Source organism: Corvus hawaiiensis, chromosome 1 (genome assembly GCF_020740725.1).
Source record: "Corvus hawaiiensis isolate bCorHaw1 chromosome 1, bCorHaw1.pri.cur, whole genome shotgun sequence".
In the NCBI taxonomy this organism is placed as follows: Eukaryota; Metazoa; Chordata; class Aves; order Passeriformes; family Corvidae; genus Corvus; species Corvus hawaiiensis.
In genome coordinates this window covers 89,513,728-89,585,816 of record NC_063213.1, presented here as the reverse complement: position 1 = coordinate 89,585,816, position 72,089 = coordinate 89,513,728, and the positions used below count along the sequence as shown (strand labels likewise).

At 41.5% G+C, this 72,089-nt stretch overlaps 1 protein-coding gene across 1 annotated transcript; it reads right to left on the bottom strand.

Annotated features, from left to right (window-relative positions):
* Positions 1-41,347: 41,347 nt before the first annotated feature.
* On the bottom strand, positions 41,348-71,872 carry INO80C (INO80 complex subunit C). Its single transcript, XM_048313052.1, is given in 7 exon segments — positions 41,348-42,122; positions 46,407-46,474; positions 48,162-48,273; positions 51,202-51,312; positions 71,341-71,550; positions 71,553-71,752; positions 71,755-71,872. Coding segments are annotated over 7 exon segments (936 nt in total). The 5' UTR covers positions 71,858-71,872; the 3' UTR covers positions 41,348-41,990.
* Between the last annotated feature and the right edge of the window lie 217 nt (positions 71,873-72,089).

The window sequence follows — 72,089 nt, the reverse complement described above, 5'->3', positions numbered from 1 at the left end:
CTCAGTGGCACACCTTTTCTCTAACTCACACGTGTTCATCCCAGCACTCGCCACCTCTGGCCTGGATTAAGCCACTAAATACAGGCTCGGGCAGGCAGCAGTGTGTTGACTGGTTGGGCTCCAGGGGCCATTCCTCATGGAAAGCAATGCTTCATCAGGCTCCCCTGGGCCTTTTGGGAACACACACATTGTGATGCACGCTGAGTCAACATGTGGCTCATGCTGGGTCTAGTCCTGTCTCCACTCCCAATCCCCTGTGTGACTCTGTGGTGAGGGAGGTGACAGGCCTTACCTTCTGCCTTTGCTCAGGTATCAACCCAATGCTCTGAAAATGGGAGCAAATACTTCTATTAATGTCCCTGTGGCACTGCATCTTCCCTCAGGCAGAAATGTCTTGCCTCATGTATGGGCTAGGGGAGCCTGTAGAAATTCAAGGTTGCCTAGATATTAACCACTTCAGGGGAATCAGGCTCTGTTAACTATGTTGTCACTTTACAATGGCCAGAAAGAGAATTTGGATCTGTCTGAACAGTGTCTGTAAGAAAATCAGTCTGGGTGAAGCAACATTATTGCCCTTGCCCAGACACAAATCAGGAGGGGTCAGAGAGGCTGGCTTGTTGCTTTTCTGCCTGTTTTTACACAAAATAAGAAGAATCTCTTCCTCTTTCACTAGAAGTTTCCTACAAGAGTACTGTGTACAATGCTCCTGTTCTGTAGTAATGAAGTGGAATAGGCCATATCTGCATGGTCTTAATAACATATACACATGCTAAAAGCAAACCCAAACCAAATGTTAATGAGAGCACTGTGTTGAATGGAGATCTGAGCTGCTCTAGGCCCCCCGATCAAATGCAAGCTGAACTTAATGTGATGAAATCTGCCTCAAAATCTCTGCAGAAACCCTTCTAGGGTCTTTGTTTTAGCAAATGGGGGAGAAATGGCTGAGATTACTAATGCCACTGTGGCCAGTGAATTTTTCTGGCCAGACTGCACTGAAGAAACTTATTTCATTCCTTGCTGCTCAAGTAACTGATTTGACATTCAGCAACTCTTTGGAAGGAGGCAAGCTTAGAAATGGTGATTCCTGACAAGAGCTAAGCAGGATGATGAACAGCTCTAGCAGATGTATGAAAAACACCAGGAAAATTGTTTTTGTGACTATTAAGACCTTTGAGAAGTACTCCCATACCCATGCTCCATTCTGTGTGTTTACTTTGCTAGATGTTATACTGGAGGCACACCTGCTTGCATCAGCTCCGTGGCATGGGTCCAGCTGTGACATGGAAGCAGTGCTGCTCCTCTGTGAGTAAGGACAGCTGCTCCTGCAATCAGCCACACCTGGTCATTAGTGAGTAATTTTGTAGCCATAACCATAAGGCACTGAAATTTACTTAGTGACAGCAATGTCTAATTTTACGTAGGATTGCTTCAGAGCCGGAAGTTCTGTGGTGCTTACTAGAACAGGGGTGATACGTGTTTCCAGAGAGCAGCACCTAGTGTGACACCAGAGTGTTAAAAGGCATAGAAGAAAGGGGAAGTAGCACAGGAAAAAATGGGAATGAAGAAAAGCACTTTGAGTTTATTCCCTGTATTACAGGCAAAGTTCATAAAATATTCAGCACTTGAACTCTGAGTATGTGGTCAGAATTTCCTCTCACTTCTGAATGACCTGCTGCACAAACATTGGCTTGTTGACGTATAATAGCTGCCTTCAAACAGGATATTATTCAGCACTCTAAATAATCTAAACCTCATTTGAAATAGCCAGGTTAATCCCCATCACCTGCAAGTGAGGAATAAAAAATAAATTATTCACAACCCATTACTTCCCTAGTAAAGCACCACAGATTTCTGTCACTGTTAATGTGGCTGGAATTAATTAAACTGCTGTGCATTCTTTTAGAGTCTTAAAGTATTTTTAAGTTTGGGTTTAAACGTGGACAGTGACATACTTTCCCCAATGTGAATTCACAGTATGTGTTTTAAGGTGTTTTGGACCAATTAAGACTTGTTTAGAAAATAAACCTGTTAAAGGCAGGAAGGAGAAATATTTCCATTTAAAGAAGAGAGTTTGGTTACAAGGGGTTTGCTTTTAGCTTAAATCATACCAAGTGAGCTGGTAGGAATGATGAGATGTGGATAGATACACAAAGCTTACTTCAAAGAAAAAATTGCATCTGGTAGTTAGCAACATGGGTCATAGCTATAGAGTACCAAAATCTTTCTGTTGTGAAGAAATATTGATTGGACTTATTTAATTTAAATCCTAATTATTTATCTCTAAAGAAATGGCAAATAGAAATGTGGTACAGAGCAAACCAGCTATCCTCCTGTGTTCTCCCTGCACTGTCATCAGGGCTGGATCACCCACAGCCAGGTTTTCCACCTGCCAACAATTAAGCGCCTCTTCCTGTAACCTACATAAACCCTTTGAAAGACATATCCTTCAAACCTGTTTTTTTGTGATTTTACAGTTTGTTGGAGGAAGACAGAGCACAGATGTGTACTAGAAGAACATCTTCCTGAATAGGGAAGGCTGAAAGGTCAATTATTTCCCCCCCCACAAAAACAGGTGGAGAGATGGGGGTAAACAATTTGCTATAGAGTTAGAGGCAATAGAAGTTCACATTTTTATTTACTTTGACATTTCCCCCTGTTTATGGAGATGACTGCACAAACTAATTGACTTCTCTGGAAGCCTTCTAGAGATCAGATATCCTTGACAGTTTCAAGCTTTTTTTGGGAATGTTCCCTAGTAAGGTGGATTTCACAGTTACTGAGAGGGTCTCAGTGAAATCAGCCTTTTGTCATGAGAATAAAATACTTCCCAGGCAGCCCTCTGAGGCTGCTAGGTCTACTACTGGCTTTTCTCCACCATTCCCGACCTCACTGCTTCCATCTGGTCTCCAAAATGTGCTTTTGAGAGGTGAAAGGGGATACTTTTTTCTGTGTGATTTGCTGACAGTGATCACAGTAACAGCTAATCCCACAGCATTTAAAACATGATGATTCCAGTTGTACATTCAAAACCCTTCAAAGACAATATTCAAATGTTTCTTTTGCCAATCAAAAGAATATAATTTCTTGTCAGACAGCTCTGGAATCAGGTGTGTAATGTGCTGGATCTGAAAATAAAGCATTTCATTTTCAGCCCAATCAGCCAACAAAGCCGTGCTGAGCTTTTCTAGTCCTTCATACCCCAAAGGTGTATTACACTAAGCTAGCAACCAGCCTTGGAGAAGGAAGGACTGAAATCCAAGAGCAGAGACTGACACTTTGCCTGACCCTGGCTCAGTGGAGCAGCTAGCATTGGCTAGCCAATACCTGCAACTGGGTTCCTCTGGAGCCACCTTCTTGTTTCAGGTATCTCATAAGATTATAACCACACCTTAACTAAACTTCAGCAATTTAGGATTTTTGGAAACACTTTTGATCCACTCTTTTACCTTATGAAACCTTATTGCTGTTAATGCTGGAGAGATGTCAGCAGTTGTCTGAGTGAGAGCTCTTGCTTATTTTCTTATTTATTCCTAATCATCTTGGCTTCCTTTGGTTTGTTTTGAGTCACAGGCACCAGAGCACCTCAGTCTGTGGAAGGCCGAATCATTTCCACGACTTGGAGAAGCACAAATGAGAAGGATTGCTATGGGGAGAGGGGTTCTGGCCAGGTAGCCCGTGTGCTACCAGAACAGACTGCAGACAGCAAGAGGACCAGACAGAGCAGTAGTCAGTGCCTTGAATGTTGGCCTTTTAAGAGGGAGAGTAGTGAATGGACTGAAAGGGAAAAGCAGTGTGCTTTGTGATGATGGGAGAGGGAGGATGCAGGTGAGCACAGAGGTGGTGGCAAGGTGGGACCTTGGGGTAAGCAAGGGCAAGGAATGCAAGGCGGGATTGTCTGATCAAGAATAGGTGGCTTTCATTGAAATTCTTTGGTTTTTAGCTCTGTTAGAGCCAAGTCTTCCTAGTGGACTTTCTCCTCCATATTATCCGCTAGAATGCATTATAATTCCCTAAGGAAGCTATGTCACAGAGACACCAAGGCTTCCTGAGTAGTGACACTCACCTGCCAGAACTCCTACCTTCTGCAGACTTTCTCTCAGTGTGCTGGTCGTCTTCTGCCATGGACCTTACTTTAGAAAGATTTGATCCTTTTAATCGTGTCGAACGAACAATCCCAGATCTGATAATCGGTTATTGATTCCCCTGGATCCATACTGTTTTTCTGTGGTGTTGCCCGTAATACAAAACTGAAAAGTGGGTCTTGGTGTCTCAGTGTCTTGGCTCAGTCACTTTACCACAAACAGTCCCTCTTGCATCAGTCTGTGCTGATGGCTTCCACAAAGGGGAAGTCTCTTCAACAGGTACAGCAAGTTTGGAAGCTGAGTTTTAGCTCCTGTCTCCCACTAACAGACCATGGTTAGAAGAAAGGCACAATGTGTTTGGTCTATGCACAGCTGGAGTTATAAGCAGCATAAATGATAAGTGATACAGATGGATTAAAGTGAAGTTTGCCCTCATTTTACAGCACAGTGCTCAAGCACAGCTTAACTAGATCTTGGGGTGCTTGTCTGCATTCTCACAGTTTCTGCTTCAGGGTCCTCCAGAACCTCAGCGCTGTTTGTGCCACTTCTGTGTGGGTATTATAAATAACACTGTTCTAGGACCTCTTTGGTTTCGGCACCTTCTTGAAATTTGATTTTAATTTTATATTCCTAACAGATTAGTGTTGCCATGGCTTTTACCCATGCTTCCTGAAGGTAAAAATTATGCTTTTATTAGGGCAGCTATCAGGATGACAACATCTTGACAACTTGAAAACTCTTCTGTTTGTTAAGGGTTCTTCTATCATAAACTCATTTTAACGAGTCCGGAGCATGGAGAGAATAGCAGCCTTGAATTTTCTGTCAGCTTCAGAATCTCATTGCAAGGATGCAGTAACAGGTAAGGGCAACAAGGGTGGGAAGTCCTGGGTGGAGCTTTAATTCTTTCCAGACACCATACTACTGACAATTCCAGATCACAGCAAATATTTTAAGTGACATCTATGATGCCACCATGGCAAATGAAAGCAGATGCATCTGATCATAAAGCCATGTGTCTGCTCCAGGAGGGCGACCACAAACAGTAGGACTTCTTTCTAAGCATGTTACACTAAAACCAGACATTTAATAAGGGTTTGCTGGTTTGGATTTTTTTACTTAATTCAAACCCAGGCATTATCAGTTAACAGCTGTTTTACAAGACTTGATTTAAGGGGTTTTTTATTTCAACATGTTGTTCCTGTGCCTATGTAACTGAGGAGGAGAACGCAGTGGAATTGACTTTTTAGCGTATTTTAGGCTGAGAAACATAGTGGATAGAAGAAGCACGTGTGTACATGCTTGTACCTGGAAAGTAGATAAGCCATTTCTCAGCTGGATCTGATCAATAATTAAATCCAATAGCATGATAGGGACTGGAGTATATTGTGAACAACCTCGTCCTGACTACAGGTCACTTTCTCTTCTGGTAGGTATGGCACCAAATCTGTTGTAAGGACACTGGAATTCATTCAAATGATCAAGTAATGAAACTTGTTTAAATTAATAAAATAAGCATGCTTTTAAAACTACACACGAGGTGCTTCTGAATGCTGCCACTAAGCCTACAGGCTGGGAATCAGGGAACATCTGATAGTTTATTAAAACTTCAAGAAAGGAAGAAGAATGATGATAAGACAGGAAAAAGCAGGTCCACAGTTGTTTTGGTTAGCTCTTGGGTTGCAAACTATTCAGTGTGTTGTTCTGAAAAAGTCTTTAAGGAAAGAATTGACCTCATTTGTGAACTCTGTGACCCTCAATGATAATCACAGGGTTGTTGTAAGAGACAAAATTGTTGGGTATTTTTTTTACAAAATAACACAAATGGTGGTGTGTTGCTCACAGTATGAACTGTTGATAGAAGCACCTACCTGCATCACTGGTTTGTGGACTGGTGAGGGACTTAACATTCTAATGTTTGAAAAAGGAACTCATTGTTATGTGAATCTAAAATTATACATTTTACTTTCCATAGTTCTTTGGTCTTAAAAGTAAGCATGGCCTGCAATTTATAATTTATGGCCATCTTCCAATAAACAGTTTTCATTTTTTATTCTAAACCCCAGGTATTAAAACAAGAATATTAAAAGGGAGGAGGGAGGCCGATAATTGTTTTTATTTCAGTGTTAGCTTTAATTAAAGTAATACAGGTAGAGTTACAGTGTTAGTAACAATAAAATAGGTAAGCAAATAAAAAAATGTCATGCCAGATTTGTCTGTCCTGGGGTTATATATGTGTGTGTGTGTATGTATGTATGTATGTCTGCAGTGGGTTGACCTTAATTCTATTTTCAACTTAAAAATATGCTCATCCTGATATCTCCCAAGGCCAGGATTTCCAAAAAGTTAAAGCTACAAGTTTCTGAGTGACTGCAGCTGACCTTGCCTGCAATGAGGAACAAAAGTAATCAATAGCCAGACACCTGCAAGGTTCATGTACCTGCTATGCAAAAAGCTCCATGAGCTGGGAGAAGGCCCTGCAGTGTCAAACCCAGTCTTTAATGCTCTCACTATCTGGAGGGTGCTCTCAGTTTCATATTCAGAATGAGAGTCATACACAACACATCTTCTCCTTAGGCTGACCTCTTTAAAACTAAGTTTTTATAAAGGAAAATTAAAGTGATCACATTGTTCTGAGTGTAGTGTGCCCCTCTTTTGCTTCTACTCCACTGCAATTATGTGGGTGAGATTTACATACTGTAAGCTGCAGCTACCATGCTTCCCATAGTCTGAGGAAAATTTAATCATTTACTGGTGTAATGGATCTCAAACAGAGGATTCAGGCTTTTCCTGAAGCTTGGTAACACTGAGCACTTTCATTTTCTGCCTTCAAATATATGATTACTGCTCAAGCACTTTTTTTGTGGGAAATTCTTCATCCATTTTTATGTGATGGTAGTACAAAGATCCTGGCCTATCATCAAGTTAATATGTGAGAGATGTGATTTCAGCTATGTAATTTGTGTGCCTGCAGGAAATCATTTTCCTAGGAGTACCAGAGGCAGTTCTAGGCAGCCATACCTTAAAGCCTACCTGCACTTTCTAATTTAAAGATAAAGAAAGAAGGCAGTTGATGGCAATTCATGCCTTAAAGCTGGTACTTCAAAGGACAGGGTGAAACCTTTAGTGTTAAAAGTCTCTCAGGTCTCATCTCTTTGTGTGATATCATGTGTTTATTCTTGAAATATGTTTTACTTTATATGTATAAATGTGTAAGTTTATACACATATATTTGCAACAAAGATGTTGAAAAGGATGAAAGTCTATGGACTTCAGATAATGAAACTATAAAGAGAACATATCACCCAGCAGTCATTTTATAATCACCTCAAAGTCAACAATATCTAAAAGAAAACAAAGCAAAATATTGCTAATTTCTCTTGGTCTTGACTCAAAACCTAGCTCTGGAGTTTTTCAAAGGCTTCTTCTATTAATAAAAAGCAGTTGTAGCTTTTTATTCATCTAGTAAGTTCTAATTTCTTCATCGTTTTATCTTAAGAGGTAACTGTTAGAGAACCTCCACCATGCTCATCCTCCGGGAACAGAGATCACTGCAACCTGAGCTTCCAGACTCATTGTGTTCCCAAATGCTGGGTGTTCTGAAATGAGACGAGTACATTTACAGTGCTTTTGAAGGGTATGCAAATGAAATGAAGAAATAAATGAAGCAGCTGAATGAGTTTAGAGAAACAGCCCTGCTAAAATGAACCCTTGCCCCAGTCTCAAGGTGGGTCAGGTGCAGGGGGAGGCTGGGCCAGGCTGGACCCCATCACTGCATAAGGCTGTTGCTGCTCTTCTGTGACAAGAGCGCCCAAGTATCCATGCACAGAATGCAGAGCACACAGCTTAGGCTTAACCCACCCAGCCTAGGATCTGCAGTGATCTCGCCATTCAAACTTTGGCTGCAGAGGCTCCACAAGGAATTAGCGAGGTTGGGTGTGATGCTTGAACTGGCCTGCTTGCCTGTGACCCATATAAACTGCAGTCTCAGCATTCCTGCAGCACACAAAGCTGGAAAGCACTGTATCTGCTTCTAATGAATGTAGGCTCTGTCCACACTTGGCAGGTTTCTTCAGCCGGTTAGACTAATAGAAGATATTATCTCTATGAGTTTTACCTCACTTATATCCTGAGATTATCACAGCTCTGCCACTTGGAGATCAGACAGAGTAACTTTCTGAGATTAGGCAAAGCTACAGTGATATCAGAGGAAATAACCTGAAAATTACATTCTTAAACCAACACAAAGCTTAAGGCCAGGGAGTGGGTGGTTGACAGGGCTTTGTAGTCCCTCAGGGTGCTCTGGTTTCGTTTAGTGTCACAATGCATTGCCAGAGGCTTTCTACCAGTGAACTCCTTTGGCATCATGCTATGCAGTGTTTCTTCCTGGGGTGCGTGCTGTGTCTGGTCTTGGGCAGGAGCTGTTGTTTCTTTTATAAAAACCTGCCTATTTTTGCTGGACTTTGAAGCAAGCTGGTCTTAGAACAATACTGGCGTGATCTCTTGAAAGAATTTCTGTGGACGGAGGGGAATTTTGAAAGCTATTGTGTGCATTTGTTGCATGGATTTTACCTCTCTCTGCTTCCTCCTTGCTAAATCATAACAAATAGAGGATTGTGTTTCATACTCTTCACTGACTCGGTCATATTTTCAAAAGCTGTTTATTTTTAATGTAAACAAATGAAACAACCTGCCTTGCCTTTTCATATCTACAATCCCCCCTCCTCTCCGTGTTTGCAAAACACTGCAGCAGCCTAACAAAATACAGTGTGTGGTGTTTCCTGCTGTGACTCAAAATACCTCCTCGTGCTCTAGCCCAGCCATGCAGGTTTGCTGCTTTTGGCTACGAGCGGTGAATGCTTTATGGCAGTTAACTATTATATTCCACAGACGCACATTATCCCATCCACATTCCCTGCCAAGGCAGTTTCCTCTTGCAAAACTTCCTTTGTCATTTTCCCACATCTTTCCCATACTTTTTTTTTGGTTTCCTCTTATCCAGCACAATTATCCGGTGTTTTGAAACGCAAAACCAGCCCATTACTTGTAAACATTTCTTTTTTTTCTCTTCTGGTGCACCTCTGTTGGATTTGATATTTGTAAGTCCTCTTTTCCTACATTTTATTTGTCATACTTAATTTCTGACACACCTGTAGTTCATGTGTCTTGCAGAGCCATGAGCTATTTGTGCTATTATCTTGTTCAATACCTTTTTCATTTCTATCTTTGCCCACTTTTTTAGTAAGAGACAGTGGTTTGCAAGCATTACAGTAACAACTCAGCTTAAATGCACAGTATTATCTGACTTGGAAATGGTTGGATTTCCAGGCATGTTCTTTCATCAGGCTTATGTCTCAATATTCTGGTAAAAGTCTTTATAGTACGATGTGTCATATAAATGGCATCCTGCTTTTCCATCCCATGCCAATATTTGTTGTCCATTATAAAAAAAATAGAAAAACCAAAATAACAACACAAAAAAAACCCCAAAGAAAATCAAAACCAGCTGTCAGTGAGCTTGTTGCAAGTTAGCAGTAGTCAAACCTCATACAAAGCAACAGTTTGCAATGTCTGTTATAGGTAGGACACGAAGTTTTTTCCAGGTGTGCTCTCCTTTGAATTGAGTTAGGCAATGGAATGGGAATTATTGGCTAAAATAATTTGTCCTATTATGGTGAGTTGCAGAGGTCTAAGCCATGTTCAGTCCTCTGCATGGGGAGGGGTGTGGGAGGACTGACCATAGACAAGAGAGCTGGAAGTTGCCTGTGCGGAGTGGCACACTTTCTTGAGGTAATCAGACATCAGGTTTCACTGGTGTTTCCCAATCCTCTCAATTTTAACTTTTTTTTATATAGTTCTTTAAGTTACCAAAACAAAACCCACGTCTCAAACTTCTTATGTGTTACAAAGCTGCTGGAGTAGAGAGAGTACATCAAGCATGTGTACTAAGTAAGGGGAGAGGGGGAAGAAGAGTGAGAGAGGCATAATCACAAATACATTCCCAATTTTTATTTGGAATAATATTTTTATTAATACATAAAATACATAAAATATTCTGATAAATTAATAATAAGTGTGCAGATTGAAAAGTCAAACCAATGTATTAGAAAAACTGAAATATTTTGTGAAACATGAGATGGAATTTGTAAGTGGTGGGAGAGTTAATTTCATACCAATTTTCAATTGATTGCAGAGCAATGGTGTTACAAAGTCTGTAGATGCAAGTCAAAAAAAATTATATGGGCGTTGCACAGGTCAGAACTGTTTTAGTCATGAATTCTGAGCAGAAAAGAAATCAGACTGTAACACAAAAGCCCTCCACAACTTCAGTTAGGCAGTAAAACCAGAGATCAACAAAAGGAATGTCTGAGTCCTGGCTATCTTACATCCTGTGTCATTTGCACTGGTGCTAAATCAGAATGAAAATTTGTCAGTTTGGATTATTCTGTCCATTTCTCAGAGCTTCAGCAAGTAACACATTGTGTTATACACTAGCAGTTTCTACACCAGAATTTCAGATTCATTGTACCTTGCCTGTGAATTGTGCTTAATCTTAGAAATGGGATCCCAGATTCTGGATCTCTGTTTCCAGAGAGGTGAGGTGCCCTAGGAAATAAAATTGGAACTCCCTGTTCATCATTTTTGTCCCATTCAGCTACAGGGGCCAAGAGAAGGCAAAGTGAAGTGGGTTTCTTTTGCTGTGTGCCACAAAGCCCAACCAGACATGCAAAGAAATCTAAGCCCCGCAGTAGCAAAATCCTTTCTGGTTTTACTGGCTAGAGGGGCAGAGGAGAGGCATGCCATGCCAGCACCATTGTGCTGTGGGGCCTCAGCAAGATCTGGGGTCACTGAGAAATTTGCAGAACTGAAAGTCAGCACATCCTCCCCCCTGTACTGTGGTGTTTATGTGTGGTGGGGACGACAGTGTCTGTACATACAGGCTGATATACTGACTTTGCTTGCCAGATATCTAAAGATTTTGTACTTCAAGGCTTCAAGGGTTTCATTCCAAATTACCTTCCATGTATCTCAGGTCACAATTTGCATTTATTGACAGACTCTTCTTGGGAGAGCTGAGTAGAAACTGGAAGTGACTTATGAGGACAAGAGTAGTTTCTCCTCACCAGACCCCCGGTCACGCGCAAGGCACAGGAGCAGATGAAGGCAGGCGCAGCCTGATCAGCCCTGCCTGCTCCTGAGGGACCAGACAACCAGCCTCCACCTCCCTCCACTTCTTCCTTTCATCACCCTGCACTTCCATGGAAAAATAATTTCATACAAATTTTAGAGGAACATCCAGTTAATCAAAACACAGCATGCTGCCAGCGCAGCCTGAGCAGAACGGTGCTATCACACACCATGGCACTTTCAATTCTGCTGCTTCATTCTCTTGACAGAGATATTAACAAAAAGAGGAAACAGGCTATTACTGTGACAAAGGCTTTGACAGCCCAGGGAAAATGGCATGTTAACTCAGCATCAGGCAGGCTCAAGCTGGCTGGTAATAACCATGCTCCACTCATGGCAAACCCTTCCTTACTGCTGTGTGGGTGGGTTTGTCTGCTGTGGAGCAGGGCACGTTTTTCCATGCACTTTTACCCTTGTTTTACCCACCTGAGTACTCAGACATCGTAGCCAAGATCCCCGCTTATAATAGAATGGGATATTAAAAGATCATCTTTAGCCTCCTTTGTTTCAGATCTCAAAACCGCTAAGTTACATCCGCTGATGTCTGGAGGAAGCAAATCAAAAGTTACATTCTGTTTAATGGATGGGGGGGCTCCTATTTTAAGGGAGAGGCAGCTTCCGCTGTACGTGTAGAACCACTGTCATTTGATTTTATTGCAAGCAGATGTTGGAGTGTGCTTGACTTGGAAAAGCCCATGAGGCTCAGAATAGCTACACTAATTGAGGTCATTTGGTAAACTGTGTGGATTTTAATCGCTTCAAGATCCAATTCAAGACTGCAACAAACAAGGATCAGTTTTCTCTCAGTCTCTAAGAAAGCTCTGGCCATTGCTCCATTCATTTCTCCCTGTTTGAAATCCACTAAAGAGCAATGTTTGGGAGGCTGCTTTGTTTGGGTTAGGATTAGGGTTAGGGTGCTTGCTCTCTGCCAGTGCCAAGCTCCAAGGGTCACTGCAGCAGTAGCACACCTCAGGTAGCCCTGACACAGTGATTGGTCTGTCAAACCCCTGTCATTAATTTGGTCAAAATACGAGCAGTTACACCTTTGGATGGGACTCTGGCCATTTTTGAGCTATGACTTCAATTGCTATTGCTGTTCTCTGGAATTTGATATCCAAATAATTTTCCTGACCTCTTCCCTCACAGTCTATTTAGGTCCTAATTCCTTAAGCCAGGAGCTGCCCCTCTGCCCACAGGAACAACTGGGCTCACTGTGTTCTTCATCAGTGTGAATACTAACACAGAGACCACCCTTGCTTAAAGGTGTAGCCTCTTCTGTTACATCTGGTGATATAAATGGGAAAGATAGATAAGCCTTGGGATGTTTATCAAGTCTGCCAAAGCAGCAGTAAAAAAACCCCCCAAAGATTTACAAGGTCATGATCATTGGAGGGTATCCAACTACCCAATCCTTTTAAGTGATTTTCCTGGAAAATAGAATAAATGTAAGGAACTGGTAAGTCTCTTTTTTTTATTTTCCGTTAGTAATTGAAATTGGTTTAATTAAGCCCAAGGTGCTTGGCCAGACCCCTCTTCCCCTGCCCCTTATTTCTGCTTCTTCCACTGGGTAGGCACTGATGCATCTTGAGATCTGGTTCAAGGAGCTGATCTGTCTCAAAACATATCCCTGGCCCCCAGCTGCTTGTTCCTGACCCCAGAGTAGCCCCATGCTCATGCTAGCAGAAGTATTTCTGTGTCCATCCAGTGGACCATGCTGGGAAACTGATCCAGCTGAAGAATAAACAGGGAAACATAGCGCTTTTTCCTCCCAGCTGAAACAGTTTCCTAATCTGATGTGCTGACCTGCTGAGAAAGTGCAGCTAGAGGCAGAACACAGGACAGGGGCAAGAATGAGATCATTAGAGAAAAGGACAAAGTGATCCTGAAGACATGTGGGTTGAGCTGTGTCCTTGGAGCTGTAGGCAGATCTAGGCTGCAGGGAAAGTAGGGCATTGCGACAGCTCTGGCTCATCCCAGGACGAGAGGGGACTCTCCTGCAGCAGCTCTGTAAGCAGACACAGATCTCTTTGAGAGACCCAGTAATAAATACCTACATGCTCGGACACCAGGTCTTCAGAACAACTCTGGATACAAACAGGGAGGTGGTGATGTCAATTAAGAGCTCTAAATAACATCTTGTCTCCCTGTCATGGCCTGAGAATTGCAGCTGTGGGATTGGGGAACTGGATGTATTAGGACTCCTGCAAGGGGGGGATGCATCCTGTGGCTCCCAGCTGTGTTCAGACAGTGGCTTTTCTGCTGTCCCCAGGATGTGATGGGGAGGTGCTGTTTCTTGCTTGGCACACAGCTGTTGGTTTCAGTGTGTTTTCTTATGCTGCAAAACAGATGGGAGAGAAGGAGAGGGAACATGATCAGATGAAGGTTTAGAAAACATAAGGAAGGTATAGGAACAATCTTTGCTACAGATGGGAGCAAATGCTTTGACTGAGAGAGGAGTTTATGTCTGCCATCAAGGTCTGATATGGTTCCACCACCTGGCCTCTGCCCCCAGGGCTCTGTGGGGCAGCACTGGGCAGCAGGTGTGGGTCTCCTCACAGTCTTGGTTCTCCAAGGGCATCCCAAGGTTTCCATCAGCAAGGAACTTGGGCTTGCAGCATTTTTGAAAAAGGAACCTAATGGCTGAAAATTAGCCTTCTTTTGATAGCTGTACTGGGTGCTGGTGTTGTCCTCTTAATATCAGCCCATTCCACTCCAGCACAACATCCAACCTAACAATCAGGAAGCTCTAGCTTCATGTCTTGTAAAAAACCAACCAACCCACCAACCAAAACCCAAACCAATCAACCAAACAAAACTTTTAAAGCTTTTTTTGAATGTCACTCCTAAGAAAAAAGAAGGTTAACTCAGAGGTAGTTAATGTTAACAACTGTAAAATGACAAGAGTAACAATGTAGGAGCCCATAAGATGCATTTTAATGTGAATGTTTATCTGGAAAGTAAGTCAGGGTATTTTCCCAGACTGGCAAAATTCAAGACAAAACTAATAGCATTTTCGTTTTATCTATTGCTTACCAAAGAAATAAAATATAGCACAGACAATACTGACTCTTCAGAAATACAGATGCAGCCATCAATATAAGAAGAAAGATTGGTAAGACACTTCTCCATTCTTAAAAGTGAGCTGTGAGTGGCTGCAAAATTTTTAATGATGTTGACATTCAGATGGTCACAGTGAAGCTTCAGCACAACTGTCTTCTGGAGATGAATGAAGCTGCTTATGATTCAGAAATACTATTTCAGTATATGATAGGTGCTGTTTTCAGACACCACATCAACTACACCTTTTTTCACAATAAAGATTTTCCTCACAAGCAAAGCATAAAGGTTACACTAACCATCAACCAAAAAAAGCCTTAATGCTCTGAAAAAGAACTAATGGTGTCAAATGAAAGAAAAAAGTTTACTGAGGAGTTTTATTTTACTCTGGATGAAAGTTTTGGTTAGCTATAATAATTTCTCTGCTAGCAAATATATTCTTTCTGCTTTACTGCTGACACTGCCTCTCCTATTTTACTTCTCTGACCTTCAACTTCAGACTTTGTCTGTATAGTTTTTCTTTCTTCTGCTCCACGTTATTGTAGAATTTGTGTGTCTGCTTATTTCTGGTTAGTAATCCTGTGCCATCTGGAGCATGTTTTGGTTTTTGTTTTATGTCTCTTCTCTGTTTCCTTATAAAAAAAGACAATTTGCAAGTTAATCATACAAAACATAAACTCTGAGCGAATCCAGAGGAGGGCCAAGATGATGATCATTGGGCAGGAGCACCTCTCCTATGCAGACACACCAGGAGAGTTGGGGTTGTTCTGTCTGGAGAAAAGAAGGTTCTGTTGAGACCCTATAGCATCTTCCAGCACCTAAAGGGGGGTATAAAGAGAGATGGAGAGGAATTTTTAGCATGGTCATGCAGTGCTAGGACAAGGGGGAATGGCTTCAAACTGAAGGGGAGTTGGTTTAGATCGGATATTGGGAAGAAATTCTTTACTGTGAGCATGGTTAGACACTGGAACAGGTTTCCTAGAGAAGCTGTCAATGCACCATTCCTGAAAGTGTTCAAGGCCAAGTTGGATGGGATTTTGAGCAACCTGGTCTAGTGGGTGGCATCCCTACCCACTGCCATGGGGTTGGAACTAGTTGATCTTTAAGGCACCTTCCTACCCAAACAATTCTATGATTCTCATTCTGTGATTCTATGATCTTAAAGTTGTTGGAAGAAATTGCCCTGACAGCACTAAGTATCCATTGTCCTGCTCTGCTGACTCAGGGTTACTAGTGCAGGAGGGTGTGAGGCACTTAGAAGAAAAGGGAACTGCCACCTCCACCCCAGCAGCCACTGCCAGAGGGTTTTGAGATGCTCGTTTTAGGTGTGTGGAGCAAAGTTAGTCTCCTAACCTCCAAGAAACACTGCACATGTGGTGTGAATATGGCCATGTTAATAGTGGGAAAATGTCTCTCCTTAGGAGAGTTTGCCAAGATGCAAAGAGGTGTACAAAATTTCCAGAGCTGGCATCCATGAGAAATCTTGCTTTGAGGTATGCCATGAAAACCTCAACTGAGCAGCCAGCCTATATGCACACCAGAGAATAAGCAATTAGGGTACACTTTGTTTTGATTTATCTTTTTCTGGATATTCTGTTTGGGGTTTTTTTACACAATCATAGCATCTAAAAAAGGGATTGTATGCTGATGGTCAGGGAAGTCATAATTTGCATGATTACTGAAATTACTTATTCAACAGTTACTTATCTCACCAATTCATCATTGTTTAAATTTTAATTCAGTGACAATGTAACCTCTGGAAAACACTGCTTGCATCTATAATTAATAGATTGTTACGGTCTGTAGTTTAAAATTTGATATACTTCCCTCAAACTTCATGAAGAAGTGTTTCATGTGATCTCTTTCTAAATTCACAACAGATGAAAATGGCCTGCTAGGTTTCATACAAGGAGGTTCATTTGTAGGGAGATGCAGATCCAGTTTGCTGTTTGCTGTCTATCACAATTTAGTCAGAGCAGCACAGCCCTCCGTTTTTCTCCTGACAGCAATTCTCCCTCCAAAATAAGGCTCTGGCAGTCTGCTTTTGTACAAAGTAGACTCAAATGTAATTATGCTGCTATGACAACTTAGTCTTAGAGCACTCACAGTCCTTTTTCTTCTCATCTTTGTAGTGCTGCTATGAGTAGAAAGTGATTCTGTTTTTTTCTTCTTCCAGTATAAATAGAAGTACACATCAGCGAAGTCCAGGTTGTACTGGTATAAGGTCAGGGTCAGTCCCAGTGTGTTAAACACTGTCTCTTAAAAATCATGTAATTTGTAGAGGGAGGAAATGTAAAGTGCTCAGTCACCCAGCCCTGTCTTAATGAAAGCCATGTTAACCACCCCTCTCCACACATCTGCATGGGGAAGGAAACTTTCTCTTTGAATAACTACACAGAAAGAGAGCAGCCGTGGCCACATCTCTCCCCACCTCACCTTTCCTCAGGAATAAGCCACATAAATTCTTCAGAGCCCTTGGTTTCAGTAGTCCTTGCAAGAGTCTTGTCTGTGTTCCCATGCAGGCTGCTACTGGGGCTGGGATGGCTTACAGCCCAAGCCACTTCCATGCAGGGAGGCCAGCAAGGAAAGGAAACAAAACCCAAAGAATCTTCTCTGGACGCTGCAGGGTGCCTCTGAAGGAAGGCAGACTGAGGAGCTGGGCTCTGCACGGGAAGAGCCAGTGAGGAGAAGCTGGCTGGAAGGACCACACTGGTCACCCATCTTACTGGAGAGACTGGCTGTTCTGGTGGGAGAACGTCACAGGAGATGCTTGGTACCTGAGGAGTGGTTTATAGAGAGTGGGCACACGCTTTCTGTTCCCTCCTGCCTGTGTCCATGTAAGGCTCTGAACCTGACATCCCCTGCGCTGAAAGCAGAACCTCTGCTGTAACAGATTTCAGCTTCCCCTTAGACCTGCTCGTCCAGCCTTTGAGGTAGGAAGTAGAAAGTGTCTTTTGAGGGTCACCTCAAATTTTGGAGCATGGTGCAGGCACACTAGGGCAGAATGCCTCGGGCCAGGCCTGAGGGAACATGTGGTTTTGCCATCAAGATGTCTCCGTTAATTACTACCAAAGCCAGAGGTTTTCCATGTGTTTACCTTCGATGAATTATGTCCTGCAAAAAATTGTAAGTGTAGCCAACATAACTTAATTCACAGTGACACCCAGGGAGCTGTAGAGAGGTGCCAGAGGTGTGATGGAGAGCATTTTAGTTTCATGTGGCTTCCTGAAGCTCCCTAGAGCACACTGAATACAGTCCAGCCATTTTTTTCTTTTTATTTAAGGTAGAAAAATATTCCCTTTCCAGCTGTGAAAGCAACTGCATAGGCCAGAACAGAAGGTGTTTGCGGTAGAAAGACACACAGGCTTGGCCAGACTGTTTTGATCTTCTTTTTTCCTCCCTGAATTCTCCAGGGAGGAGAGGTGCCAGCATCAGAGGATAGGAGAGACACCTAGGGATTCTAATTTTTTTTTTTTTTTCCTTTTGAGCTGAGCTCTGGAAGAAATAGGAACTTCTATCACTTGATGTCCTCCACTTAGGCTGAGACCTGAGGTCAGAAAAAGACTGTTTCCAGTTGGTGTGGCTGAGACAGTGACCAGACCCAGTGAAGGGCAGGAGAGAGGTCATGTCACTGCTTCTGAAACTGCTTCTAGGCTCTTGTCTAGGAGCAGTGACCCAAATCATACAAGTATCAGAGTCCCTGATGTCCCATGACCCTCACTCCCATGCCTTTCTTCCTCTCCAGGCAGTCACCTTGCAGTGGAGATGTAATTCCCCAGCTTCTCCCACCCCAAAGCACCCAACCAAAAGGTGCCGCATCAGAACTGGGAGTAAACAGGGTGAGCACCAGGGTCTTAGAGGAAGCCTTAGGGTGCCTCAATAAAGCCTCAAAAACAAGCTAAGGAGCAGAAAGTGTTAAATTTTGGGCCTATGTAAACTGTGTGGATTGGCCCCTTGCCTGTGCAGGGTTGTTTCTAAGTGTAACCCTCCGTAGCCCTGGAGCAGAGGAGAGTTTTAAGAATACTTAAATATTAAATACCTAATTCCCTAGACAAGGGAAGTCTGACAGTCACAGTGGGTCTGGACTTCTGTCATGCTCTCCCACCCTCAGTGTTTGATTCTGGGTGATCCTGAGTGCTGCAGAACCAATGTCTGTCAGCATGGGCATCACCTAAATCCACGGGTGGCCTGGTAACTCAGACACAGAAAAGCTGCTTTCAAAATGGCATCTGTCAGCCCTTTCTCTTCCTCTCTCCCCTCACTCAGAAAGAGAGAACAGACACCACTGCAGGTGTTTTCCCTGTCTCATTTTGACATCTTTGTGAAGTGACACTGTTAGAGATATATCTTTCCTGTGAAGGAACACCTCTTTTTCCACTTGCTCCTTGACATTTCAGTGGATGAACTAAGAAGATTCTGGCCTCTATTTTATTCAAGTAATACAGATTTCATGTACAGGCTGGTTGCCCTAGAGCTCCGTACAGCACATGAGAGATGTCTTGTCTGAAATAGAGACCTAAATCCAGCACTTGCTGCACAAACACTGTTTCTGTCTCAAGCCCCAAGTTTGCTTCTGTTTGTTTTCTGACCTGTCATAATGTTGCCTGCTAAACACCTCTCTGCCCAGACCTCACGTTTGCTCTGGTGGGTGGCTCTTTCTCTGTCTTGCTGTCTAGACTTCCTGTGTTTTTCAGACTAAGAGTTTGTCTGAAAGCCGAGACAGATCCTTGACAAAGTAATGTTGCTTGTGGGAACTGTCCATGGCTGAGTGAGGTGAATCTAGGAGGGGAAGTTTCTGTGTCTCCATTGACCTACTGGTCAGATGGTTGACTGCTGCAGCCTATCTGCTGTAGAGATTCCTGGGGAACATTTCCTAGGGGAAGTCTTAATGCATCTCCATATGCATGGCAGCTGTTCTTCTCTAGGCAATCAGTGTTCCCAAGCTGATATTATATCATGTCTATTTTACTCCCAGCGTCCCTCCCCTCTTGCACATACTGCTCCCTACACCTCCCTATTGCCAAAGGGACACCACCACCCCCCTCTACCACTCATCCACTTTGTTCTCAGCTCTGAGAGTACTTTCCACATGATCCCTGTGCACCTCCATGCTCAGAAGCGGGTCCCTGTCTGCTGTGCTGCAGCTGCAGGCAGAGGTCACTGTCTCAGCCCCACACATTGGCTGCTTAATCCTGTTCACATGAATGATTCCTCAGAAGTAGAACTCCTGTTTCTGTCTGAGATCAGAATACCTGAGCATGTTCATTACTAAAAGTGCACCACATTCACAAGAGAAAGGGGCATATGAAAGCTTTATGTTCTCACAGTCTTGATTCTTCCACAGTCTTGTACCATCAATCATATCCCTGCCGAGTACAAAACAATGCCCAATGCTGTCTCTTGTATTTACTTTGTGAAGATGTTAATGACCGTGGGAGCAAAATGAATTGGTCCTTCCCTGAGGAGATAATACTATTTTATTCTGAGAGGCAGGTCATAACAGATGGGATGTACGTGCACTTACTTTCTTGTGTGCGCTTCTCATTTCTCCTTTCCTGTTTTTTTGCAGAAGCAAAGTTAGGAGTGACTCATACCAATTGATGGTTGACAGCAAGACAAATATTCTCTGTTTTGAGGGTTTTGTAGGAGAAGGAATGGGAATCACACTCTTCCCTCCTCTGCAGATCACATCACAGTCTCTCAAGAAATGGTAATTTTCTTCCAGATGATTTTCATACTTAATCTTAACAATAGCAATTTGTGATCAATTAAGTAAAAGTCAACTGATCCAGCATCATAAAAAGAGCTCGGAGTTCATTGGAATTCTAGTTTAGTTTCCTTTGTTGGCTTATATAGTAGTTGGACAAACAATGTTTCCTGGTTCTGATTCCATATTAGATTCTCCTGCTCTGTATTTCACAGCTACCATAAAAGCAGGTGCTGCAGTGATGGGAGCCATATAAGTACCTGGATAGATGATAAAAATATTGTTGCTGAGCGCTTCAGGGTGTGCTTTGTGTGAGGAGACACTTAATCTAAAGAATAAGGGATTGTTAAATTTTACTATATAGCATATGCAATACTAGAATTTATTAGTCTATTGTTCAATACAGTAACTGATGTGCTGTTTTAAGTATTCTTTTTTTAATTCGTGACATAAAAGAAGTTCCCAAACTTCCTGACTCAGTTTTCCTGTTTGCAATATGTGAATACGATTGATATTAAGTGAAAGTGCAGTAAATTGAACAGCAGAATAGATATATAGCACACAGGTGGAACATGATTCGTGTGTGTCCTTGAAAGGGTTTGGGCTTTCCCCAGACTAGTAAAGGACTGATTTCTAGTAAGGTAAAGGCAGACAGCAGACACTGCTTACTTCTAATGTGTTTGAGAGCATGCAGGAGAGCTGGTCAGGGTTATCTGTCCTGTGGCACTCTTCAAGCTGCCTGTAACCATTAGTTAATAACACACTCTTGTGTGGATGTCCAAAGCTGAGACAATTCAGTAACTCAGTCTCAGAGGGCTGAGCATTCATTCATTACTTGCCATATACAATAGTAATTAGTAGAAATTATTGACAACCTTTTTTTTTATATGTATGCCACCAAACACATTTTTAGATTTTTGCATTTACATTCAGTTTCTGTTTTAAATTGACAGGTTTAACCCATAGCTGCGTTCAGCACACTAGGAGGGGAGAGTGCCATTTCTTAACCTCCATGCTGTTTGAGGGAAAAGCAGCTGTTCTTTACACAAAATCTCTATCAGTGGCAGCTTTTAAAGACTTCCTTGTGTGATGTCTGAATTTTTAAAATTTTGGAGTGCCAGGTTTTTCTGCATAAAAGCTGCCTATCCCTCAATTGCAAGAACTTCAAACAGTTTGCTGACAGCACGTAGAAAGCCCCAACTGAAATAACTTGAGTTGGCTGTAGCTTCTCTTGGCAAGTGGGAGAGATTAAGGGCAAAATTCCGCAGTGGTGAAGATTGTTACACTGAAGTCCCTCTCCGCTCTCGATCCCTCCACATCTCCAGGCACGACCAGCACTTCCCTGCCTTGCAGTGAGTGTGCATCTCTGTTGTGCAGATCCATCTGCAGCAGCAGCAGCAGCAGCCTGTCCCTCTGTGCTCTCTGCATGCTGGAGCATGACTCGGCCAGGGGGTAGCCTGTGCTCTGCAGTGGTGCCCACACATGGCTGGTGGTTGTCTCACACTGCTTCCTGCTCGCTTGCAAAGCTGAAGTGGCTACTTCACCCATTTCGGTGTCTGACACTAATTCATCCCTCCTCCATGCCTCCAGAGTAGCAGAAGAGCACAGTCCATTTACGCTTTGTTAAATTTGCACAGGAGGCAGAGAGATGCATTTTAATTATTTTAATCTGGGTATGTGCAGCATAGAGGGACAGTGTATTGATTTTTCTGTTTATTTTTTCCACCTCTGAATGAATAAAGCTTTTTTCCTCAGCAGCTCTATGCTCATAACCTCAGCCTCACAAATATTTGTCATTTCAGTTGACTCTTCCCTCCAACTTTCACCTACCTGTTTCATATCTTGAGGATCTACCTTTATTGTAAATGATACTCAGAGGCATAAAATGTAAGATATGCATTGATATCAGCTCCCTGTTTTTTGGGATCTGAAAGGAGAAAACAACTGTGGGAATAGGGACCTGTAGCAGATGGGAAGCTGACCCTTGTGACTGCAGTGTGTACAAGATGCCTGAGTACCTTTGGGAATATAGACCCTGACGTCTGTGTAAATAGCCTGCTGTAAAAAAAGTACCAGGGTCTGTGGCATCTCTCTCTGTCTATCCATGCCCAGTTTGTACCGGAATAAGCGGACACTACATAGGTCAGTAGTTATGGGAAAGGAATTTTTTACTGAGGGCTTTTTGGATGCTGTTCTAACACAATTCCCAGCAGCAGGTGCTGGTAAGACACAGGGGATCCTCCTGTGCCTTACCATTCTGTCAGCACTCAAATCTGGATGCACACATAGGCAGTGGGTGTCAAACAAGCATTGCGGCCTCATGACAACCTCAACCTGTTTGTCTCCTTTTTAACATGGAGGCAAACACTGGATGCCTAAGGAAATGGAATCTCCTTTCTAACAGCTGTCTCAAAATACTGTTTGTATGGATCCCCATTGTAGAAACCATATTTTCACCTGGCTCATAGGGAAGTCTGCATTTTCACTGTAGAGTGAATCAAGATAGGCAGCTTCACAAACCTCATGAATGTTTTACTTAGCAGGCAGACCAAGGCTGTCACTGAACCCAGAAAATACTTTTGGAAAGGAGTGAAAACACTGTGAAGCAAGGCACTGGAACAGGCTGCCCTGAGAAGCTGTAGATGCCCCATCTCTGGAAGTGTTCAAGGCCATGTTGATGAAGCCCTGAGCAACCTGATCTAGTGAAAAGTGTTTATGCCCATGGCTAGGGAGTAGGAACTAGATATCTTTAAGGTCTTTTCCAACCCAAATCATATGATATCTTCTGGTTTTTGTGCTTGTGCAGATATTCTACACTGAAAATAGCTGACGGTCCCTGCCTGGCTCTTTGGCCCCCTGCAAAGCTCCAGCAGCCTTCCCGCAAGCTGTTGCTCTAAACCTAGAGAAAAACAAGTAACTGCAGGCTTTTGGGCTGATTTGGTAACACCTGCTGCTTGCCAGTGTGCTCTGTCTCTCATCTTGCAGCTATTTCTTTCCTTTTTTTCCCCTTTGGGCTCCTTTCTTCTTTCGTTTTCATGCCCCCTGTGATTTAAGAGAATTGGTCATGGGAAAAGTTTGGTGGAGGACCCAGAACCTCTCTTTCCAGCACCCATATGTGCCAGTGCGCTGGGAAACCTTCGTGAAGACCTTCAGCCCTGTCAGATGGTAAAGATTTGTAAAGCACCAAGTCCCACTGTGCTTCTCTCCCTTATCTTCCTCCATCCTGTGCATGCCATGGGGTCATTGGTACAAAGGTGGGCCCACGAGCAAAACCTTCTTCCCGACGAGCGACCTGGTCTAGTGGAAGCTGTCTCTGCCCATGGCAGGGGGATGGAATGAGATAATCTTAAGGGTCCTTTCCTTCTGTGATTCTGTGATTTCTCCCCTCTTTGCTGGCAGCCCCATGTGCAGACAACCCCCAGCACAGCCATGCCAGTGCCAGCTCAGGGGAAATCCCTGCACTGGGAGAAGGTCGTTCAGTAGTGCCTTTCCTTGCCAAGCCCCAAAGTGTGCCAGTCACTGGTGGAAGCTAAGATTTGAAATGCTTCTCCTCTCTTTCTGCCAACACAGCATATGAGATGGTGGTACTCTTTGTGATATTTTAGTAGTTAACAAGCATTATGTGTGTGCTGTGAGAAAAATCCTACATGGAAATGAGTTAGTGCGTAATGCATGCCTTCCTTTACAAAACCTTTTAAATTATTTTTCTTTTTTTTTTTTTAAGAAGTCTGTGGAACTGGAGCATAACAGAGGAAGACAGGACAAGCTGAGAAGAACCAACTGAAAGGAAAATCTTCAAGTTTGTGGCTATCAGAGCAAAAGGCAAAAAGGTAGGATTGCATCCACGTGGTCGTTCATCTTTCACCCACTCACATTGACTGTAATGGGACTGCTGGCTCTGTGCTCCTGCCTATTGGACCCTCACTTTCTAAAGGTGGAAGGGGACATTGAACAGCTCCAGAAGTTCACAGAGATGGAAGCCAGACTAAGGCAGACTTCAGCAGGCTTGTTCTCCAAATGGTTTGGCTCCAGGCGAGCAAGCAAGGGCTTGTAGCACTCTGTGTATGAGTTGGCCTTTTCCACCCCGTGTCACTGTCTCTGAGACCAGCCCAACTTCACCACCAACTCACATACAAATACATGAAAAAGAGCAAACCTTGCATTTTTTTGCTGAAGCAGTTACCTGCTTAGTATTCAAAACAGTGGCTTCATTTCCATAATGTTAGATGGCAGCATCATAACCTTTAACAGCACATGAATCAGAAGTTGTCAGCTTTTCCTCTTCTGCCATGAGCCTTGTGCTTTATTTTCTTGTGGTTAGCCCAAGCTTGCTTGCAATTTTTTCCGGTTTAGAAATGTCCATCATTTCCTGTGCTCTTTAACAACAGAGGAATGCCAGCCAAGGCAGGCAGCCTTTCCACACAGCTCCTTGCCCATACACACTGAGGTTGCTCTCGGTAAACAAGGTCACTGCCTCTCCCTATCTTGAAGCAAACTGCAACAAGACTCTGCTTTGTGCACTTCTCCTGGCAGAAGTGGGAGACTGGGAGGCTAGAGGGGAAAACTTGCTTGAAAATGTCAAAAAACAAACCAATCCCAAACCCCAAACAACCAAAAAGAACTCCACAACTTTTTTCACCAGTTGTTGAAAAAAAGTCTTATATATTTATGTGGAAATTTTCCTATTACTGTTATTATTTCAGCTTGTAGTTGGCCACGGGAACGTTTCCAAAGAAACCAGTACTCTGGGAAACCTTTTGTTTTCCAGAAAGGCTGTTATTCAAAAGCAATTAGCATAAAAACATTAAAATTGTCTAACTTCAGAGACAGAAGAATGGAGGAAGGAAATGTGAGAGTGTGTGTGTGTGCATGGAGGAGGGAGTACCGCAGTCTGAGGTAATGTAAGAGGCAGGAGAAGGAGACAAGAGCACTTGGGTCAGCATGGGATGGGCGCAATTGCCAAGGAGGGTCAGGATGGTGAGACCCCACACCTGTGGGATGCAGCAGCTGGGAGGTCAGCTGGGGCCTGCTGTGACCTTGGAGGGAAGCACGAAGCAAGGAGACATGTGAGGCCTGGGGCAGCAGGAGTCCCAGGAGTGAGGGTGGAGGTGCCCAAGTGTTTCTCCATTCTTCAGGCCAGGTATGAAATGTATGTTATGTGTTTTGGCAGCTCTGAGTGCCTGTTGTCATGAGGTGCAGCTGTGGTTTTGAGACCAGGCTTGTGCTCGGCAGCTCAGGGCAGTGCTCCCAAATCCTCTTTCTTCCCACTGACAATGTTTGGTGAAGGCACTGGAGCTGCAGCATTGAGGGTTTTATTTTACATTTGTGCTGTGCAAGTTTTATCCACCATTTCTCCAGTGGGTTTTGAACCAGCTGGCTGATTTCAGCCTCACTTGGGAGGGCAGAGGGTCACTAGGTATTAAAGTACTGTCTGCTTGTGTGGAAATGGAGTTCGATCAGAGGGAGTTTCCAGATGCCCCAAGGCAGATCCCTCTGCCTTTTTCAAAAGAGCACAACTATTTTGAAGGGTGAACAGCACCATATGCAGCCTGAAGTAAGGTGCTTTCTCTTGCAAAGGGGTTGCCACAGCTATAAATGTACAGATTATCTTTTTAGGCCTTTTGATGTTTCTATCAATTTTTTCTCCTCCTGTGTTACCTCATCCCTGCCCCTGCCCATGTCCCCATGTGTCAGTCTCAGACAGGCAGAAATGTGAAGATCTCAGTCCTCCTCAAAGGGGACTCAGGGGACTTGGGAGTCAGCCAGAGGTAACACATCAGGGAGGAGAACCGTGGAAAGGAGAAGTGGCAGTAAATACTGGGAAGTTGAGTTCACTGTGAGTGGGAAAGATGAACTGGAGTTGCTGGGGTAGAAAGGAGGGATGCAGAAGTTGATTAAATATCGCAAACTAGTTAGGATTCCTGAGATCAGTGACACTCTGAAGAGCCTACCTGTGTCCCAGAAGTACATTTGAAACAGAAAGACCACAAAAACCTTTGGTAAATAAAAGTCTGAAATGCAAAAGCTTGTTCTAAACGAAACTGTAGTCTCACACTAAAAAACCCAGAGAAGTGGGGCAAAAAGCACTGCAGAAAAAGGCAAAAGGCATGTGAGCTACAGGGCCTGCAGAGCAAAGACTGACTTCAAAAAAGGCTCAGGGTGGCATGTGGTGCCAGTGGAAGGGGAGGAGGCGTCTGGGACTGTCCTCCTTCCACAGAGGGAGGCTTTGCAGGTTTTCAGGGCAGTGTTTTCGTGCTGGTGTTTTCCTGTAAGCATTCCCTTCCATTCAAAGGGCAGAATAAACTTTTAATAGATCATGAGTAGATGGTACAACAGTGTTCCCCCACTTCCATCCTTCTGCCTGTTTCAAGATCAAATTTTAATTGAAACAAGATGTGGTAGACAGGATGAGTGTCTATAAATAGGTTCTAAACTGTCACCTTAAGAGGAATGTATGTGACCCAGTTCAAGTAACAATATGAAGAAAGAAAAATTGTTAAACACATAGTCCCATTAGACACAGGAAGGTCCCCTTGTAGATAATTTAAATCTTTGGCAGATACTTATTTAGGCTGCTTCCAGCAAATGATAACATATTTTCTGCTTTGGTGCCCAGTAAATGCATTTTGATAATAGATTCCATTCATACCACACTTTGTATTGTCATTGAATTTATGGCACAGGTAATATGCATGCTTACTAGTTTCTCCTTCTTTCACAATTTTCAGAGAGTTTAATTTATGTATTATTACCTGATATTCAGAGGAGATTTTGTTTGGGTTTTTAGCCAAATCCTCATTTAAAATATGTAATTTTTGATTATATAATATTCTAGGTTGACCAAATGATTTATCTGAGAAAGCATTTAGAACACTGCAGAGGTTGTGAAACCCATGTAGGGTGTTTAAGCCTCCACTTTCATTTATATAACACAGTATTTAAGTTGTCTGAGCCCCCAGAAGATTACCTGTATAAGTAGCAAAGACAGACAGGATTCAGCTTTTGTTATTCAATCTCTTTTCAACATATGAAATGCTTTTCCAACAGCTGGTTATGTAAAGTAAGGTTTATCGAGGTTATATTTTTCAGTACTTGACTCTCGGCACTGCATATTTCCCATTTGTTATTTGCCTCACTTTTTGACGGCTTGTATGTATCATCCTTGCAGCTGAAGTTCTGCAGCAGCCTGTACAGTTTGAGGAAGATATTTCTTTGAAGCATAAATATGTTTTCACGATAAAAAATACAAAGTGAAGAGTGGCTTATATGTGAAGTATGCTTATGCAAGTTTAAAAAAATGAAACATGGACTTCTAAACTTTATCCATATTCACAGAGCTTGATGCAGTGTTGCTCTAGATAGTCAGCACTCAGAGCCAGCTGCCATTTAAAGACCAATAACAAAATACTGTGTTTCTAGAGGTTTTATCGAAAGGAACTGCTCCTTATGTGTTCTGTGAAGTTACAGAAAACTATCCTATACAACAGTGCTGGCTGCTTGTGTACACACTGCAGAAATGTTCAGATCTTTTTATACCAGGCAACGTTCCAGCTGGAAAAAATTTCCTCACTGAAAGAGCAGTTAAGTATTGGAACAGGCTCCCCAGGGAAATGGTAGAGTCCCTGGAGGTATTCAAAAAACAAGTAGATGTGGCACTTTGAGATATAGTTTAATGGGCATGGTGGCATTCAGTCGAAGGTTGGACTTGATGATCCTGGAGATCTTTTCCAACAATAATGATTCTATGAAATTGCTTGAAAGCAAAGTAGTTACTGCTTCAAGGTTAACAAACAACAAGTTCACCAGTCATAAATGCAGACTACAGGCCTTAACAATCAAAAGATATGTGTCTTTTTGATTGGTTTTGAGTTTGGTTTTTTGGGGTTTTTTTGTTAAATTGACTGGTAGATTTAGAAATAACACTTACACTAATGGAAGCTGTGAGTTTTACTATCCTAGGCAGTCTCTAGCAGGAGAAGTCACAGAACTTGCATTACAAAATGAAATACAAAGTTGCCTGAAACCACAGACAGAAAACAGTTTGTTTTGATAAGGTTTTTGGGACAGGCTGACAGTTTAGTTCATTGACTTTGCTCTTGCTCGACTTTGGGCATTAATCTTGTTATCTAATGGATACATCTTAGGATGTGTTTTTAAACTTGTTAGCCTGAATACCAGGGTGTACAAAAGCAGGATAAAAGGATGGGTGGTAGAAGAGAAAGAGAGGTCCTCTGCCCAAAAGCACGTGCTACATCTCCTCTCCTTCAAGCATTAAATACACATTCTTTAGTAGCAAAACACAGAAGACAGACCTCTCAGGAGACAACAGTCTGCCCCTTTTTGACTTCCTCACCAATTTGGAGACTTCTCTCTGGGCACCACATCAAAGGGCCTCAATTGCTTCCATCTCATCATGGGTCTTTGAGGTGGCAAAAAAGTGAATGAGAGAACTTTGAGCTAGGTGAGGCCAGAAGTTCCCAGGAACTGAGAAGGCCCTTGGGCTCCTGGACCCTCTTACGCCCCTTACACACCCGAAGTGCTGTACTTAGCCAGCCACACCATGGTATAAAGCAGACAACCCCACTCACAGAACCAGTAAATAAGTATAGTATGAAGTATGTGCCATATGAAAGTAAGCATCTCTGTGAACTTTCAAGTTGGCATTTATATTTCAAAGCAGTAAATTCATCTGTTTGTACCTTTTGCAATAAAAAACTTGAGGTATACATGTACAAGGCAGGACTTGGAGTAGATGTCTTGAGTAAAGCATCATCTCAGCAGGTATATCTGCAAGCACAGAAAGAACGTGGGTATTTTCAAGTCTGAACTGCACATGTCCAGTGTTATATGAGGATCTTTCTTTTGCAAGAGGAGGGAAGACTGCTGAATTTTCTAAAATTGACTCTCTCCCTATATCTCCTTTCAATGCCTTTTTAAATTTTCCAGATAGTCCTGGCCTCTGTAATAATTTGGGTAGGGAATAGAAACCATACTGTTTAACACAGGTGACCAGTCACACAGCATATTTGAATCCTGAACAAAAATGCTTGGAGATATTGGTACCATTCAGTAACCCATAGGCAAAAAATGCTTTTATTGAATCTCTTCACCACATGTTTATAAGAAAAGACTGTAAAAAACATTATCCATTTGTGGTCAGAAGTATCAAGTACAACAAATTACACGTACTGAATACTTCAGTTACTGTACTTGGCAGTGAATTTGCTTTAACTCCAGGAGAGCATTACAAATGAAATCTTTAGAAGAGATTTGAACCAGTTGTGCAATATTGGACTTTTTGTTCCTCATGCCATAGTCCTGCTCCCAGTCCCAGATTCACTGTGCCTACCAAGAATTACATTCTATTAAGAAAACAGAAAATTTGAGCAGTTCCTAACTACAGAAGCCAGCATAGCAGCTAAGCTATTTGGGATGAAACCACCATGAGACAACTGCAGTTCTAGCAGGATTTGGCTCAAGGATCATGTGGGAAGCCTTTCCTCTGCCAGAGCAGTGATGAAAAAGAGACAGAGGGTGAGGGGGACACAAGTTGCAGGTCGTGAATTGCCTCTTGTGTTGGCCAAAGAGTCTGCAGACAGAAATAGGAGGGAAGCGACCACTGAGGCTGAGCTCTGCAGCCTTACTTTCCCTGGTCCCCACTTGGAAGAACTGTGCTTTGTTTCCCTTTCTGAAATATGCCTTCTCATATAGCATTTGCCATCATTAATTGGAGCATCTCCCTCCTGCATCCTAAGCAAACGGTGCTGGCAAAGCAGAATCAGTATTATGAGTGATATCTGATGTGCTGCCCAGTTCAAGCCGTGAATTGCTTGCCTCAGGCCTGGCAGATAGGGGTCTCCGTTTAATTTCATTCAGAATAAAATTACAGCAATGAAGCATGTGTGGACCATCCAGAAAAGGAAAGAGCCCCTGTTGCTGACTGAGAGTTTAATTCTCAGTTTCTGTTTTTCCCTCAAATACATTTAAAACATTGACACTTTCTCCCACCAAGGGAAAATGTCACCAGGTGAAAGATGGCAGCAAACACGTTGAAATTGGTGTTACACCAAAAATCAAGAAAAGGTGAAAAACAGCTGAGAAAGAAGAGTTCAAAATCAAAACTGCACACATACAGAGGTGCCCCATATCTTAGCAAGTATGTCTTTCAGTCAGGGAGTTCCTGCTTCAGGGCACAGATACCTGTCCTGCTCCATGCCAGACCCAAATGTCCTGCAACAGGAGTCAGCAGGGAGTGGGATTTTGGCCAAGCCTGCCGTGGAAATACATGTCAGCCACAAAGAGGCTTCCAAGTCTGGGTTGTAATTTTCCCCAAATGTGGTACAGAAATGAGATTTTGCTACAAAAACATGTTGTTGGGAGCCTGGGCTGATTTATCAAGAAATGCCAGGGAGCTGCACGGGTACTTACAGAGTGAACTTCACTAGAATTTAATTCCAGCAAGGGGTCTGCTTTTCACCCTGTCTCCTGATCCCTAGAGAAACAACTGGGGACAGTAGCAGCCTTTGCGGCAAGTCTGACCCTGCGTCGCAAGCGATGGAGCCACCTGTGCGTGTGTCACTGTGCCCGTGTCCAAGCCAAACAGCTGGCTTCCTGGAGTCCCCGGCGGGAGCGGGGAGCGGGAGGCGCGGCTGCGGCGCTGCTGCCGGGCGCTCGGCGCTGCGGCTGCGCTCCGGGCCCGGCGGAGCGGGGCAAGGGACGGCTCTTCCCCGCAACCGTATCTGTCTGCCAGATAGCGAGCCCAGCATCCGTGTGTTCTGGCAGGTTCAGATAGACGTGCTACACCGCTGAATCAGCCCCTGCGCTCCGCAGCTGCTTGGCTTGGGGTGGCTTTGGCGGATAGTCCTGCGTGAGCCTACTGGAAAAGTTAAAAGGGTATTTTCTCAGTTCTTCCCCCTTCCACACCCCCTGCCAAGGCAGCAAACCTCTGGTTCGTTTCTCAGAAACTACCTGAAGCTTTGCTCCACTAAAATTTGGCGACCTTGGGGAAAAAAAAAAAAAGAAGAAGAATATGTAAAATACAATGGTTAATATAACAAAATGGCTTTTCTCTAGAGAAATAGGTTGCAGATTGGATGACAGTCATGTTCCTTTCCTTTTTCTGTTTTTCTCCTTGTTAGCCTTGCATATACATTTCTTCTGTGGTAAGGTTCCCATCACTGCAGTTTTAGGCAACCTCCGTCACATGGTGCTGTGCTGGGGCTGGGCTAGGACAGCAGGCCAGCTTTCTGGGATAAAGCATTCCCCCTGTATGGAGAGGGAGGGGAGAGGGACAACACACCTCTCTATTTTTCTTGTCAGCATATAGCTGCTGATTTAGATAATGATAAGGCACATTGTAAAAATGTGTGTGTCTTTTAATCCAAGCTCATCAATACGGTGCGTGTGAAATAATGGCTTTAGTGAGCTACGCTGGCTCTGCATGGAAGGGAAGGGATTTTGCAGTGCTTCTGCCTAGCCTCAGTTAACCCAGCCTGGCTCCCTGCAGGATAACTTGTTTTAAGGTGGATTTATGAACAGAGATGCCACCCCCTTCTTGCAAAGCTCAGTAGCTGCTTGATTGCTTTTTAGTGTGAGAGTTCAGAAAAACATTCTTAAACCATAATGTCTCCAGAGGTTTGTGGTAAGAAAACAATGTTAATTTGCCTAGTCTAGAAGCAGAAAAATGAAAAAAGAGTAAAGTACGCTGTGTTCTTTGTTCCAAATACCTGAAACTAGTTATCTTTGCTGGAGATAAGTGCCATAAATGGCTTTAACATTTTCAGGTTTTTCTGTCATTTATGGAGCAGTGCTGTATTGCTGCCACAGCACTGCTGCACCACACAGCACAATCCACCTATTTACACTTTTTAATGACCAGTGACTCTACTGTAGCTATTGCATTAGCTGTGCATCTATGCTTTATTGTAGTTTCCAAAGGAGAATGTGTCATACCAGCTTCTGGAAAAGTTCAGACAGCTGCCTGTGTCATGGAAAAATAAGACTTGGTTAACAGAGGATGTAGGAAGCCAAAGTAAATACTAGAAATGCGTAAAGCAGTTATGGCCATGTAGATTAGTATGTAAGAAAGGGATGTGTAAATCTGAGTGCTTGACATGATTGATTCTTACATAGAAAGGGAAGTCATTGTGTTACTATGTTTTTAGTTGGAAGTCCTAGCTGGCAGTGTTGGAGCTGCTTCAATGTCCCACTCAATTAAAAATCTCAAATGTTGTGAAGAGTTGGGCCTGCATTCCCATCTTTCCTGAATTTCAAATATGGAAGGACAAGTAGCAAGAGAGGAAATGCTAAGTTCTGAAAACTGCCTGTCAGCTAAAAGCACTGGTGCACTCCTCGTTAAACCATGTAACTCATGTTTAAACTATCACCAAGAGAGGTAGATGTGATGGTAGCTGGGTGACAGGACCATCCAGAAGGCAGGAGGGGAGCTTTTTGAGCCTGTGAGTCTTGCAAAGTTTTGAGGTACTCCCACCTCTCTCACACATTGCAGACAAGTGGGCCAAAAGCTGCAAGTTACTTAAATCAGTCACTGAGACACATCCAGTTAGATTGGTTACGAAAAGGGCATGAATTATGTTCTACTCTGTCATTTAAAGATAAATGTTTTACAGCACAGACCCCATCATTATGTGTTCATATTAAAGAGAAAGATTGTGTTTTGTTTTGGGTTTTTTAGTTTGCTTGGTTGGGGTTATTTGGTGGGGGGATTTTTTGTCAGGTTTTTTTACAGCAATATTAAGACTTTTAGACTTGCTAAGAGGTAGGTCCAAGTTGTGGTTAAATCCTGCAGACAATAGTCTTGCTGATCTCAGGATTTTCCAAATACTAAAATACATGTGTGTATTTCTCTAAACCCCACAAAACTTCAAAAACATTAGACCCATTTCACCTTTCCCCAGATAATTGAGATGGCCATAAACTGCTTGAGTGTCCTGCTCCTGGCAAGATTTCTTGTAACAGACAGTCTCTTGAATAGTTCTTAGTGGCTTATTAGTAACTTCAGGTATTATGTTTTAGCAAACAAAATAAAAGTTTATCCCCTAGCTTTTTGCTTAACTACAATAAATTATTTATAAGGTGCAACCCTATGTCATGCAGATGCTTTTTCCAGTCATGTTGTTTATATAACAGGAACCATTAAAAATATTGTGTGGGGAGGGGTTCTGTATGGAGATGTGCATAAAGTTGGAGCCAAAAAAAAGAAATCTCCCAGTAAACCCTGGCACTCTTGTAACTGTGATCACCGTGCCTTCCCCAGCTGGCAAGGCTGGAGGTTGGTACCTGCTGGCTGCACAGCTCTGGGCGTGGGCTGGTCCAGATGAGAATTAGTTTTAGCAGAATCCAATGAAAGTCCTTACCTAGAGATAAGCCTGAAGTGCTCATGCACTATTAAGTTCCTGGCAAAATCTTTACAATGCATATATTTACACTCAGGATTTGTACATACATTTACACTCGGGGTTTGTAGATACAGTTATGGCGTGACAAATATCCCTACCTAGACAAGTTGGCAGGAAAGAGACAGTAAAAGAACAGAGTAAGTGCTCATGTGCCTTCTTAAGTGAAGTCTGGAGGGTTTCAGTGTGTGCGTGTCCTTCTTTTTATTTATTTAAGTTGGTTTAAGTTTCTCAAGTGGTAACTGCAAGCCTTGGGCAGCAGAAGTACACTTGCTGAAGTATGCTTGCCCTATATTAGGACAGTGGGCTGGCCCCATGGCAAGCCATTTTTTTATTTTCAGGTGAAACTTCTGGTTTTGGCCCACCCTGGCATTTTGTTTATCCTCTGTAGAAGTCCATCTTTTTTGGCAACATGGGCCATTAACTTTCCTCTTGTGGTTTCAGCTTTTCTTCTTGCTTTTCACCTGGGAGTGTTCTTCTTCTAATGGTTCTTTTCTCTTTTCAGCAAGCAGTTTCTGCAGATCTGCAGGTGAATTCTACTCATTCTCTATAAACACCTTCCTGTTATTAAATTGGTCATGTATTTTTCAGTCCTCATTCTTAAGATGAACATCACAGTTGTGGTGGTTTGTGAAGGGTTTTGATTGCTTGCTTGTTGGGTTTTTTGGAGGAGGGAGGAGAATTGAGAGGTGGAGGGAACCACATCTCCCAGGGAAGGCGCTGTTACTAATTATGCCTTGGAGATTATTAGTTCATGGCTAATTAATTAGTGCTTGATCAAACTCATATGTGCTATTTAGGACAAAAGAAAGCCTCTCTTTCTGTATGACCCAAAAAGCCAGCTGTTACTTCAAATATTCATTAGTAGGGGTTCAGGAAACTGCATCTGTAATTCTAATGTGTCCTAACAGCCCCTGAACCCCTTCCCACAGCTGCCACGCCTGCAGCCCCCCTCTTACCAAAACTTTGCCACCTACAGCAATACAGAGATGCAAAGGAGTACTTTTAGGACACCACTTACTCCTGGATTCTGGTTGTCTTTTGAGAACTCCTTAGAAATGTACGTCGTAGGACAGGATTTTTAACCTTGTCCACGTCTCATTCAAGTTGGCAAAAGCTGGAGGTAGAGGGTGGTGCAGCCCAGATCATGAAAGTAATGGGGACAAGGCCTCAAATGCAGAGACATTCTGGGAGAATGAATGCTCTGTCTGACCTTGATTATTATCTTTAGTCCCCTAAAGCTCATGTTTTCACCCCTTCAGATCTGGTGCTGGGAGCAATACCAGGTGCCTCCTGGTGACAAGAAGTGTGTGTTGTGTGAGCTGGTCAGGTGATAAAGGTGTTGAGTCAAAATCCACCAAATTCGTAAGATTCATTCCTGAGTCTTCAGAGAGCTGCAGATCCCCAATAGGGATCTGGGCTGAGTTTAGACAGTCTGTGCCCAAATCTCTATTCCTCTGTGCTCACACAGCTGCTGACTGGATCCTGGGTGGCTACCAAGACATCTGAAGCTATGCCTTTGAGTGTGCCCAGAGCCCTGTCAGCCTCAGCAGAACTGAGCAGCTCAGTGCCAGGTCTGTCCCCCAGCAGCAGATGCAGCTCTTCCAGATTGCATCTGCAAAAGGCTGTTGTAGGCTATTGTCTTTGTTTGAAGTACAGCAGGGATGCTGCTGCAGCTGCTGCAGTTCCTGTTCTCCTTATCCCACCACCCAGGGTGAGGATGCTTCCCTGCACCCAGCCTGGTCCTCTCATATGGGCTCAGTCTCTTCTTCCAGCTAACAGATTCAAAGAAGCTCTCCCAGTCTCTGGCAAATGTCTGAACTTCCAGGGTTGTGTGTAACTGTTTTGCAGTGGGTGCAATCCTGATTCATAGAGTTGGAGGGATTAATCAAGAATCTATTAAGTGCAGTAAGCAAGGCATGTGTGTGAAAGGTGGAAGAGCAGGATTCCACTGCTTCTGCCAGAAATCATCCCTGTGGCTTATGCCTACTCTTTATGAAAGATATAAACAGACCTTGGGATAACAGTCACGGCCTAAAGGCTCTGGAGAGGTCTGTGTGTCCCAGTGGCATTGTATACAGGAAATGTACAGCAAGAATAGCATTTGCACTCTCTGTCCCAGTGTGATGCTTCAGAAGGACATTTCAAGGTCCATAGAGAATTTGGCTTCCAATTCATTATTAGGTAAATTATATCCATGTGGAGAAAGCTACTGAAATAAACTGTTGCAGGGCTGTGTTCACAGTGGGGATCGATGTGCTGTTTCCCAAGGGTTCAGAAAGCATGGGCCAAACCCGTGGACACGGAACAACTTGTACCTCACTGAAATGGTGGTAATAGTTCCTCAGTTTACAAAGCTCATGGGAAGGGCTCACATAACACTGGAAAGGAGTTGCTGGCACTTATTTCTTAGCTCTCTGATTTTGTACAGCCTGGTAGAAGAGAGGAAGCATAACAAACAAATTCTTTTTGTTTTGTTGTTAGAGGCCAGAAATGTTTGGTTGATTGTGCTTCACCACCAGTTTCAGTAACATAGGCTTCTTTATTTGGAGGAGAACAAGGCTTGAGCCTATTAGCTGCTGTCACTTGTGTACATGAGACTGATGGCAGCCATTGACTCCCCATCACCAGCTAGGACATATATAGACCTTCTTGAAAGGCACAGTTTGAAGTAGTCATTTAAGCTCTATTTATATTCTTTATTTCAAATATAAGGCCACCATAATGCCACATGTATTACTTCAGAGGATTGTGGATCACACCACAGAGTGTTTTATAAACTATTTCTCTTCAACATAGCCTTATATTGTCAGGTCAATTGCATCTACAGTCCCACTTCCTGTCCTTCCACCTTAGTCTAAGTCCAGCTCTTGCAGAAATTCCTGAGATTCTTCTTTATTAAGGTTATTAATCAGATCCCACACTGCCTCTGTTGCAAGAACAAGTTTTGGGCACACAGACAATTTATTAAAAGATCCTTAATTCTGTCCCCTCTGCATCGTCTTCATCCATTAGTCATGGAACTAATGAATAGACACACAGTATGTAGGCAATGTGTGTATGTTTATCATGGTGCCGTTTTAGAAGCATCTCCTCCTCCTGGGAGAAGAGAATCAAGAGAAGCTGCTGTCCCCCAGGATATAAGTGGGATCACAGCAAAAATTCAAAAACTCCCATTACCCTTGCTTGCTCAGTGCCCAACTCACGCCCAGGTACCAGCCAAGCAGACCAGGCCTGCCTCTCTGCTCACAAGGGTTTGTTGCTGTACATTTATCAGATCTATACAGTGGCACTGAATGCACACATATGCCATTATTTCAATAAGATGAGGCAGGAAACACTTTCTTCCCATGCACGGGTAGGCAGCTGTCTTCAGAAATTCCAAAACCTGATGCTGAGAACTTGCTTGTGTGTGATCTGCGCTGAAACAGAAGAACCCACGCGAGGGGCACCTTTTCTCCTTTACCATAAACTGTGCTGCAGATTCAAGACTTGCAGAGCAAAGGGACACTATTTACATGGGCTCTGACTTGTAAACGATTTCTTCACTTGAGGGAAGAGTAGTTTTTCCATCCCAGACTGGGGATGTTGGAGAAGGCTCCAGGTAGTACACCAGCCAGATGCAGTTTTCTGGGGCGTGGTGCTGCGTGCACTGGAGTCAAGTGGCACAGCCACAGCAGTCAGCATGCAATAACTGAGGGGAGCCCTTGCCCAGAGGAGAACGTGCTGGTAAACAGAAACCACAGCCAGCCCCAGCTCACTGTCTAGTTCACTAGTACGATGGTTTTTGTGTAGAGATTATTGATTTTAGGCTACAGTGTCAAGAGACAGTAATGGTCTGTACACATGACCTCGTAAGTCATAAACCATGTGCAATTACACAGGCAGTACTAAATTGCCACAGTACTTTAAACAGTGTTTGTTAGTTGTTGTTTTTACCTCTCCCAAGAGCTTAATGCTATTGCTGTCTGTACACTGTGATTTACAGTAGTGTAATCACCTGAAAATACTGGGTTTGTTAAGCTTCTCAGGTCATACAAAAACGAGTCAAGCAATACTTACAGATACCAAATGGACTTAAACAAAATGTTTTTCTTGCCTGAAGATGTGTTAATTATGTTCCACCCATCCACTTGCCAACAGACAAAGTGGTCTTTCATTGGGGGACACTTACTAAAAAAAGAGAATTATGAAGGAATTTCTGTGACTTGTAATAGTGGTATGACCATCATAGTGTGACTGAATGTTCAGTAACAATACAGGTACCACTAGACTCTTGTTTAAAAGAGCACTAAGTCAGGGTTTTCCTCCTAGAACCTGACACCAAGTCTGTGAAAGTCTTCTTCCTTGAAGTGATTCAGAAAGAAAATCTATGTGCCATTTGAGAATGTAAGCCACATTGTTAGAGATTGTAAGAGACCTTAAAATCCATTGGTAAGTTTTCTAGTAAGAAATTATTGTTGTATGAATTTATTAAAGATTACTTAGCCCTTCGGGAAAATTATTGTAATCACGCTTTTCAAGCTTTTTTTCTTAACAGGGTGGACTTGGAAAAACCTTTCTAAGCTTATACTAGTTAATTTTTAGTTTGATGTTTTTCACCAGTAAAAAGCCCTCCCCTTTGCTTACCTTCATTTTCCTCTGTCAAAGGAGATTAAGGCACATCTCCTTGAGTATGACTGCTACTCCTGTCCTCTACAGAAGCCCATACATAGCAATTCCATAGGGATCTAGAACGCTGTGATGGGAGCAAGCCAGGAAATACAGGACAGTGAAATGGAGAGGCTCCAAAATGAGCTGGCCCAAGGCCTCTGTCAATTGAATTTTGCAGCTTTCCAGGATGTGGGGCCAAGGTCATTCCTACTTCAGATGGAGCAGAGGGAAGGGCTGGGGCAGGAAGTTTCCATGGGCACACACCTGCTGTTTGAAACAGCAGTGAATAATCACGGGAAGAACCCTGGAACCCCAGTGCCCTGCTTTTCCATCCCCTAAAGAGCGTGGCAGCAGCTGTGGCTGTTGGTTGCTTCATTCCTCTCATGGCTCCCAGCAGACCACTTCCCTTGGGAGCAGCTGCCTCTACAGTCCGTGACCCCAGGTGGCCCCACATGGCCCAGCCCCTGCCCCAGCTCAGCACAGTGTCCTCACAGCACCAGGGTTTAGGGCACACCAGGCAGTGCAGCTGCACTGGTTCTGCTGCCGTGGCAATGGCTGCCTGCTTTGTCCTGGCCTTTGGGAGCAAGCAGATCCACCCAAAGTATAGAGTAAATACAAGCCACTGCAGTCTTAAATAAAAACAGAAAACTCCATAGTAGGCTGGAGACAACCCCCCATCTCCAGTGTCTGCTGGACCAGTGGTGTGTGTTGGGCAGGTAGCTGCACAGGAAAACAGGAGCTTGGCCTCTGCAATAGGGCAAATGAGGCATGCAAAATGTGATTCCCACCTGCCAAAAAGACTAAGGCTAAAACTTTGCCAGTTGGATCACACCTTGAGAGTTGCTGGACAAGCTCACTTCTCATTAATGTCAGTGGGATTTCTGTGGGCGCTCAGCAACTGGTGTGCTGTAAGCCCTCAGAGGGGGATGACAGGAACAACGCAGTGCAAATGCGTGTGAGGCTGAAGCCATCCATGGTCTGTGTGAAGTACTGCACTCAGGTGATACTTCCCCGTAATGGTTGTACTCTAACAGACTGCTGGCTTTCTGCTTTAGAGATATGGCAGTGCTATTAGCCAAAACACATTCTCCCCAAGTCTGAAATGGCATTCATTGCCACTTCTCTTTTCAAATGCTTTTCTTTTGTCCTCTTTTCAATTTAAATTCAACTTATATATGTTTATCTAGATAATATCCTGTAAGTACTGTTACATATAAATGTACTACTCAATTTTCACTTCTTCTAAAGCTACCAATAAAACATTTTAAAACTGCTCTATGGCACAGATAAGCTTTTCACTCATCCATATTTTCTCTTATATACAGCAAGGGAAGTACTGCTCAGTTCTCTCATAGAAGGCACTGATGAGAGCAGCAGGTTCACGTGCTGCTTTCAGAAGGAGTGCAGCAGGACTGGACACCACAGCACATGTTGGCCACTAGATCTGTTCTGTCCTCAGCTTCCTGCTAAAACAAATCTGGTTTGATTGTTTCACACAGTAAACTTGTTGATTGATGTAATGCTGAATGGTGCTGGTGGCTGATTCATCACTCTTGGCTTGACCACTGCACAACCTAATGAGTAAAAGGGAGGTACTACTGACTAGGAAAAAAAAGCCAACAAAGGAAGAAACAAGGAAAAGAAGAAAAGGGAATCTAGTAGCCATCATACAGGTACAGAGCACTGAGAGGAGTCACTAATGTTTTAGCCAAGTTTAAGATATATTTGCTTTTCTGATGCTGATTTATTCAGAAAGACTCTTAGATTTTGAAAACGAAATGCATAAATTCTGCATGGGAGAAATTAGTTGAGAAGCAACATTTTAATATAGAGTGCAGGAGTGCATGGAACACTTCTGGCAGTGGAGGAGCCTGGGCTCCTACACAGTCATTCCCAAAGAATGTTAAAAATATTTGTGGGAGAGAACAAGCTTGTGAAATCGATTTTCTGAGCTGCTGTCTGCTTATTTAAAACAAAAATGATCTTACAGCAGTTCTATGTGTTTCCTTTTCATATCAGTGTTAAGCTTATCTTATAAACACGTGTTCAGTATTAATGTAAGTTAAAAATATCCATTATAAAACTCAGTGCAAAGAGAATGTGGCTTGGATGCTTGCTGGCATGCAGAGAAATATCCTGTCTTATTCTTTTTTGTACTGTGATACAGTTGTAGCATTATCAGATATCTAGAGCTTTGAAGGATCTATTGTAAGCATGTCAAAGACTTTTAGAATTTGTTTTTGGCAATATTAGATCACAAAAAGTGAGGAATGAGTCCCACCGACTTTCATTAAACAAAGTATCCCATTATTGTTTTTCCTGCTTTGGAGATGAAATTAAACTAGCATTAATAACACTCTGCATATTTATTCTTTCAATCAGAAAAACATTAATTATTATCATGTCTATAGAAATGTGTATTCAAAGGATGTCTTAGACACTAACTAGTCATTACTGTGTGCTGCCTGTGCTGGGAAAGAGAAGAGTGTGCCTTGCACAAGATCCTGATGTCCATGGTGGAGCTTCCTGAGTCAGTAGTGCTGTCTCCTAATCAGCACCTCACCTCCCCAGGACTAACACACTATGGCACAAGTCTTCCACTTGGTAGTTTTGCACATGGGAAAAGAGCATCCCCACAGCAAGTGGTAACTTGTGTAGCAGCCAATTCTAGTGCCACCACTGCAGGACAGCTGATGGAGTGTGGGAGTGAAGGCTGTGTGACTGGGAGCTAGGAACAGTTGAGCCTGAACTTGGAGTCCAGATTACAACCTAGCAAGAGTTTAAGGGACAAAGACTCAGAAGTGGGAAGACCTCAAATCAGCAGCTTGTCATAAGAAAGAGGAGAGAAAGAAAGAATGGGCAGAAAACTCTCTGCCCCCTTGCCCCTAATTTCAGGGTCATTGTTACATTGGCACATTGGCATATAGCTGTCAGCCATCCCCCAGCAAGAGTCCAAACTCTCTTTCAGTCTCCTTCTTCTAAAGTGTGACCATGTTCAGTTGCTCTCAATTATTCTTTTGGTGTCTCATGGTGCTAAGTTCAGTGTTCTAATGCAGAAGGTCTTGCCTTGCTGAAGGCCATCTGGGTGTCAGAATGCCAATGGACAGTGGAACTCCTACTTTTTAGCATCTTTTTTAAAAGTCTGGGAAATTGGTACTTTTTCATACTAATTAGCACTAATATTGTAATAACTAGGAGAGGTAGAAGAATAGTCAGGTTGTGAAATGAAGCACTCAAACACTGAGAAGTGCAATGATCAAGATGATTTGATTGGATCCTGTTACACGTGTTCATCAGGGTATTTTACAAGCAAGTTTGAGTCCAACTTTATTTATGTTGGCAGTTAATTCAATACAAACATTTGTGTGAAGGTCTTCATTTCCACAGTGCCACGGTACCCTAAAAAGTCATCACAACAGCAGCACTTGCTGGGTATTTTAGCTTCATTTTACAGATGGGACAAACTTCACAGCCAAGTGGCAAGCACATCTGGTAAGGCAGGTTTAGATATTTGGATATCTTGTTACCTTTTCCTTAATTGAAATGACAGTTTCTGCTGAGCCAGGGTAGTACATAAAATATACAGGGTGGAGATGAAATCCTGTCTTTACAGAAATTAATACAAATGAGACATTATGGTCCAGATACACATCCTTAAGGTCTAAGTTATTCTGTTCACCAAACCAAATTGCTAACAAACTGGCAAACTAACAAATATCAGCATTTAAGAAAATTAAATCCATATGTTCTTCAAATGCATGTATCATCAACTACTTCCAGATGTAAAAATCCATGGATAGTTTTAAAGAACCTCAGTCCCACAGTCAGTTTCCATCATGACACTCCAAATGAGCACTGTTCACAAGCAACATACAACAGTATTTAGTCTGCTCAGGAAACAATACTTGTTGCTTTCCTTAGAGCCAGGTATCCTGTAACCACATCTGAAGGGAGCATCCGAATATAGGCAAATTCTTCAATAGTACTAAACCTTAGCTTGCTCTGTGGATCTGTGTAATTTGCCTGAAAAAGAAACAATGTTAGAGACACTATTCAAATAAAATTTCTAACCATAACAGTAAAAGAAGTATCTCAATTACAAGACCAAAAAACAGTGAGTTTCTCTTCCTAGTAACAGCACTGCTGTTCTACCACATGGCCACAAGTCTTTTTTTCTTTCTCCTCATGTCAGAACTTATGAGAAGTTAACAGAGCCCTATAAAATCACATTAGAAATTCATTAAACATAACAGAGGGCTGAGAGAAGTTTCCTATAAGACACAGAGCAAAATAAATTCCTCAGCTCTCTAAACTCACCCTAGAAATTCTGTGCCTTGTGCAGTCTCTCTCAAGGCAGTTCTCCAAAGAGTCAGGCTACTGCCAATAAATTACCCACAAAGAGGCTGAATTATGGGTGCTCTGATAGCTTTGGACTGCCTTTCTCTTGCTGCATAGAACTTAGCTTTTAATTTACTTTAAAGTGGTTTTTAAAGCTAAGGAGTCTCAGCTTATGATTCTGTGACTGAACTGGTAAGAGATTTGAATCCAGTGTTGTGGTTTGCTCCAGCTGCCAGCTTTTCAGGATGGCAACCTGGCCAGCTCACCCTGGGCTACACTTGTATCCCCTGCTATATTTGGACCCTGGGTGCCTGGGAGCAGTGCCAGTTTCCTTCTATCCTCTCCCCTTGTTGCTGCAGAAACCTGGAGCTCGCCTGAGCTCAGGGGTAGGCCAGGAGGCTGCACTGGGAGCAGGCAGGCATCAGGGCATTGCCCCTCCACCTTCAGCCTCCAGGGCAATCCCTGCCTGTTCAGCACTGGATTACCAAGTGCCTGCCAAGGCTCCAAAAGTGTCTTCTGTGCCTTTCTTTAGCACGAGATGGTGGCAGGCTGCAAGGCACAGGCAGTTGAAATCCCTCAAGACCTTGCTACTAAAAGTAGAAAAGGCCAGGAAGAGATGGAGTATTCCCCCACACCACACAGCTGTAGTGCAGAACTCTCTACATTTTTATGTTGGAAAGCACCTCTCAACCATGGTAACAATCCAGCTAATCATTTGGTCTGATATGGCTTAGAAAATTTAGTGTTATTTGTAGCTCGGTTTTCTTTACAAAGAAACACCGCTAGGTTAATTAAATGTAGTCAGCTAACAGTTCAAGCCATCAATTAAGTTCCAAACAAATGGCAAAGTTAGAACATTAGGAGTAAATTTATCCCTGGTGGTAACTTCATGGTTACAGCAGGTATAAATTTACTTTTATTTCACTCTTTACATCTGGCCTCATGTAAGAAAAAGCTAAGCAATTAGACTGCTTTTCAAACGTGCATGATTCTGTAATAAAGTAACCAAGCAGTATCTGCAATTTGTATTGTGCACCGATCTAGGTTTAAAATATTATGGCTGCTCTTCACCATTCTGGTGTTATGTACTGGGCTGTACTCTTTGCAGACACTAATGTATGGTAACCTGCCATTCATGCCATGGCTTCAGCCTGAAAACAAACTTTACCAGTACTTCAGAAACAACTAAAGAGATTAGAATATTGAATTAGATGACTTTGCGAGGAAAAAACTCTGTCATGTTTAAAAACTAAATCAAAGACCATAGACACATGCTCTTAAAATACAATAAACTAGCTATCTCAATCTGTTTCTATAGTAACAGGGCTGATCCATTTTCAGAGAAGGAAGAGAAATATAAACATTTGAAGGTTTGGGTTTGTTTTTTTTTAAATCTGCTTTATGGTAAATTACTCTGTTTTTGCACATTAAAATATCTAAATATTCATCTTGCAAGTTTGGAAATAATAGGTTTATTTTGCAGTGTCAATACAGTAGATAATAGCTTTAGAATTCTAGGCTGCCTTACAAATATAAATTGGCTGCTCTGCTGAGACCATTGGTAAATTTAATTCCATTTGTGTTACACACAGAAAGAGAAGGGGATCAGTAGAATTTAATTGTGGCATCTAATATAAGAGCAAGTATGCTGATTGAGAATGTTTTAATACACTTCTCTTTTTGTACCTACTAGACAATTTAATTCTTCCCTACATGGGTAATGCTAAGGAATTTTTTTTTTTCCCTCGTGGGGAGTCCAGCTTTTCCTACAGAAAATACATTCTTACACATATGCTTTTATATTTTACAAAGAAAATACAGGGACATTTTTCTAATACTACATTTCTACAATATTCTCTTGTCCCACATATCCTCCTACTAGGAAATGATCTTGAAAGCATATTTAGTGCTTCTTATGAAACATTTCTAGCCTAGCAATTTAAAGGACACACTGTCTCAGCTATTTTAATAAAAAAGGGGTTTTTTTAAACGTGGTAATTTTTTCATAGTCTGGAGAAACCTTGCAGGCCAGGTAAAATAGGAAACTACTCACAATGCAATTAGAGGATGTAAAATTAACAAAAAAAAAAAGTGGAAAGAGAAGAAAAGAAAACAAAAGCAGTACTGAATTTGTATATGGATTTGTATAGAGAGTATCTATACTGAGCTAAAATAGTTATAGTACATAAATCACTGATGGAAATGGTAGGGATGTGGCCTCCACTCACATCTATACCCTGCATCATCAGCTCACTAGAGGTGCAACGACTGATTAGTTTTGAAATACATCAAAGGTTAGTGCTGGAAAGCATTATTTGGTTCCTTGGAGATGGGGTAGGGTCTGCCTGGCTGGAGGGAATTATCTTCCCTGGGTTTGCAAGCAGTCTCTTCCATTTGCTGTCTGCCAGTTCATCTGTGAGGAACATGTTGCTTTCCCACTCCCTCTTGAACACCAAGAGTTACCAGCCTTTATCTGAGCAACTCACTCCCTTTCCAAACCACATTCAGAGGCACAGGCTGGACACATGTCACCCCCGAGGTGCCTTATTTAAATGTGTTACTTAAAAAATAAAGTCTAAAAAAACATGCTACCACATCAAGATCAAATGTAGGATGTGCAGGAACACAGCTGGTGCTATAGCTATTCTTTGATGCCTTACACTAAATATCCACTATAAGGCAGCCCTTGGTTAAGTGCTCACCCATTTTGTGTCCTAATGAGGACTTTTTGCCTAATTCAGTGTACAGAATGCAAGGTGGTATGCTAACCTGCATCAGCATAATAAATATGTACCAGGAGGTGATATCAAGCCTGTGAAGGTGGGCTAGTGCCCTATGGGTGAGAAACAGATTAAACTGGGGGAAGTGACACAGAAATTCTGTGCAAGGCTCTTTGACATCACAAAGTTTTCATTATTGTAGCTACTTAGTGTAACCATTAATTAAGCGTTTTTTTACTCCAAAACACAACATTCCCATTGATTTCAATTGTAATAAATGCACAGGCTTCTGAAAAATAAATCACTGGCGTTTGAAGGTGAAAAGTGAAAAGATATGCTGTTACTAACACCTGTTTTAAGTAAAATTATTCATGTAACATAGGAGCACTTTCAGCAGCAGATACAAAATGTTTGTTGGGCAGAATTCAAGGACTTTACTCCTGGTTTGTGCCAACAGAATCCTTGGGGAATTCAGGCACCAAACTGTAACTACCAAGACCTTCTGGAGGATGTGCAAACCGTATCTAAGTCAAATGTGGTTTGGGATTTTTTTTTTCCTTTCTCCTTTTTCTTTAACAAAAACACGTAAAAGAGCCCATCTGTGACACACAGGCTATACATCTGCCAAACTCCAACTTGCAGCTCTGAAGCATAGGGGTATTTAAAATTCTCAACAGTCTATGCCAAGTGTCTGTTTCAGGCTGATTTGTTTGAGGCAAAGTTTGAGAGCAATGATAACAAGGTTTGTTTTTTTTTTAACCTGGGCCAAACAATAAAATTTTGCCTAATCTCATTATTGAAAATTGCTGAGCCATCTTTTTAAAACTTCTCTTATAAGATACAATGACATAAATCAGCCTCAGGCAAACAGCATGGAAAGTTTCAGTCATTGTGGGTATACGTTGCAAAGTTAACAGTCACGGACACTGTGGACTACCAGCTTTTCCTGCCCCTATCTTAAGAATTAGAAATTATGGGCACCAATGTAGATTCTACAGGTGACAAAGTTGTGTCATTGGAGCTGCTTGGCAGGACAAGGTATTTAGTCTGTCCCAGCATCTATTAACAACCTAAGGATTTTGTGATGCAGTGACAGTATTTGGGGTTTGGTCCTAAATCACTAGATAATTATTAAGCCCAAGTCTGAATAGGAACATCAGCATATACATCTTTTACAAAACAAGGCACCAGCACTACTTCACTGTGAAAGGTGAGATGCCAATTTTGAAGGGAAAAAAAAATTACTTACTGGAAGTCCTGAAATGTCTGAATATTTCTTAGCAGGCTTAAAGGAAGGAGGAGCATCAATATTAAAATCTAAAGAGAAACAAAGGCATAAACTCAGTGTCTTATATATATATTCTACAACATAAACCTACTCTCTGAGGTCTCTATTAGCTAGCAACACTAAGGCAAAGAAATATGAAGCAGAATTACCTCTGAAAACATTTAGCCTGCTAGCACTGTAAATCACAGCCTGATCCTGCTCACCTATTAACAGAATTCAGCAAGCAGAACTGCCCTTCCCAAAAGGAAAATGCGAGAGCCATTTGAAATATGTCCATTTCTTCCAAGTCTTAATGAATTTCCTTGCAGTCAGTCACGTGCAAAGAATAGCCATTATCATATGCATGTTGTATGTTCAGACCATGAAACATTGCTCAAGATTGCAGCTCTGAAATGCTATAATCCAGAAAAGCAAAGTAATCTTTTAAATCAGTTAAATCTTTAAGCATGTACCACTTTAAGCCCAGTCAATGACCTAGAAAATGGTCTGAATGTTTAAACTGAGGGTTGGAAGTTGCTGTTCTTTGGTGCCCTTTAAATAGCAATTATCATTCATAAACATTTTTTAAGATACAGTTGGTATGCTTAAGTAGTTAAATCCTCAATTTTGGATGTTTATAAAAATATCTTGTACCTGACTGATTTCTTTCCTCTTTCCTGATCTCCCTTGCAACTCATTCAGATTATATGTTCAGTTCAAACACTCCATCCATATCAAATTTCTAACTCATCACCTCATAATTCAAAAGATCCTAATGCCACAGACAGCTGGTTTTAAATACAAAACTGAATTTCTTTTCCCTCCTTCTTATAAAAAATCCTGTAAATTTCTGGTTGCAAACAGAGCATAGTAGAAATAGCAAAATCAGCAGACTGTCAGTTACAATAGCCAGGAACACACAGTAGTCTGCATTCTTCTGTAACAGTTGCGTCTAAAACACTTCAAAAAATGGCAAGCTATTTTTGGATAAAGCACCAAGTCTGACAAAAAGTATATGCATATGCTCAGTTTTGAAATGCCTCCACTTGCTTAAATAAAATCTGAGGATTGCATTCTGCTGGCAGCTACATTCAATAGTATCCTGCTTTACAAGTAGACTTGAAGAATATCTAGATTAAGACCACTGCTATAACTCTGCTCCTGTAGATGTAACCAGCTAGGACTGCTAATCAGCACTGCTAATAGTGTAGTTTCAGCTGCGCTGCACTAAAGAGAGGATGTAGGATTTAAATCTCCCAAGAATCTAGGATAAGGAGCTGGATAGGAAGCTTGAGCTGAGGTCTAAGCCACTGCAGGTATGTGGCTTAGCAGAAACTATTTGAAAATTACTTAAATATAGCTAATCAGGCAGCAGCCACCCACCAAAAGACCTCTGAACTGTACACAGAGGAGGAGGCAGCTCCTAACCAGTGAAAGGGTGACAAAAACCTCATGGGAATAAGGGCTTCTGACCTGGTTTGGAAAAATACTTTCTCCTTATTAAACTCTCTCCCCAAATGTATTTGAACTTTGCCACAATACTCCAAATTATTTGTCTCCCCCTATTTTCGACATAGGGCTAATGAGTGTGACTGGAGTAATCTTAAATGTACTACTGGACCCTGTTCAAGCAGGATACTGCATGCACTGATGAAATAATTTAGGTTAGTTTTAAAGAAAGTTATTTGTGCACATTCTATTATTTATAAATGCACGCAAAGAGTCTAAGCAGCTTACAGCTAGGATCATTTAGTTGCCATGGCAATGCCCTTTCAGAAGCAAGAATTTGTTTAAGGTTCTTCCAAGTTCTGTTCTTCTTGCCAGCTGCTGCTCCACCAATGCCGGAGTGCTAGAATTAAAAATATGGTGTTTAGAGAAAAAATAAATGAAGAACACTATTTCAGAGCATGACACTTCTATTTCATCGTCTTTCTGATATGTCTCATCTTGTCATGAACGATTTGCTATTCTCACTTATTTCATCAGCAGGCTACTATACTGTACACTTTAATCTTGGCTGCAAGCAAAAACAAAGCTTTTTGGACTGTGTCAAAGCTTCTACGTTTCCGATTAACTGAAGGAAATTAAAATCTGCTTTTTACATGGAAATAGAAAATCAGTGTGGTTAGGCTTAGCTTGAGATTACAGGATTCTGTATGTACTTCCTATCATATTAGAACTTATTACTATTACTATGAAGTTGTTCCTAAAATTGTGATTATACAGCTAAATTTTCTCTCTCCTTTTTATGGCACATTACAGGTGCAGCTCTAGCTCTTTTACAAATTATCCATGACTGTAGAAAACACAACTGATCTTGGAAAATGTAATGAACACTATGAGAAATTTTCTGGAAATTTTATTTTTCTTTCAAAGGCTAGGAGACAGAATAATAGAAAAAGAATAATAAATAGAATGTTGGCTGCCAAGACAATTTTGCATTTTGAAAGGTACACTAATGGAAGGCTTGCCACAGGTACTATAATGGCAGTCTCAGTTATCAAATGTGATTGCTACAGAGTAATTTATTTATGTCCCTCCAGAGATAGAAGCTGCACAACGCACTGTACTGCTTCTAAATGATCAAAGGACACAGATTTACAACTTAACTTCATGAAAAGAAAATGTTCTTACAATTGAGGAGTTGTTATTTCTGTTCATTATTATTTGCCCCATGAGTCTCATTGAAACTCAGCAAAGTTCTGTAAACACACTTCTGCTTTAAATGTTTATAAATTAACCTGTTAAATTGATGAGGATGATAGGAGGAAGGATTCAATGAGAAAGCTTTTTTTTTGTAGATATATGTTCAGAAAAGTTATTCATGAGCTGATGATATACTGGGTTTTGGTGATGGATATCTGATTTAAAATGTAGAAGCAAATATTTGCTCTTGGGGTAACACCTTAGTCATCTAAAGAACATTGTATAATAGTGACTGCTACAGCACGAGATGAAACTACATGTACTACCACACTACTAATTCAAATTCATTGCATGAATTTTCTCCCAAATCACTGCATAATGACTTTTTGTTCAGTAATCTCAAAAGCAACCTCTGTTTTTATATGAACTTATGCCTCCTAGGAATGGGGCTGAGCATCACCTCACACATCTACAATAAAAAGGCAATGACTGCCAAGCACAAATGAACCAAGCAAAATTCAGAGAAAGCTACAGCTAGGACAGGTGGAGCTACTGCTCTACAGCAGCTATTGCTCTACACAGCTGTCAGAAAGTCTTTTTCCCCTTCCCCACTGCTAAGGGATGTAAATTCCAATCAGAAAGTTTAGGAAGAGGTCAGTTCTTCCTCCTTCTCTGCTCTTAAGTCTATCCTCTGCAGTGAGCTAATGGTTCAAACTTGGGCATACGTATCAGAGATAGACACTATTTGATTTATTTTCTTCCTTTTAAGGCAAATTAGGCTGAAAAGATGCAAAAATCCATCCAAATTGTTACTACCAGGTCATACCAATGAAATGGTGATTAACACTCAATGCATTTCTTCTCAAATTAGTTACTGTATTGGAGGGGACAATTTCATGGTTTGTATTATAAATGCCTATTATTTCTGCAGCAGTTGGCAAAGACCCTGTACATTCATTATTATTTCAAGCATGCAGACATTAGTATTGCCTCTTTGGAAATGGCAACATCCCTCTAAGAACTGAACAATCATCTCAGGGCCTCATGGATATTTAAATCCTATGTGGAAGCTACATGGGATGCCTCTGGGCACAAAAGGAGCTTTTGCAATAAGCTCCATTTCTCAAAGACACTGGTGCTTGCTGGAGGATTAGTGAGCAAAGTATATGGTTGTTTGAACGCCCCTCTCATGGCTGAAGTTGTCTGCAAAGCAGATGTAGAGCAACTCACATATCAGAGATTAATTTCATACCCCCTGCCAAACCTGTGCTTAGTGAGCTGTGCATTGCCCAATTACTCGTTATGTGCTGTGGGATATTGTATCTTGTTCATACAGAAAGAAATCTGGGATAAAATCCTTCTTTCTAAGTACTGGCTTAGGACCAGCAGTCTGAGAAGTTTGCTTGTCTAGAAAGCGTTTGTAAAGTGTGCCAATGAGTTGGCCTTGGCACAGCAAGATAAAAAGATATCAAAAACAAACCCAGCATTACTAACTTAATCTTCTTCACCTTCTTTCCCAGTCTAACCCTCAGAGTGTTTAGGAGCCTGCATTTCATCAGCTGTCAGTGTTTACATGACTGAATGCTGGCAGGCCAGACTTCTCAGGAGCATGGACCATTTTGCTTCTAAATCTAGCAATGATTGGAAGAAGACACCACAAATCTGTTAAGAGTTTCAGGGACCAGAAGAGGTGCAAAATGCCATTTGCTAATGACTCTCTAGCTAATTTCTAGCTCAATTGCTTTGCAGCCTGCCTTGACTAGGAAGTGAAACACGGGATTCCTACATTCATAGTATTAATTGCTCCTCTCTAGCTGTGGTAGTTTGTGAGATACCATATCATAAAACCGCCACACTTACCTGCACCTAACAGGTTTTCTCACTCTGTTCCAGAATTTAATATAACAGTTCTGCCTCTGGACCAGTGCCATTTTCATGCTATAATACAGTCTGCACTTTGGACCATGATGTTATAGGGATTGAGGTGAATTTCTTAAAAATTGTCAACCTTTTATCTGGCTGTTAAGTTGATTTTCTTAATATTTACACTAGGAACATGGTTAAATAGAATCCTAGTAAGCATTTTATGGGAAAAGTACGGAATTTCAAACTGTTAAAATAATACACTTACGATGAAGTTTGGATCTTTAAATGGTAACGGCTTGGCAGTAGTTTCCACTGATCCTGTGCTGGAGTCTGTGTTCAGAAATTTATTTTCATTCACAGCCTCTCCACCTGCACCCTGCAGAAAAAATACAGTCTTACTGCTTGTTACTCTGAGCAAGTTTAACTGGAGACAGAGCCATCTGCTGTATTACCTACCTGTTGCCTTTTTTGCTCTCCTCTCTCTTTTGAATCTTTAAAGATGTTGCATGCCGAGAATGGGGAAGCATGAAACAGAGTATTTCTCAATCAATTTACAACTCGCACACAAAAGGGAGGAGGGGAATAGAGTGGCCAAAGCCCACTGAGTAAAAGCCACATAGGGTTTATTGCAGTCTTAATGAAAGCCATCTCATCTCACTTTATAAAGTGCAAGACAGCATGGGCAACCCAAAACAGAAAAAAGGTATACTGGATCTGATTTAGAATGTTCTGTATAAAGTATTAACAGGAATATATCAAATTTATAAGAAGGTTTTTCATCAACTTTCTAAGGAAAAACTGATTAATCATTTTATTTTTCATCCTTGGTGCCAGCTGTGCTTGAGTGAGGACTGAGAGAAAAAGTATTTAATTATATATTATTTTTATACACAAGCTTCACAAAATCTTCACGGATGCTAGTTGGTGTTTTCTAGGTTTTCTTTATGGTTTGTTTATTTATTTAGCAGGAAGAGCAGTTGGGGAAGATGTGTGTGACTGGAAAGCTAAAAAAGTTGTGTGGCAGTCTAAGCAATTTCTGATAATTCTACATGGCTGAGTTTATGGGGTTTTTTTTTAATTTGTTAGTGGCCCATAAATCTCCGCGTTACCAGAACTAGCCCATGCTACATATATAAATGTTTCTTTGAAATCGTCATCTACCCCGAAGCCAGTGCAAATTTTGCCACTGAGTGTGGCAGTTTAGTCAATAAGAATTCACACCTTGATTTTTTTTTTACTTGGAGAACTAAAAGCTTGGCTAAAAGCTAAGTCAATATTTACTGAGCGGATGGTTAAAGTGTTCTTTTATGTTACCTTCAGAGAGATAATATTTAGGGGGAAAAAAAGTGTTTTCCTGTAAAAAACTTTTGTGTTGATACAATACATATTCAAGTAGGAGAAATTTGTTATTATTTGTGGCTTATGGGAGGACCTCTACGAACTGAGACTATATAGCAAAGGCCACGATTCAGTATATCCTTCTCCATGTGACTACAAGGGAAGTGTTTTTACTCTTAATACATGCAAAAGTAATTACAGGATTAGGGATTGGGAAAGCTGAACTCTTCTTAGGGGAAATACTTCCGTCATTCTACGGTGCCTGTTTTCAACATAGCAAAGAAAGGTCTTAAATATTGGAAGTACAAAGTAAAAAAGCAATGTTTCTAGTGCCTTACTAAAATCAAATCTACTAATAGAAATAATCTATTTTCAAAACAACACTCAGTCCTCTGTAAATTCATATTACAGGGGTAAGGCATAATAACATCAGAAGAGGCAACACTGAAGCTTGTAGCTTAAACTTGATTCTTCCACTGAGGACAGACATTAAAAGGCAGTGACTGTCAGAGAAACAGAAGAAATGCAGATAGATGTTTAGAAACATGTACATTATGTGGCAGTGAGCAGAGAAAATATCTTCATCCATCCTGAGTAAAGTGGCTTAATACAGAGTTCCTAGGTTTCAAAGTATATTCTTGCACATGCACGCTGCCAGCATTTCAGATTTCAGCAGCAAACATTAGTCAGTCTTGAGAAAGACAAGGCTTGAGATACAAGATTATTTTTCATGAATTCATTATCTCTAATACTGCTCATTATCAGTGTAAATTCTCTTAAGTGGAAGAATCAGCACTCAGATTTATTCTTCAAAGCATTCTTGCCTTTTCTTTGGTACCATCTGGTTGGTTTTAAATTCAGTTCTACAGATAATTACTTTATCACTTTTGCCCCTTCAGTGATCTTCTCCTAAGTATTCTGGTTTCTGTGAAACAGGCTCTGAGTAGCATTTCAACAATATCTCAAAACCGTAACTTTGAGACTCAGCAAATAAAAATAGTTAAATAGTAAAGGGGAAGAGACTTCCTTATACATATAGTCTGTTATTTCTGCAGCTGGATATACTTATACATTATAGTCACTGTCTTCAGTGGCTTTTTTTCTTTGTGGATTCAGTGCTAATCTTGCTGGTGCAGTGGGAAGGAAAGTAAGGAATTGTTCCTGGCAGGACAATTCCTGAATGTAAATACTACATGTCATTTCTTTTCCATACCAGCCCCTAAGGGATTTCAGGTACTTGAGCTGCTAGGAGTTGGGCTAGTTCTCATTACAGGACAGATGTTGATTTTGTTGGTGCCAGTATCCCTTGCATGGTGGCAGAGGCAGCAGGATCTGGAGCAGCAACTGCGGCTGTTTGGGTTCATGGGATTGCCCAAGTCATTCTCCAGTGCCAGTGAGACATAATTCCAGCAGTAGCCTCTGGATCTATCATGGACAATTTGAGAGCAGTGGCTTCCTCTCCAAGGCAAAGGGTGCAGGCTGGTGTGCAGGGCTGTAAAGCAGCTTTCATACCAGTGGGGTATGCAGCTGATACCATGTTGTCAGAGCCCTGTGACAGACTGGGAAGCAAATAAGACTGAGTACTGTGATTCCAGTTAAATGATGGCAACTGAGATAAAGACGTACATTTTTTTCTAGAGGCATGCCAGTTCCCTCACTCAGCACTGCTTGTATGAAAACTCTGATTTTTAGCAGTGGGACCATGACAGAGAGACACTCAGCTAATGTGGCTTTCTTTCTGGAAAAACATTAAAGAGTTGAGCAGAAGCACTGCTTCCAGAATAATGTGCTATTGCACAGAAGCATGAGCTCTGGCAGTACAGAGCTTTGAAAAGCTCTTCCTGTGCAGCCTGCAGAAGTCTCAGCTGATATCCTCTGCAGCTTTATAGCCACAAACTGCAAGTGCCTCCAGAATCTACAAATCTCTCTGGCCTGTGTTTTGAACATAAGGATTTAAAGCATAGGAAACATCATGTAATTTTTCAGGTTTGTTTTCTCAAAGTTTTTTAAAGGCAGGTGATATGGATCTACCTTCGTTCTGCAAAATACATGTTTCCTGAAAGTGAATAATACAGTGATAGTACAAACCATTATTCACAGCCTGAAAAGAGATTCCTCAGTGAACAATTACTGCACAGTAAAGGTAATCTTTAACTTTTAACATCAGTTGAACAAATCTCTCCCAAATGTGCTTGTTTTCTTGGTCGTTTAGATTGGAAGACAGTTCATTCTTCACTGTCATATGTTGGGACAAACAAACAGGAAGAATTCAAATACCCTTTGTAGTCCTGTGAGGTGATGGTGGTGTTGTGAGCACAGTGAGGAAGTGTCTGTCACCAGGGAACATGTTCTGCTCAATGTGTGCTGTAACCCACAGTCACGTGTGGGGCAACTTCCCCTTCCTGCCCAATCCACAGCCCGTCCCCAGCACATTTTCCCTACCAAGCTGCTCTCTTAGCTAACTCCCTCACCCTCAGATTCCTGGGATAATCCCAAATGCTTTGCTGTGGGGCTAAAAAGAAGGTGCAACCATGGGCTGAAATGCTCAAAAGCTTCTTTAAAGCTTCCTTTTAACTGATCTTGTAAACAATCTTTATGGGGAATTCAATATACACTTCAAGGAGAGAGCAGCTTTTAACGCGCACTTTGTAACTAAATTGTGTCTTTTAAATGGTGGTTTATGTAACTAGGGCTGCAGGGAATTTGTGCTACATTAGTCACTAAGCAGTATGTTTTTCTCCATAGTCTGTGGAAGATTAGAGCAAACAAAGACTGTGGAGTGGCTTTACGTTTACAGGGTACACCTGGATGGGAAAACGAAGGTGTGATTTCAGCACAGCCGAACATGCTTATGCTAGTTTTACCTCAAATAAGGGTAAAATCACTGCAGTAAGGACTGCCGCTAAGTCATCAGTAACTATGTTCATCCTCTCCCAGTACCTCTTTCTGTGCCTGTTAATCTCCACTGAAGTCCATGTTGCCACTTCTTCTCATGTTACCCCTCTCTGTTCTTCTCCTCCTCCTCCCAGTATCCCCCAGGCACTGAGCAACCTTGACTGGAATGGCACGTATTAAAAGTCATAGGCAGCAGGTCAAATACTTCCTACAGGAGCACTTGTGCAATGTTATTCCCTCTGTAAAGTTGTGTTTATGTGCTTTAGCTGAATTTTAACTACAACCACAGTATGGCAGGTTGGCAACCTCTATCCCTCCTAGGAAAGACAAGAGAAATAGTGAAGGGATCAACTTATTTTGCGTTTCTTTTCACACAACCATCTATCGAGTATTCAGAGCATGCCTGCTGGGTGGGACTCTGCCCTCCCTGTTATGTCCTAGGACTGGGTGATAGTCGCCCAAGGAAGGAAGATGGCAGAGGACTTGGTAGACAGCAATAATTTGAGAGAGACTGAAAACCTGCAGCAAACACTTGGGAGTTTGTTTTAGGAGAAGCCAAGTCTGAGGAAGAGACCTGAGCTAAGCTTTGCTACCTTAACACTGGTTTCTTTAGAGTAAAGCCAAACCCCAGGAATGAGCCTAGTTTGGACCCTGCTGTATATGCTGTCTGTACTGGGAGAAAACACACTGGGAGGCTGCCTATTCACATACTACTTTCAATATTAGGTTTTGGTACATCTATTAATTTTTTGTATATATTTTGTTCCAAATTCCCTACCGCAGATGTTTGCACATGATTTCCAAAGACTGCGCCATCTGTCTGGTTCTATTTAGAGAGGACAAGCAAAACTCGTAGACCATGGAAGCTGATTTCTTTGTTTTGGCTATTTCTAGGTGGAATCAGCATTGTGGGGTTTGGGATGGGTGTCTGTGATGGCACTAAATACCAGGTGAAATTAGCTTATTATGAAAGTGCTTGTTTCACTCATAGTTTCCTTTTTTTTTCTTCCCCCAGCAAGGATTAAAACTGCTCAACATCTGTATATATCAGAATAGCTGATATATACTGAAGTAAAATTTCTTCTCTATTTACTTTCAGGTTATATTATATAACATTTTTTTTATTATTTTAGACTAATGGGATTTTACAATGTATTAAAAAACCCATGAAAACATGAAACATAAAGTAAAAGATGTAAATACGTGCATTTCTGGCATCCTGTCACCACATGCCATGCATGTCATGGCTTAGGAAAAAAAATGGATTTGCACATCACTGAAGGTATTTTACGACCATCAGTAGCCAGTTTCACTAGGTGTTACAGTTTTACGTGCTAAAAACAAAATTTAAAGCTAGAAGGTAACTGAATAGCATGTTGGTAAATCAAAACTTAAATGTGTAAATAAATTCTATGAGAACTGGAAAGGGAGTTTCTAGTTTAAGAATGCAAAACCAATACTGAAAACATTGATTCTGCAAATCATTAATTTGTTCGTTTTAACAATATATTGAGTACAGGAATTGTAGATGAAGGCGATTACACATGTTGGGGTTTGGTTTGGTTTGGTTTCTGCATTCAGTATTTCTGAAATGCTGGCTTTGTCTAACAGCAATGATGAGGGTGTTGTATGTCACTATTGAAGAAGTAATAAGAGGGGTCTGGCCCCAAGCACCCACTTTACCAAGGAACCCACTTGTCTTCAAACTCTCTATGTGAAATTCAATAAATAGTTTAAATTACTTTTCCTTTCTTTTGGTAGCTGATTTTCACAATCACTATACTACTACAATGTTGCTTTAAATCAGCTTCAATAATGGCATGTGTCCAATTATTCCTGTAGTCGGTTATTTCTAAAGCAGCAATATCCAACTTGTAGCAACTTACTTGGCTTTTAGTTGTGTGTAAGTTCTGTGATATCCTGACAGAGCTGTGGCATGCAGCCAGGGAAGAAAATGGTAATTTATAAAATCGATGGATAATACCTGTATTTTCACTAGCAGACAATTACAGGGAGTGAGAATGCCATGTGGAAACAGAGCACGAATGTTTCTAGCTGACAGCAGCGATGATATGAGCAGACTTTTTAAAATTGGGAGTAGATCCTGAATGTCAGCTATTTAACACAGTGCCAGCTAATACTGCTCATACTGGAACATATATTAAGCTGTTTGATTAATATATTAGCTCTCACTATAACAAGGCTGGCCTGGGCCCTTGCACATTCTGAATATTTAAATCATTTAACTTTGCATGATGACATGACAGGGGCCATTAAAACTTGAACACGTACCCTGTGGCAGACAAAAATGCAGCTCTTTACATTGCTGGGAATAATTCACTGAGAAAGGTGTCAGAATTAGACATGCTTAAGCTCAAGTTAAAAATGATGGCTAAAAAATTTCTCATTGCCAACATTATTACCATAGTATATTTCTGAAAGCAAACTCACTGAAGACTCAGTAACAATGCAGGACTGAAGGAAATAGCACTCTCTGGAACAAGATTAACTCTATCCGTGTCTGTGACAGAAGGGTTTGCTGGAAAGACTTATTCAGTAAGATGTATAAACATGTCTTCCTCATCTGGTTGCATTTTACTAGTTCTTGGATTCAGCAGGAAAAGCTTTTTCCCCTCTTCCTTTCCACTTACTAAAATGAAGCCCAGTACAATTTCCCCAGCCTTTTCTCTTTCAGCATTCTAGTAAATGCTAGTATTTTAATAACATTCTCCCTTCACAGAAGGTCCTACCTTATTTTGGCATAGGACAAAAAATAGTTCAGCTTGAAAATGTTCAAATGCCAGGAAGGGAAAAAAAAAAAAACCTACCCTAATCTTGCATATTCACAGCAAATTTTGTTCCACAGGGCGCTGAAAAACTGAATTTACTTAAAAAAAACCCCAAACCCGAAGTAGTATTCAGCTGAAACTAGCTATTAAGTATAGTGCAGATAATTTCCCTTGATTTCAAACAGCTACTAGGGTTGGCAAGTCATTCATGTATACAGTGTAAATTGGGAGTAAATCCATCTAAGTCAGGGGGTTTCATCATTGTCAACTCATCTTAAAAGAAAAGAGTCCTGGTATAGGTTTCTGCTTCCACTGACATCAAAAGTAAATACCCCAAAGGCCTGACAACAAAAATATTTTTGCTTAAATTATCACACTGTCCTCAGATGCTACTGCTGTTTTCACTTATAAAGAAAGCTGAAAGAGGGTTGTTAAAAACAAACGTAACAACACAAAGCTTGAAATTAGATTGTTGGACTATTATAATAATAGTTTTTAATTCCAAGTACATGTATCACTAAATGCACTTCTTCTTCTAAGCATTTCCCAGAGGATTTCTGAGTCATGTATCAAACTGCTTACCTGTGCAAGACTTACAAAATCTGCCTTTCCTAAAGCAGTGGTTCTTTCCCTCTGACTTGCTAGTTATTTCCGCTGAGCATCAAGAGTTAATCAACTGTGCAAATGAACTCCAAACATATGACTAAAATTTAGATATAATCTCTGCTGTTGATTATATAAGAGTATGGGGAAAGGTGTTTGAAGCAAGACATGGAAAATGGTTCAATTGCAATTTAAATAGGTAAAGGTAATACACAAAGACACACAAGCTACCCAGATAGCAATCTGGACATTATGCTTTCGAACTTCTGCTGTTCTGAGGCAACTTAAACATCTCACATTCCAACTGCCTCAGAAAAGCTAAATAAAATTTTACTCATGCACTAAAAAATTGAACTGTCACAAAGTGATGGATGGCTTTCCTATGCTCTCTGTAGGGCATTTCAATACCATAGACTCGAAGTGCTCTTGATTAAAAGGCGACATTCTCATTTAGGGTCCTGTCAGTGCCTGAGCTTCAAACCATTATCATTCACCTGCACTGGTGGTTCCAGTGACAAAATACTTACCAAAATGCATAAAATATTAATTACTTTAGTCACTTTGATAGAGGTATAAAACACCCTAATGCAAAGCTCTATTATGATGTGTGTGGGTTAGAATTCAAAATTAAAAATGTAACCAAAGGGAGAATAAGATTTTAATTACTTTCCCCACCTCTCAAGCATTAAAAACCTAGAGGAAAAAGACATAGCAAATTCGTGACACAAGATCTCCTTTCATAATGGTACTGCTCACTTTAAAAAAAAAAACAAAACAAAACAAGAAAAACTCAAGTTTACTTTCTTCTCTTCAAAATTATTAAACAGTCAAAACACAGAAAAACATGAACAAGCCTCAGTAAAAAGCTTGGATTTATTATCAAGGGATTTCAGATGCCAAACATGTTTTCCCATTTAAGAACTTTCAAGTACTGTGATAGCCAAAGTTTTATAACTTACAGATATTTAAAGGGAAAAAAAATTACTATTTCCTGTGGGGAAAAGCCTCAAATAAAATGTAATTGGGACGCAACTGTGAATAGCTTCACACTGTCCCAGAAAAGCTTGGTTTAATTTGCATTTGCCACAAAGCTCCCTTCGGCTTAAATAATTGCAAGGGAGCTCTCACTTTTAGATTTCATTTGGTGGATTGGGACTACTCCTTGTTTATAAAGTTTGACAGTTTTCTTTATTAAGAAAATTGTAACTTGGACAAATTCATAAGCATAAGCTGAATGGCATTGCTGAAGTGGCCCTAGACCTAAAACTTTCAGTACAGATAGAACCCAAAAGCATGTGTTGGGTCATACTTTCATCAAGAGTAAAAGTGAGCTCAGCTAACAGAATATTTTGATCCCTCTAGAGAAAAAAAAGTCTCCTAAATTGATGGGTTTTAAGACTGAAAATGGATGGAAGCATACTAGCAAAAAAGACTACAGTAAATCACAATTGAATTTTTATAAAAAAACTGCCAGTGTGTTCCTTCCTCTATCAGAAAAATTCAGTTCAGTCAAGGACTTTGGCTAAACTGCAAATTAAAAGTTTAAAATACATCATTTGATACAGAACAGTTAAGGTCAAAGTACTTCAGGAGAAAAGAGTGGAGGATTACAATATGCTCATGTGCCGTTAACATTGTGTAATGCTGCTCAGGGAGCATACCAGAATCCCTGTGCCGAGTAACAGCCTTCAGCCAAGGTGGGAGAAGGATCCAAGTCCATTCATCTACACGTGACTGAATCAAGGATAAGGGAAGTAAAAAGTTATCGGCTCCTATGACTGACGGGAGAGCAATTTAATTTAAAAAAAACCAAAAAAAATATACTCTGCTTCCTGATTGTAGTTTATTCTGTCAAACATTATCCATTCTGATGGGAAATAACACTTGAGTAACAAAGAAAAACAGAACAACATTTCTTCAAGGAAAGGCAATTAATTAGTTTCAACTGAAAACAGGGTGTATCTTTCTTTCAGAGCTCCTATCTATTTTGCTGAGGAAAAAACACACTTGAATTAGAATAGCTAAATTTTACCCTCAAAATGTTATGGACTACCTGGTAAACCAATACAGAAAAAGAAACTTTACTTTTAGCACTTGCTTCTGTCTTTCTTGTCACTTTAAGTAGATAAAAATTCTAGTTTTATTTCATTTCTGCTAACCACACTACTTTTGCCGTGGTGCATTGCAGTCTAAAGTTACTTAGAAGAAAGTTTTTCCATTTGTGTACAGATACTTAAGACTGCCATACTGAAACACCATGTCAGAAAGACAAAGGTTAGGTACACTGATCTATGAAACATTGCACTTCTACAGGAACTGAGAATAAAAACAGTCTTTCTACAAACCTTCAAAAAGTTACCAAAGGCATAATGTATCAGAGAGGAGTAATTTTATCAGATGCTCCAAAGGTCTTTTAAAGAAGACAAGAGAAGAAACTATACCTTAGATTTTAAAATTCTTCAAACTAAATCTGTCATTTTTATTGTTTGTCTCATATTATGGGACTAAAAAAAATCTGGTTGCACATGCTCTGAATACTGCATTCACTTTCCTTTATCTAATAAACTCAATACCAACCATTCCAGCTTTGAATAGCACACCAATCTCCCGTACTCAGCAAAATTGTAGGTGCATTATTCTATGGATACCTACATTTAGCTGGATAATGAACCAAAACGCCTGACAACTGAACCAAAATAAACATATGGCAGATTCTAATTTAGATGAAAATAAGGTAATACAAGTATCTCTTGTAGGTTATTTTGAGGCAGCTCAGGAGGAAAAGGGAAGAGAGAGTTGTATGGCAGAGCTAATTTCAAGGCAAATTTCTGAAATATTTCTGCAGAAACATTTGTACAAGTAGGTGGTTGTTTACTCAGCTATGCAAGTTCTGTGGCACTTCACCCTGATACCACATATTGAAGTTGAGGAACTGCAGAAGATCGGAAAAGCGCCAGACAGTTCAGCATGTTCAAATATGCTTCTATCCCGACTGCCTTTTTTACTCTAAATAGAACAGAACTATTAAAAGACTTGACTTTTCCACTACATTAGAATTAGTGATGTTTTGGTATCACATCCACAACTGTAGGTGAGAAAGAAACATAGTATTTTAATACTTTGTGGTGGGTTTAACAGGATCCTATTTTAAGACAGTTCCCACAATGAATTATTCAGCAAATAAAAAAATACCTTTTGGACAGATAAAAAAGGACAAGGATAAAAAGGACAATTCTATAGCTGTAAAAAAAAAGGTAAATCTGGCTGCAACAAATAGGTTTAACAAAAATTCAGGTGAAAATGGAATTTCTGACTTGAGAAAGTTCAAGGTCATTAATGTGAGACTCAAACTAGCACTTCTAGTTCTAGACTATGTAAATAAAGATAATCAACTTAAAGAAAAAGGCCTTTCCAGATTACTGCTTTGGTTTCAGGAGCCTGAACACACTGTGCATGCATCAAGGAAAAATGGCCTGCTATTCCAGTTTGTTGACTTCAACAGTTTATTTTTCCCAGAACATTGTCCTGTCCTTTCAAGGGAAGAGCAGTTCTACTAAAACATAAACATTGTTACAGTGTAAGGAGAACTAATACTGTCTAAATGTAGTCATTGATTTTCATGGTAATTTTCATGTTTGAACCTGCCCATGACATTAGTGTAGGACTGTTTGTTTAGGGGACACACCCATCTTAGTCACACAATTCAGACATCTGAAAGTTGACACAGTAACACAATCACTGAGGCTGGAAGGGGTCTCAGGAGGCCACCAGCTCACCTCCTGCTCAAAGCAGGGTCAAAACTGACCTTGGACTAGATTCTTGGGGCTTTGCCCCTGCAGGCCCCAAACACTTCCAAGGGCAGGATTGCACAGCTCTCTGTGCAGCTCTTTGTCTCCCTGGCTAGAAATCAATATCTTACAAAATAGAAAATACTGGTTTTATTAACAAAAATCTCTTTTGGTCATAAGCAGTCATATAACTCACATTAATTACTGCCCTAATTTCTGCATGTTCCAATTCAGCAGTATTTTGCTGTAGTCCTGATGGTTTCAGGGCATAAATGTAACAAAGTTTTTAGACAGAGGAGTCATCTTTTATTAAATGTACCTGTTTATCTGGAAAATTAAGACAAGCTTCTGGATGGACTGCATGCCAATACACCACAGACTCAACAGAAAGACTTTTTATGGCACATAACTTTCAAACAGTTTCCTAGAGGGTTTTAACTCCCTCCTCCTTTATCCTAAATGATGAGTGTTTTCACAACGCATTCTCCTTTGCTTGATGAACATCCCCTATACGCCAGAGATGCCAATAACCTTTTCTTCAGATATGATCTACTTGATTCATATCTACCCAAACTCTAAGCAGTACTTCTATATTTAGCTTGAGAAGTTGCTGTTTCACTTTCAAATATGGAAAAAGACTTAAATACCTGAAATTTGATTTTTTTCCAGCTGTACCACTTAAGTGACACTAGCCATACCTGTCAACCTTGTCTAATTTATGCAGAAACTATCATAGGTGTCTCAGCCTTTCCTGCCCTTCTTCTTGTTCTTTCATTACCTCAGAAAGGCATAAATCTGAGGAAGCAATAAATAAGGCGGTCATGATAAGCACACTGCATCTTTACGAACACCAGGGTAAGTAAAGCTACATGCATGTCAACACTCCGAGGGCAGAAAAGTCAAACATTTAAGTTGGTTAAAACTTTTTAGAAGGTTTCACCTCTAGGCCTGTGGATGTTTGCAAAATGAGCTATCTTTTTTAATTACATCAGATTTTATGTAGTACACATATTAGGTAGGTTGTACACAGAAGCATGGAATTTTGTGTTTACTGAAAATTAAGGACATATGATCAAATCATATTTCTCTGTTTAATAAATGAAAAAAAGGCAGATATAGTACTAAAAGTCTCTTTTCATGTGGTAAATCCCAGCAATAGTCTGCAATGCTTTATAGAAGGATTTTTCTCTTTTAATTCTCAAAAACACTCCTTATCCACAGCAGGGTCTTTTAATCAGCAAGGACAGTTTTTCTTCCTGAGTCAGCCAGTAGTTACATCCTTGGGCAGGACAATTACAAGACATGTAGCCACAGATATTCACCCCTCCCAAAACGATGGGCTCTGCTACATATAAGTATGTACTACTCACAAAAGAGTTTCCTTCTATCCATTTAAAATTTGTTTCTTGAATTAACAGTATTGCATTTTTACTATAACATAAACACGTTATTAAGTGGCATGACTATTTCACTTTTTGTCTAGAGTTTAGAAAGGAAATTATTTCTGATCCCTGTTTGCACAACTGTGTATTAAAATTATCATAAGACAAAACATGTAACAGAAATAAATACCTAAAATACATAAGCAGACCATTCTGATAACCATGTTCATTACCAAACTATGGATTTCTTCTCTTTGGAACAGAGAGAAAACCTCCATCCTTGGCTGTAGAGGAGAACACCTTTCCACACTCCCTATACCATACCAGAATTGCTTTTAGCCCAGTGGTTAGGGTGTGCTTGGGAAAAAGAGGGTTTGAATCCCCTCAGACAGTGGCAGGAACAGGTGACTACAAGTGCAGGACAGATTAAGCAATTTTAAGGACAGATGATATAAAAAGCAAGTGCGTAAGTGTGCTTCTACTTCTGAAAAAAAGGATTTAATATCTGTTTTCAAAAAGGCAGATGTTCATGGTTCTGAATCCCAAGTAGGAGACGCCTAAATCTTCAGGGAGAAGTATATTTAGGACTAGTCCATATTTCTTGATAGCTTATTTTGGTGGCATCTCAGAGTTAGTAGAATCAGCTAAGGGACTTAGAGACTGACAGAAAAGCAATATGATGGCAGAAGCTGTTACTTTCCAGGCCTTCCTGCAGGCAGGAACACTGGATCGAGCACTTCATTTAGTCTGTTACAGTCAACTAATGAAATCTGGAATTAAGTGTATGTAAGCTCACGAAATAGGTTGCTCGTAGTGGAAAAGTGTTTTTTCTTGACACATGATAGTGCCTCTTCCTTGTGCTACACCCCACAGCTGTTAGACTTTGCTGTGAATCAGTCCAGTTCACCAGAGCAGCAGGAGACAATGCAGCTTCCAGGAGAGGGAAGTTTGGCAAGTCCTGTCTGCTGACATCTATCAGTGGGAACAGGTCTCGGGAGAGCCAAAGCTGGCATGATGCAGGCAGCAGGAGCATGCAGCTGAGACTTGTGGAGGCGGATAAGAGGGAAGAAGGTAGGAGGAGACTGAGACTCTGATAATGAGAAACTAATACATTTGCCTAATTGAGCCTCTTAAAGTTGCAGGTGTGCTTTGCAATGAGGCAAGACACACTGCTCACAGATTCTTGTGTCAGGTCCTGGCATACTTCATAACACGGAGCGTCACAGCTTTTACGGCTTTCTGCAGGCTTAAATAAACAGCCAATCTCTCCATCCTGTTTTCTTGGAATGTTTGAAAAATATGTTTACAACCCTTCCTGGCTAAAAAATTAATATTTCTATTAGCCTTTCTAATCCAAAATGAACACATTGCTATAAATGGATATAATATATAATTGATATAACTATCAATGCCTTGCTACAGCAAGAATTGAACTTACTACCAAATACAATTATTGCACTTTAGAAAAATGTGAAAAACAGTCTGACAACTCTTCAAATCTGCAATATCTAGACAGTCAAGTTATTGGAAATTTTCTTTTGTTAATCTGAATCTTTTACAGCACTAACTGGATTCTGAGATCACCTTTTAGGAGTACTACCTCTCAGAAAAAATGTCATGCTAAAGTACATGTATGAGGTGTTTTAGATTGCTCTTTCTCTTTCAAAAAAATAACCCTTCCTATTTTATCTCCTTATGATAGAAGTGGCAAACCACCTTTATTAAATCTCCTAAATTTCCTGCATGTTTATTATGAATCCTGAAATTAGGTGTGATCACAGTAAGACTCCATTTTCTGTTAGCTAAAGGAAAGATTAAAATTGTCTGCTAGCATAAGTGGAGAAGGGTAAAACCCCCATGACACCAGCATACTAATGCCCATAGTAAAAGCCAACAGACATATGCTTTTGCCTTTCTTCAACATAACACATCTGTGTTTACTATAAATCTAAAATCTATTCCCATTTGGTTGGGGGAGGTAGGTAATTCTCTAAGATTGGCATAGTCTGCTTTAGAAATTCACATACTTTTACGATTACAGATCATCTGAAAACTTCAAAATGTGATAAATGTCAAGGAAAGTTAATTCTTAGCTCTGTTTTGACAGTTTCCATTTTAACCTAGATTGCTTTATAAAAGCAATTCCCTTTTTAAAATAAAGCTGAGCTTAAAACACACATAAATTTTGCCATATTTCTGTAGAAAATCTGCTTATTGTCTTTTAATTACCATTTTTTCCCATCAGGGACTGGAGGGATTCTGGTTCTTTAACAGATTTAACTTCAAATGTGCAAGTGACAAAAACTGGTGCTTCAGGATAATCCCAATTCTCCTTAGATGACTGCCTGAAAACAAGATGTATTTTGGGAAGTGTATTCCAGCTATTCACTATCAGCTTTGTTGCAGAAAGTATCTTTGTGGTGCAGAGTCTGAAAGGATTAGGAGACGTAAGCAGTGACCCTCTGAGAGCTTAATTCAGAGAACTGCAGGTCTGGAGGATTTTCAGTGCTCTGTGGTCTGGTGACATGCACTGTGATGCCAGAGTATGTGAATATGTGTGGCACAGTGCTGCCAATTGAAATGCTACCTGCTAAAACTCTTGTTAAGACACGACAATCTGTTTTGAACTGGCTGCTGGTTTTGTAAGAGCCAAAACTCTTGGGTAGGGTTTGGTATAATTGTGCAAATGGCTGAACTCAAAGAGCTCACCTTAGCAGTTTTTATCAGTAACTAGCAATCACCTGCAGTGTATCATGGTATCTATATTTTATCCAATGGAAGTGTCATTTAAATCAATTTAATTAGGTTTGAATTAACATCCCGTGGGAACACACTGTATCTTTTAAAGATACCATTCCAGGCAAGCAGTAGTTTCAGACTGGAACTGCTTCATTGGTTAAATTCATATGTTCTCAGTTACTGTCATAATCTTACAGGATGAGAGAAGTTTTAAGACAAAAAGTGTAGTCTAGAGCATAAAGACATGATAGCTTTTTAATAATCTGGCAAACAGATATGTACTTATATCGCCTTCCTATCCTGGCGTGTCAGGTTCCTTCTGTCTTGCAGGGCAGGTGGATTGGTGAGAAACGCTACTTGTTTTTTAAATTTCTAACGACAAAGGAGAATCATGCCTTTCTGTAGCAGAAAGTCTAATACAGAATAGTATTAAAATAATTAGAATAAGTTTGGTATTATACTGATTGGAGTAAACATGGTCTGAAGTGGTAAGTAGGTAATTTTTAATTCAGCTCAGAAAGTTGTTACACTGTGCCACACTGGAGGAGGTCCTCTAGGATGTTGACCCAGAACATGATGACAGCAGCAGCTCAGCTCAGCAGCTGTAGTGGGGCTTGCTGATTCTGTACTTAAACTCAGCCACCCTAACCTTGATTTTCAAGAAATTACAGCCAGATCAAATGGGCTCTTTAAAACAAAGTTATTTTTAAATTGATTTGATGGTTTCCTACTATGAGTGCTAGGCTTGGTAAAATAGCGTAAAAAAAGAGTTGATTAAATTTACTGATGTTTAGGGTCAGATTCTGTGCTGTTTATTTACTAGTATAAGCTTCCTGCCTTTAGTGGCCAGCTTTTGAGTACATAACAGTAACCATGTTAATATGTATATATTTAGGTCCACCTGTTGAACTTACAGCTGCCTATCAGAACTGTGAAATCTGATGATCTTCAGTTTATGATATAAAAACATCATAATATAGATACATCTAAAATAAAAATGGAGCTCTAACTGTATCAGAGTCATTCCATTTATTTTCATGTTGTGCATTAGAGGAGTTTAAGGCAATGGTAACTTTAAACCATTTTGATTTTATTTTTTAACGTTGTATAGTTTTTGCTTTTAAGCATAGAATGAGAAATACAGAAAGCATTAAGTCGACATACCAGTAGTACTGCTGCAATAATAATAATTATAGATAAAATCAATATAAATACTTCACCAGGTTAAGTCTGAAGTTATTTCACAAATAATGTAAGCAAATTTAGATTTACCATAATATTTAGCATATTTTCTCTCTTTAACTGTCCTATGACAAAATCAGAGACTTTTTTCCCAAAACATTCTCCTATCTTACTGCAAATTTTATCTTTAAAGCTTGTTAGCTGTCATGGAAAAGCATTTTACTTCATTACTTACACCCTGATCTAAAATATACTCTTTTGAAAGCTTCCCGTTGAGGTATAATTTATAAAAATAATGGTGTGAACATTAAGGTAGAGCAACTGGTGGCATTTTAAGATCAGTATCAAAGATTCTATCCCAGGTTAAGTGATAGTAATTAATGAGACATGAGACCTGGAAACAAGTCTGAACAACAGCCAGCGATGGAGCTGAATCAGCACAGCAGCTCCTGGGAACCACTGGGCAGGGACATCTGAGGGAACGGTGCTGTGTAAATCACTACACTGCATTGGTTTTGACACATTAATGTTACCATTTAATATACATAATAATCCTCAACATGGCTGCCACAAAGGCTGAGGCATTTTTCAGTGGCACAACAGCATGGGAGGAATAATTGCATAATGTTAGTGGAAGTGAAGTAATCAATCTGCAATCACGCTTTCCTGTAAAGTCACTTTTAATACTACGTTTGGTAAATACAGGCATTATGTCCAAAAAGCATGTGTCTCCTTCTACAGACATGGCTGACAAGCCCTATGAGCAATGTGCTTCCAAAACAAACATGACTCAATACCTTTGGGTTGGTAGCTCACACAAATCACACAGAATGTTCTGGGTTGGAAGGGACAGACAAGGATCATCAATTCCAGATCTCAAGTGAATGGCCCATATGGAGATTGAACCTGCGACCTTGGTGTTATTAGCACCATGCTCTAAAAAAAAATGAAGAATGTTTTTTGGTAATGTTCCTAAGGTGTATTTTAGAGAAAGTGGCAATTCACATATTGGAGAAACAAAATCAAAACAGGGTTTATAAAAATGTGTATGCTCTGTGATAATTCTGCCTTCCTGTAGGATATACACAGTTACTCAAACTAGTTGATTACATTGCTACGCTTAACCAAATTTGTTATATAAAAAATGAACCCATTTTTGAAATTTACAGTTTTACCAGACCAGCATGATTTTCAGGGTGAGCATTGTGACAGCTGCTTCTGACATAGAGCATATGAGAGAAGAACTAAGTATACACTTTGCAGAACTAACAAAAATCCCTTTTTGTTTAATTTCACAAAGATGGAATCAGAGATGTGGGGATGTTCACAGTTGGCACAATGTGAAGTGTGTTTTCATGTAGGCTAGCACAAGGTTCTCAGCAGAAGTTACAACAGGCAGGGTCCCCAGATCCCAAGCTGACTCCTGCAGGTAGTTTTAAACCTCCCAGTAGGGATTTTCTTACCTGCAGTTTGCTACTTAACCAAAGAAATAACGTCAGTTTAGAAACCATTTAATGCTGAGCTATGGCACGATATATTTTGCTGAGCTATGGCATGATCAACATTTTTAACTCAAGACATGCAAAGCCTTCATTTCATTTGTTTGAACTGCCTTGCTCCAGAGCTGCTCAGCAACATTGAATGAGATAGCTAGAATGAGCTGTTTCTTGACCCATTCCTGAGATTACACATTTTCTGAGACTCATTTTTTTCTTTCCCTTGTGGGATTGATCTGCACTGCTGAAGTCAATGAATGTGTACAATGACTTGGACGTAGTGTTGAGAAATTACTTCTTTCTCCACTGAAATAACTTGTGAGAAGAATTACAAAAACTGTTTATCACACACTATTGAAACACAGTTTGAGTAAGAAATCATGGATTGCCTCATAACACTGGAAGCTGTCCACAAGCTTAAGTTTGGTGTGAACTTCGGAAAACAGTTTTAGAGGCTGAAGGGTGTGGGGAAGTTTTTAAAATATAAATTATTTTATACACATTTAAGTTATATATCAATATATAATGCTTTATATCTGCATACACACACACACACACACGCACATGCACAGAGCAGACTGCTCCACGCTGGAAAATCCAGATCATTATCTCTATCACACCTTGAGAGAGCTGTCAAACATGATCATGTCAGGCAGTAATTTTTCACAGTTGCGGTGCAGTTTGTTAGCGACATTGGGCACTATGCTGTGTACTCCCTGTCCTAGGGATAAGCCCGCCAGGAAAGAAACCATGTAACCACCATGGGGTGAAAACAAGAGCATCATTCAAATGAGGAAGAGTTTGTGTCAAGAGCATCATTCAAATGAGGAAGAGTTTGTGTCTGTGCTCTCGTGTGTGCACAATGGCTTTTATTTGCCTGGAGAGAAGATCTGCTGAAAAATGCACAAATAATCCCCTGATCTGATAGCTCATGTGAAAATAAGCAACCTTACCGGCAGTAGGGCATTTGTAGCTATGCTACTGTTATAGTTCATGAAGTATTACTAGAAGAATCATTTTTAGAGGGAAGAGACAGCCATTTTTTCCAACCCTCTTTTCACCACTGTAGCTACCAAAATCTTTCTATAAGAAGTAATCTACGACATAACAGCATCTAAAGTCTATACAGATGTCATGTACACGCTGACTCTGAACATCTTCCAGGACTTAATTTTGGAGCATGAGATGCTACCTCATCCTCAAGAGGCTGATGAGAAACAGAATGCTTTGAGTGATTGCTTATTTGTATAGTGGTGTGATGTACACATCATCATCAGGAGGCAGATGACATCAACTGAGGATGGGTGCTGGTGCCACACAATGCAGAAATTGAGGCTGCACAACCTGCTGGGATTGAGGGTTGGAGTTTAGGACTAACTCGCATTCATAGCCCTTCTGTCTCCCTGATTGACTCTGTTCCCCAAAACTCAGGCTCTGAGGCTACCTCTTCATTTCATATGTAAGTCTTCTATGCACTTAGTCCAGCTGAGAGAAGGCCATGTGCTCTGCACACAGGAGATCTAGCAGCTGTTGAACTGTGCTCTGTCCAGCATCAGTGCCTCCTCCGCGACAGCTCAGCTGCCTCACACTGAAGTCGGCATCACGCAGGATCAGAGGTTTGTGCCTGTGGGGGTACGCACGGAGCTCAGGCGCGGCACAACCTCGCGTACAGAGCTGCTGCTGGAGGCGAGCGCAAGGAACAGTGAACTGTAGGGCGGCTTGGTCAGGAAGTGTCACCACACACGGTATCTCGGTGGTCACAGACGCAGCTTCCACGGCATCCTGGTTAAGCTTTGCCTCATCCGGCCGCACACCCGGCCGGGGAAGCGGGAAGAACGACACCACCGGTCCAGCTGAGCACATGGAGGGGAGGGGACACAAACTCCACGCTACAGCGGGATGAAGGAAGGCCCGACAGTCGGGGTCCCGACCCCTGAAGGGCCCCGCCGGCCCGAGGGACACCGCAGCGGGCTCGGCAGCTTCCAGCGCGGCCATGGGCAGGACGGGAGAGAAGGAGGCAAGGGGGGGCGTGGGGCGGCAGCGGCGTGTCCCGGGATACCCGTGGGTCCCGGGAGCCGGGACAGTCCCGGTAGGAGGGGGTGCGGGACACGCTCCCAGCACGGCGGGAAGGGGCGGGGAAAAGCAGGTCACTACCGCGCATGCGGGCTGCCCGACCCCCCTCTCACCATTACCTGCGAACCGCCAGGCGCCGTCGCCTTCTTTTTCTTGGTCGGGCCGCCACCGGTGCCCGGGCTCGCCGGGCGCTTCTTGCTGCGGGACGCGGCGCCGGCGGGAGACGAGGCGGCGGCGGCGGGGACCAGGCTGGCCATGCCGCCCCGCTGCGCGCCCGGGCCCGCAGCGGCGGCGCTGCGGCCGCGCATGCGCAGTGCTGCCGGCGCGGCCCCGCTACTCCCGGCCGGGCCTGGTCGGGGCCGCTGAGGGCGAGCCGGGCTTGGGTGGTGCTTGGGTGGCGCTTGTGAGGCTTCGAGCTCGGAGCAACCGCGTCTGGGGGGGAGTCTCGTAGGGAGCAGCTCTGCCGCCTCCTCGTTGCTCTGCTGTGTCGCGGGCCCCTTCTCAGAGACCTGCCTGCGGTGGCAGACTCGGCCCCGGGTAGCCGCTGTGCGTCGGAGGTGGCAAAGTGTGTCGAGGTGTGGGGTTTCTCACCGTAGAGGGTGAGCGGGACTGGAAAAGGCGCTGGGTCTGAGCCATAGCACAGACGCCTTTGCAGTCGTTTGGGAGGTGAGCAGTAAGGAGCTGTGCGGGAGCACCTCAACACAGGGTGTAGTCTGGGACATGGGGCCCTGTCCGTGCGTGGTGCTAGCGCTGGAGCGCTGTGTGCTCCGTGTAAACACTGCGCTGTGCTTGCGGGCAGTCGCTGTCTTAAGCCTGCCCAAGGGGTGATAAAGTTTATGTGAAAGGCCTTCATACGATGAGAATGGTG